Here is a 72,089-nt window from a genome sequence, read left to right as displayed (position 1 = left end):
TTAGTTTTTCTGTCTCTCCAAGAAATCGTTTTTTCTTTTTCGCCGCACTGCACGGCTTGCGGGATCTTAGTTCCCCCATCAGGGATCGAACCCAGGCCCCCTGCAGTGGGAGCACAGAGTCCTAACTACTGGACCGCTAGGGAATTCCCCAAGAAATCTTTTTCTATAAGAGAGATTAGGAAGAAGACATTCCCTGGAATTTCCAAAAGACTGCCTAAGTACAGGGGATGGGTCAGCGGTTCCCTGGGAGGGTGTGTGATCTTCCCTTTCCTTCCTCTGGATTTCTTCCTGTCCCTGCTCAGATACTGCCCTGTGCATAGAACAGGGATGAGCCGGGGCTATGGAGCCAGGCAGACTTGCCTCCATCTGACTCCTCCTGGCTCTGATACTTCTAAGCTGAGTCACTTTTGTCCAGTCCTCAGTTTTCTCATCTGTATAATGGACACCATCATAAAGTCTAACCCACAGGGCTGTGGGGAAGCTCAAGTGCAATAGTGGATGAGAGATTATAGTGCCATTTTTTTTTTTTTTTTTTTTTTTTTTTTTTTTGCGGTACGCGGGCCTCTCCCGTTGCGGAGCACAGGCTCTGGACGCGCAGGCTCAGTGGCCATGGCTCACGGGCCCAGCCACTCCACGGCATGTGGGATCTTCCCGGACTGGGGCACGAACCCATGTCCCCTGCATCGGCAGGTGGACTCTCAACCACTGCGCCACGAGGGAAGCCCTATAGTGCCTTTGTTTTAACCAGGGTTGCTGGCTCTGAGTGAGCCTGCCGGGTGAGGCTGGAGTGAAGTCCATGGTGCTCCACCTGGTGCTTTCTTTTCTGGAGGCAAATGTTCATTCTGTATGAGGCATTACAGCACGACGGGGAAATGGTGACGGCTCCCAGGGGTGAGAACAAGGTGATCGCAGCAACATATGGAAACAGAGAAAGTGTGGGAATGTGTGGCCTCTGCATGCTTGTCCTCAATGATCAGTAGATTCCCTCTTCCTGACAAGGGGACCCTGAGAACAGCATTTAGCACTGGCTCAAGTATCCTGTCCTGAAGTCCCTGGACCTGCCAGAAGGTTTGCTGTGTGACCTTGGGCAAACATCTTCCCCAATCTGGGCTTTGGTTGGGAAGAATCTTCCCTCCCTGGTACTCAGGACTATTAGGACCATCAGTCTTGTCTTCCAGGGAAAGACGCTGATACGTCCCCCTTGGCACCTAGGATCTGGAAAATAGATGCAAGAAGTAAGAGGGGCTGTGCTCACTGACCTGCCTGTACAGGTGTCTTAGCCATCCCTCCATTGCCTTCTCTGTTGCCCAGGTCCTGCTCTGTGACTTCCGGTCCTCATCTCTCTGGTCGCTCTGTCTCTCTCTGTCTTTTGTCTCTCTGCCTTTCTCTCTCTCTCCCCCTTCTCTCTCTCCCATCTTGCCTCTCTCTCTTCTCCCTTTCCCATCCCTCCTCCCTTCCCTCCTCCCCTCCTTCTCTCCTTCCCTTTCACTGCTGCATCTGTTTATCCCTGAACCACTTTTCCTGCAGGGAGACAATGGAAAGCCCTGGCTCCAAACCACTGCAATCCTAATCTTTCCAGCAGACTGTCTGAAATATAATTTATGAGCAAGGCTCTCCCGGCTTCTCTATCCTGCAGCCTGGGCAGGACTCCCAGCCACTGATGGGGCCGGGGATACAGGAGTGGAGATGGGGGCTGGTGTCACTGGGTCATCTCCCATTCTGCTCTATCTGCCCACCAGCAGGGGAACAGGTCCAAACCCGGCTGGGGAAGATTTTGACATGGAACAAACTTCAGTTCTGGGTTCATAGAATACAGTCGCCCCTGAAGCAGCAACAAATTGCTCCTCTCCTATGGGCTCTGCAAAGCTTGGGGGCAGGGGGACCTCGTGGAAGCCACAGGATTAGGCCAAGACATTCATGCATGCTATCATTCATTCATGCATGCATTCATTCATGTTTTTTGAGCTTCTGCTACATGCTACACATCAGTGCTGGGAGATGAGAATATGATTTGGAGCACAAAGAGACCAGCTCCTTTCTTTTTGGAGCTGACACTCTGGTGGGGGAGAGAGACATTAATCTAATAGTTACTTAAGAGAATGTTAAGTGGGTCTCCTTTAGATGGTGATAAAGGAGAAGTACGTAGTGCCCTATAATATAGGGTTTGATTGGATCTGTAGGGGGAGGCATATAGGGAGCCACACCCTCTTTTTGGAGTGATTAAAAAAGTACCATTAATTGAGTATTTATAAAGACGGCTAGGCAATCACAAACATAATTCCTCCTGCTTTGCCATCCCTTTTGATCCTGTTTTTTTTTTTTTTTTTTTTTTTTTTTTGCTCTACGTGGGCCTCTCACTGCCGTGGCCTCTCCCGTTGCGGAGCACAGACTCTGGACATGCAGGCTCAGTGGCCATGGCTCACGGGCCCAGCCACTCCGCGGCATGTGGGATCTTCCCAGACCAGGGCACGAACCCATGTCCCCTGCATCAGCAGGCGGACTCTCAACCACTGTGCCACCAGGGAAGCCCTTGATCCTGTTTTAATTTAGCTTGACTTTAGCTACCCCTCCAGACAGATGTGCTGGGGTTCTGATGGAACCTAAAAGAGTCCCCAAGAATGCGCACTGCTCTCAACTCCTCTCCCTCCTCATCCTCAGAAGTGCTTATGCCTCCTGTACCCGTAAAGCAGGACAGGTAAAGGCAACTTTCCTCCGCTACCTCTGCCCCCACTGCTCTCCCTGCCACTGCTTTAGATTCAGGGAGGCAGGGAAAGATCGGAGAAGAGGCTGAGGTTCTGCCGTTGGAGGATTTTGTGCCTGCCATCCTCCCCTCTTTGGACCTTTGTTCTCACTTGTAAAATGGACTACCAGGTCCCAATATGGTGATCTCATAGAATTTTCTGTGGTCACAATTGATGTGGAAGGTATTTATTGTCTTGGAACCCTCTGGAATAATCCTCACACTGCCATCATCCCTGTCAGTGAAGGGTCCCTTGGAGACAAGGGGCAGGGAGAGTTTCAGCTCCCTTCTCTCTGGGACTGAAACTCCCAGCTTCTGGAAGCGCAGCGCCACCTTCTCAGCAGAGCAATGCTGCCACCTAGTGTTCACCCTGTGTCTTTCTCTTCTGGAAGCTGAGGCTTAGCCAGAGTTGAGAGCTGCTGTCAGTAGCCGCTCTACAAATTACTCCCCCGTCCCTCAAAGTTCCTAATGGTCAGGGATTCCGTATCTGGTCATTGGAGGGTAAATATTGCAGTGGGGAAAGAAGGGAGTGAGGATATAGGGTCCCTGCTCTCATCAGCTGAGATTCCATGGGGAGGGGAGTGTGAAAGCAGAGGTCTGAGAGGCTCACAGACCTCAGCTGGACCTCAGCTGCTGGATGCCTGTCAGTGTCAAAGGCAAGAAACTCATTTGAGCGAGCTGACCCTGTTTCTACATCCTGCCTTTCTATAGTCTGTTCTCTACGTGGCTTCCGGGCTGATCCTTTTAAAAATAAGTCAGATTAGGTCACTTCTCTGCTCAAAATCCCACAGTGGCTCCACTTACAGCAAAGCCGAAGACAGTATCCTGGCCCATGATGACCCTCCCTACCCGTGTTTATCTCTCACACCTCACCTTCCCCTTGCTGGCCTCCTTGCCATTGCTCAAACAGACATGGCTCCCCTGGCCCCAGGGCCTTTGCACTTGCTGTTCCTTCTGCTTGGAATGCGCTTCCCCCAGAGATCCACCTGGACTGCTCCTCGTGTTACTCAGCTCTCTGCTTAAATGTCACTTGCTCAGAGAAATCTGCCCTAACTAAACGAGTAGCCTCCATTACTTTTATTTCCCTTTTCCTATTTTCCTTTCTTCGTAGGACTCACAACAGACTATAAATTTGTATGTTTATGGGGGACACCAGGAGAAGACATAGCTTCTACTTTTGGGAGTTTTCTGATCTGAAGAGGGAGACATCACTAGGGTCCTTTAAGAAGTCTCAGTCTGATGGGGGAGAAACAGCTTCTGCTGATGGAGGTCTCCTGCTCTGGGAGGAGACTGACGGTGTCTTGTTGAAGGTGGGAGCTGTAACCCCAGAACACGGCCCCTGGAGTGTAGCAGGTGGGGAAGGGCAGATGCTGGGATGACCCCACGGAATGCTGATGTGTGCTTGTCAGCACGAGACGGCAATTTTCATTTGTCTTCCTGGAGACCACACAAAAGGTGAATAAAGGTCCCCACAAACAACACCTTCAGCAAAACTAGAAATCAGAAAATGCAGACTCAAAAATAATACGCAAAGGCTGCCCATAACAGCTCTGATTGGTATAAAAGCTGCGTAGGGTGAAGGGTCCCAGAAACCACGCAGGAGGATCAAGATGGCAAGATTGCCAGCCACTGGAGGGCTCAGAAAACACGAGCAAAAACATACCTCCTGTCAGCGAGGGGCTCGCCCTGCAGTGAGAACACCTCTCTCTTGAATATCACAGGAGCCGGAGGAGTTGCCTACAGACAGCCAGACTAGGAGAACTCGGCCTTTCCCCAGCCTGTAATAAAGAGGGCACTGGACCCCAGTGATATTAAGATATGGTAAGACTGTTGAGATGGAGGTGAGGAAAGAAAGTGTGAGGCAGGGTTTTACACTGAGCTGAGCCATCCTTCAAGTCCAAGGGTCCCCAACACAATTCTGACCATTTCAGCCAGTGTTGTTCCCATGGAGTCCGTCTGGAGGAAACTCAAGGTGAAGATGAACTTCGGCCACTGAGAAGTGACTGACAGAGAGCCAGGGGTGTGTTGACTGTGATTAAGCTTGGAAAGCAGACTCCACAGGTGTGGGTAATAGAGGGGCAGATAGGAGTGTGAATGGTCGTTCCCTTGACCATGTGAGGAACGATGGGAGGGATGGGAGAGAGAAGCGTGTGTTTGCTGAACGCCTGGTCTGCAGTTGCTGGGAACCAAAGACAGTCACTCAAAGTTGACAAATCAAAAATGAAATATGGAAACATGTAACAGAACACAGGGCATCACTAAGATAGGAAACTTTAGTGCCTAAAAAGGGATGGTGGAGGAAAGGGAATGGTAGGGGTGAGCAAGAAGAAGAAACACCTTGATTTTCTCACATTCTGAGAAACGGTGGACCAAAAATATTACGTAAAGTTATAATAATAAACAAATGTATGAAACTCCTTGTATAGTGGAAGAACCACATACAAAAGCAAAGGGAATGATTCACATCGTAAAAGGCTTAAAAAACTCCATAAAAACAGAAAAAATGACATGAAGTAATGTGACAAGAAGAGATATTAGAAATGTCAATAAATATAAATGGGCTCAATTTGCCCAGTAAAAGGAAGAAAAAATCCAGTTTGGAGTCTACAACTGAATTCAACTCTATGCTCTTGATAAGAGGCATACCTAAACCAACATAATTCAGAATAGGTGAAAATAAAAACTGGGCAAAGGCATCCTAGGCAAATGCAAAAAAAATCTTAATATATCATCATCTTAATATTAACGTGGAGTTCAGACTAGAAAAGTAGTGAGATAAAGAAAGGCACTTTAGGGCTTCCCTGGTGGCGCAGTGGTTGAGAGTCCACCTGCCGATGCAGGGGACGCGGGTTTGTGCCCCGGTCCAGGAGGATCCCACATGCCATGGAGCGGCTGGGCCCGTGAGCCATGGCCGCTGAGCCTGCGTGTCCAGAGACTGTGCTCCGCAACGGGAGAGGCCACAACAGTGAGAGGCCCGTGTAGCGCAAAAAAAAAAAAAAAAAAAAAAAAAAAGGCACTTTAGAACGTATGAGTGTGTAATCCACAAAGGAGATAATAAGAGTTATGAACATCAATGCCCTAAATAACATAGCAGGTGTACTTATAAAGGAGAAGTTACATGAGCTACAAGGAGAACACACTTCAGTTCACTTTCTTCATTACAAGACAGATAAAGGGTATAGAATGTCTCCGTCACGTGATTAATCACTCTCATCCACTGACTGACCCTTAGGACCACGTCACATATTGGTACCCCACCTCAGGCACCAATTCCTGGATTATTGAGGCTCAAAGGTCTAACTCTTATAACCAAAAGGCCCCAAAATAATTGGCTTGAAGAACAAGGAAGACCTCCTCTCTCACAGCTGCTTGGTTGGTGGGGGCAGCACTACTCCAGAGAGGTTTTCAGGAAGCCACATCCCACCCAACATGCTTCTCTGCCCTCCCACTGGGCATTGCCATCATTTGCATGGTTGATGAGGGTCACTGTGGGTTCCAGAGAGAGGGAAGGGAGAGGGGAGTATGGAGAAGGTGCACTCTCTGTGGAGCATGGAAGGGGCACACAGGGCCGTTGGTGAGGACTTGGCATCATATGTCATTTAACTGCAAGGGAGGCTGGGAAATGTAGTCTCACCATGTACCTTAGAAGAAGGGATTTGAGAAGACAACTCATGGAATGGAAATGAGTCCCAGTACTTTAGAAAACTATTAGGTGGTATCTGGCGAAGCTCTCAAACACACACCTCATGACCCAGCTATGCTACTCCTCAGAGGGCCCAACAGAAATGAGCTCATATGTGCACCATAAAACATGGACTAGAATATTCAAAGCATCACTCTTTCTAATAGCCCTAAACTGGAAACAATCCAAATATCCACCAGGAGTAGAATGCTTGGACACGATGAAAAATGATACAGTAATGGAACGGAGCAAAGTACGGCCACGCAGAACAGCATGAATAAATCCTGCCAACACACTGTTGCGTGAAAGAAGGTACCAAAGAGTACAGACAGTGTGATCTAAATGGCAACGTTCAAAACCAGGAAACACTCCTGAGGGTAGCATTGGGGAAAGTGGCTCCTTTTGGGGAGGATGGGCTTGGAGGAGGTGCTAACCATTTTCTATTTCTCAATCTGGGTGGAAATTTCATGGGATATTCTCTTTGTGAAAATTCACCCAGCTGTATCCTTAACGATGTGTGACTTTTCTGTATTCATGTTATATTTCAATACATATTTTAATTAACACAACTATTAAGAGACAAGAAGATGTGATGCATCATGGAAAGATGGATCATGTTTGAGGAAGGAGAGTCAGCACCATGAAATTCTAATGCTCTCAAAGCCAGTTGATAAATATACTTTGATTCTGGGAAAAATGTCAACAGTTTTCAGTGAACTGGATGTTTATCTTAAAGTTCACATGAAAAATTAACCAGTGAGCATAGCCAGAAAAACTCTGGAAAAAAGAGGGCACTGAAGGAAAGAAACGTATTATGTATGATGCTTCAATCATTAAAACAGTGTGGTTTTGGCTCATGAATTCTCAAATGGACCAATGAAATAGAATAGAAACCCAGAAATTGGCTTCAATTCAGATAGGTATTTAACACTTGACAATGTTACTACATCACTGATGGAGAAAAGCTAAATTATTCAATAAATGGTGCTGGGACAACTGAATGGCCACCTGGAAAAATTTTTTTGCATCTCTACTCTCTCCCTGAACTAAATTACAGAGGATGCCATTTGCAGCAACAAGGATGGACCTAGAGATTATCATACTAAGTGAAGTAAGTCAAAGACAAATATCATATGCTATCACTTATGTGTGGACTCTAAAAGGCTGTACAAACAAACTTGTTTACAAAACAGAAACAGACTCACAGGCATAGAAAATAAATGTACGGTTACCAAAGGGGAAGGGAAAGGGGGATAAATTAGGTGTATGGGATTAATCAATACACACTATCTTATATAAAATAAACGAACAACAAAGATTTACTGTACAGCACAGGGAACTGTGAAATATCTTGTAATAACCTATAATGGAAAAGAATGGAGAAAAGAATATATATATGTATATATATATGTATAACCGAATCACTTTGCTGTACACCTGAAACTAACACACTATTGTAAATCAACTATACTTCAATTAAAGTTTTTAAATAAAACAAACCCCAAAGGAATCAAATATTTAAATGTGAAAATGAAACCATAAACATTTTAAAAGGAAACATGGAAGAATTCCTTTATGATTTTAAAGTGCAGGGACTTTCTTTTGTATTTTTTTCTTTTTCTTTTTTATACTTAATTTTTTTTCTGTGATGAGAACTTTTAAGATCTACTCTCTTAGCAACTTTCAAATATGCAATACGGTATTGTTAACTATAGTCACCATGCTATACATTACATCCCCATGATTTATTTATAACTGGAAGTTTGTACCTTTTGACCACCTTCACCCATTTTGCCCACTGCCCACCACTCTGCTCTCTGTATGAGCTCAGTGTTGTTGTTGCTTATAAGATTCCACATATAAGTGAGATCATATGGTATTTGTCTGATTTATTTCACTTAGCATAATGCCCTCAGGGTCCATCCTTGTGGTCGCAAATGTCAAGATTTCCTTCTTTTTTATGGCTGAGTACTATTCCATTGTTGTATATACCATATTTTCTTGATCCTTTCATCCATCAATGGACACTCAGGTCGCTTCCATGTCTTGACTATTGTAAATAATGCGGCATTGAACATGGTGGGAGTGACGGGGTGCAAGGAGACTTCCTAATTATGACTCAAAAATCTAGAAACCATTAAAAAAGACTGGTGAATTTACTTACATAAAAATAAAAAATATTCCGCGTGCTGAAAAAAATCTTATTATGAGCTAAGTCAAAAGACAAATGACAAACTGGGAAAAAAATGTTTGCGATTCATATTAGAGGCAAAGGGATAATCTCTCTCCAGAAGAACTTACAGAGATTGATCTGAGAAAGTCAAACAATCCAGTATAACATTGGGCAACGGTATGAACAGACAGTTCAGAAGAGGAAGAAAAGACAGAAAAGGAAGTCTGGATATGCTTAGATGTCCAAAAAGCAGTTCAGCTTACTTGTAGTAGAATCAGTGTCCATGGAAACTACAGCCACGGGTCATTTTCCCTCATCAAACTGGCAAAACTCTGAAGGTAAGATGATTCCCTCTGTCTATGAGTCTGTGGGAGAAATAGACCCTCTCCTGCTTGCTGGTGGGACAACGTCCGAGTGTCTGGGCTCTGTGAGAGCAAGGAAGAGGGCAGCTTGGCAACAGCCATCAAAACTTCAAATGCAGGCTTCCCTGGTGGCGCAGTGGTTGAGAGTCCGCCTGCCGATGCAGGGACACAGGTTCGTGCCCCGGTTCGGGAAGATCCTGCATGCCGCGGAGCGGCTGGGCCCGTGAGCCATAGCTGCTGAGCCTGCGCATCCGGAGCCTGTGCTCTGCAACGGGAGAGGCCACAACAGTGAGAGGCCTGCGTACCGCAAAAAAAAAAAAAAAAAAAAAAAAAAAATTTCAAATGCATGTCCTTTCTGACCTAGCAATGCCCTTTTGGGAATTCATCTTCCAGAAATACTTGGACACATGTGAGATGACAACTGTATACAAAGTTACTCACCACTGCATTGTTTATCATAGCAGATAATTGGAAACAACCCACACCCAGCAATAAGGGACTAGTTCATGATTATGGTCCATCCACAAGGTGGAATGCCGAGGTCAAGAGAAAACATTAAGGGAAAAGACAGCGTGTTCAACATTTTACATTTTGTGTCAAAAGAGTCACGACTGAGAATGTATATTCTTATTTGCGTGGATATGCAGAAGAAATGTTGGAAAGTTCCATAAGAAACGGTGAACAGTGGTTTTCTGTGGGGGAGGGGTGCTGAGAATTGACAAATGGGGGACAGAGGTGCAGCAGAGTGTACTGTGTATATTTTTATGTCTTTTGGTTTTTGAAGCAAGTTAATGCATTCGTTATTCAAAAATTGAAATGAAATGAAATTTAAAATAAAACTGCCCAAGGATGCACATTATGCTTCATACACTAGTCTCTGTTCTCAAACGCACCCTCTCAGACACATTTAAAAATAGGAACCTGGAGAGTGGCTTCTGTCTGGCTCGGCCACCCTCCTCCCACAAATTGGAAAACTCCATTTCTTCCAAGGAATCTTCTTGGATTAACCAGAGACCTGGCTGTGGCCAGTTATGGCAGTTGCTGCAGCTCGCTCTCCCTACTTCCCTCCCCCATACCTCAGGACACCCACCCCCACTGTCTCTTTCCCCTGCCTCCCATTCCTAGAACTCCACCCTTTAGTTCCCAGGGGATATGGATACCTCAGGCCTGCACTTGTCCAGGTAATGGTGTTGCTCATCAGAGAATGCTAGCACCTTCCCTCTTGGTCTGGGGATGCCGGGGCAAAGATGCCCTCTTGTTCCCGCAGGGTATGACCAAGGATGCCTACAGCTGCTGGCCTATTGCCAGCCGCTATTTGGGACCATGTAAGTTGCCAGCTTTGTGGGGAAATCCACACTGCAAAAGGCAGAGAGCAAAGATGGAAAGAAACCAGTGTCTTGGTCATATCTCTGAGCTGCTGCTGGATCAAACCTTACCTGATCAGACAATGCTGGGCTGCAGCTATGTGAGCCAATGGATTCCCTTTGTGGTTTAAGGCAGATAGAAGTGGTTTTCCTGAAAGCATCCTCAGAAAGCATCCAGCTTTCTTACCCTCATTTACACACGAAGAACTGAAGCACAGAGTGATCGATGCACATCGGTCACCTGAGTGGCCCTAGACAAGGCTTGTGCTCAGCTCTGGGGCATGTAGTGTTTTACCACCAATGTGAAAGGTGGGGATGCCAGTAGGATGCACTTACCACTGTGCTGAACCTGGAGACAGCTGTGGTGCAGTGGACAGGGCCTCAGTTCCCCCTTTTGTACCATAAGGGGTTGGGCTAATTAACTCCTTTGCCTGAAGGCCTCCTGAAATCCCAGGCTTTGTGGTGGAGGCTGGGGTTATGTGGGTCACTGAGGGTCTGTAGGTGCCTTCCTCAGACCACCCTGGTCCAGGGGGGTCTTTCTGTCCCTCTGGGTTGCTTAACACCAGACTATTTTCTTCTTTTTTAAAAAAGTAATTAATTAATTACTTTTGGCTGTGTTGCTGTACGTGGGCTTTCTCTAGTTGTGGTAAGTGGGGACTACTCTTCACTGCGGTGTGTGGGCTTCTCATCGTGGTGGCTTCTCTTGTTGCGGAGCATGGGCTCTAGGCGCTTGGGCTTCAGTAGTTGTGGCACATGGGCTCAGTAGCTGTGGCACGTGGGCTCAGTAGTTGTGACTCACGGGGTTAGTTGCTCCGCGGCATGTGGGATCTTCTTGGACTAGGGCTTGAACCTGTGTCCCCTGAATTGGCAGGCGGATTCTTAACCGCTGCGCCACCAAGGAAGTCCAACGCCAGACTACTTTCTTAAAGAGCTTTATCGAGATACAGTTGACATACAATGAGCTGCACATATTTAAAACGTGCCATTCAACAAGTTTTGCTCTTTGTATGCACTGTTGAAACTATCACCAAACTCAAGTTGATGAACGCATGCGTCACCTCTAGAAGTTTCCTTGGGCCCCAGCCATCCCCAAGGCAACCACTGCTCTGCTCTCTGTCACTGTAGATTAGTTTGTGTTCCTTATAGTTTTATATAAATGGAATCATACAGGATGTACTCATTTTGTCTAGCTTTTTCTGTAGCATAATTATTTTTTATTTTTTTAATTTTATTTTTATTTTTTATTAGTTTCTGCTTTATAACAAAGTGAATCACTCATACATATACATCTGTTCCCACATCCCTTCCCTCTTGCATCTCCCTCCTGTAGCATAATTATTTTGAAATTCATCCATGTTGTCATATACATTAATAGTTTGTATCTTTTTGTTGCCAAGTATTCCATTGTATAGATACATCACAGTTCATCTGTTACCTGTTGATAGATATTTGGGTTGTTTCTAGCTTTGGGCCAGTTAAATAAAGCTTCAATGAACATTTGCTTTCATTTCTCTTAGGTAAATAGCTAGGAATGAAATGGCTTTATCACATAGTAGGTGCTAACTTAACTTTTAAGAAACTGCCAAGTGTTTTCAGAGTGGGTGCTCCATTTTGCCTTCCCACCAGTAGTGTCTGAGTGTCCCACCTCCTTACCAGCACTTGGTATGGTCAGTCTTTTGAATTGTAGCTAGTCTTATAGGTGTACAGTGGTATCTCATTGTGGTTTTAATTGGCATTTCCTTAATGGCTAATGAAGTTGAGCATCTTCTCATGTGCTTATTTGTTGTCTATATACCTTCTTTGGTGAAATGTCATCTAAATCCTTTGCCTGTTTTAAGCATTTAATACCAGATGATGTTAAACTTCTGGCAGACAGCTGCTGTAGAGGTCTAAGACTTCCTCACCATGGCTGCCTTTTCCTTTCTGCTAACGACAATCCTTCCGCATCATTCTTGCCAACCTACCCCACCTCCACCCGCTCCCTGGATCAATCAGGTCTAGAGAAGATCAAACTCCACGTGTTGATGTCCCTTCCTGGGGTCCAGGAAACCACAGCCTCAGCCCCCATTCTGGGCTTGCCTCCCACTCACTGGATGACACTAAGCAAGTTGCCGCCCTTCTCGCGGCATGTGGGATCTTAGTTCCCCGACCAAGGATCGAACCCACGCCTCTTGCAGTGGAAGCGCCGCACCCTAACCGCTGGACCAGCAGGGAGTCCCCCCTCTCTGGGTCTTAGGCATCATTTGTAACAGAGAGATTAAATGGGGTCATTCTTTAGAACCTTCCCAGCTTCACCACTTACCAGCTTGTGACCTTAGGCAAGTTACTTAACTTCTCTGTGCTTCAACTTCCTCAGCTCAACCTCGGGATGATAATACCAACATGTTAGCATCTGGCTTACGGGGTTGCTGCGAGGACCAGATGAAATGATACCCGTGGAGCCCTTAGAACAGAGCTGGAACATAGTTAAGTGCTTAGTAAAACTTGGCTCTTCTTTGACGGTCTAAGATCTATCCCTCAACTCCTCAACTGCCAGCCTTTGCACAGTCTATACAGTTCATTCCAGGTTTGGAGCTTTTGCATGGGTATTCCTTTCTCAAGATGCTCGCCCTCATATTTTTGGCCAGTCCATAGTCTCCCTTGCTCAAAGTACAGTGTTATGTTTGCCTCCCCCTTGGAGCCAGCCGTGATTGATTCCAATCCCTTGTCAAACTCTTAGCTCACATGGTCCAGCCTCCATTTCCTGGGCATCTATGTGCCTTTGTCTATTTGTAGCTTTGCTTGAATGCTGTTTTCATCTTGGGGTCTTGCCTTCTTTGAGGCTGAAGCTACCAAAGGTGGAAGCTTGGTTTCCCCCATCTGACTGGGTTTCCCTAAAGGCAGAAGCTAGGTCTCTCCCATCTGACGGGGGCTCTTATAGCAGAGGATCCAGGACCTCATATTTCATAAAGGGCCTCAGCCAGTTCCTGGTGCTGGCTGAAGGGTTCGCATACCCTGTTCCTGATGGCCTCGTTAGAGCTTGTGTCGCCTCAGTCCCCGTGGGCCCCAGGGGAGGCCCCAGCCAGGACTGCACTCACACCCTGGCTCTGCCCTTTCCTGCCAGGCCAGCCTGGCCCTGGACTAGGGAAGGTCAGCCCAGGTGCCTCAGGGCTCCCAGAGGAGCCGGGCTGTGCCTGGGAGTGAAGGAGGCTTTGACAGAGGGCTGCAGAGCCGGCAATGAAATGTTTTCTGATCCACGAGCAAACCCATGTATTGACTGGAGATCAAAAGAATGAGATTCCCCCAGAAAGAGCAAAGGCTTGTCCCAGAGACTCTAAATGGGTCAATACATCTCTGTGATGGTGGCTGCATGGGTGGTCTGGGAAGCTGGGATGGGCTTTGCCAGAACCTCAGGGAGCTGGCTTAGCCTGCTATGGACCTGGCAATGTGAGGCAGGTGGCACCCTGGGCCTCCATCTCTTTGGAGAGAGAAGTCTCAAACCCACGGATAGCAGGGAGTGAACTAAATGGGCACGTAGCCGTGCGTTAGGGGCCAGAGGTTGGTTGACATTTCAGGGACAAGCTGGGATTCCTTGGGAAAATCAGGCTGAGAACATTATTATCAGAAAAGACCTTGGAAATGATTCCGTGCTGCTCTGCTACTTACCAGCTGTGTGACTTTGGACAAGTCACGAAACCTCTCTGAGCTTGTTTCCTCATCCGCAATATGGGAATAACACTAGTGCTTACTGTAAAGGGTGGATGTGAGGAACAACACGTGTTAGCTATTACTGTGCACCCTTATTATTTTACGGATGAGGAGGCATGACCTGCTCAAATTTGCTCAGCAAGTCTGTGTTCAGTCAAGCATTGCTCCCAGGTCTCCCGATTTGAAGTCCACAAGAGTAAGAGTTGGGACGTCAGTCAGAGAGCACAGCCTCTGACTCCCATCAGATTGGTGGTTGAGGGGCAAATCCTGGCTCTGCCGAGCTGTGTGACCTTGGGAAAGTAACTTGACGTCTCTGAAATTCAGTTTCCTTGACTTGGAAATGGGGATCCTGAGAGTAAAACTGCAGGGTTATAAGGATGAAAAGGGAAGAGGTAGGAAGTGCCCGGCACTGCTGAAGATGTGGATGGGTGAATTAGGCTGGAGCTGAGGGTAAGGAAGGAGGCTACACAGGCAGAATTCCCACTCTGGCTGTGGGCAGGGAGCCAAGTTCCAAGGCAGAGACTAAGAACTCATGGAAAGTCTCCTTCCTACCTTGGGGATCTTGAAAATGCTGGTCCTTCTGCCCAGAACACTCTCTCTTTCCCTCTTTACCAAGTTAGCTTTTGCTCTTCCTTCAGGTCTCAGTTCAAGCACCACCCCTTCCGGGAAGCCCTCCCTGACTTCCCCAATCAGGTCAAATCCCTTTCATGGGGACTTATCCAGTGCTTCCAACTTCCTGATAGCAAACCAATTTTATAATTTAATAACATTTTAATAATTCTATCTTTATTTTTGCAATTCTTTGATTAATGGCTCTGCCACTGGGCTGTAAGTTGGGAGAAGACAAGGGCCATGTCTGTTTCCCTGGGCATAGGGGAGGGGATCCACCCTCACTGAATGACCCAGAGAAAGAAGTGGTCAGCTCTTCAGTGGGGAGCGTTGTCCAAAGTGCGAGGGGGGAGGAGATTTTATGAGGCACATGAATACAATTTTTGAAATTGTGGATTTAGTATTTCTTTTAAAACGTATTAGGAAAAATGCAACTAACACATCAGACTTGGGATTTGATGGATGAAGCTAAGTAAAGCATGTGAGTTGAGTTAAACAGCAATGTATGGAGTACATAATAATAGTTCAGATGGTATGCGGACAGAGCAGAAAGGGAAGGAGGTGAGGAAGGATCTGAAGGCAGAGTTTCAAAGCCCAGCCCGTGTCTGAACCGGCTCCGCCGCCACCTTGTAGCCGCGAAAGGACACGAGGTGGTGCTTGGGCCCCACCTGTAGTGGGTGTGGGCTGAATCACGCCTTCTCGGGCCCTGGAGGCCTGTGCCCCTCAGGACGTCCCTCCAGGTACCCTGGGGTGGGCTCCTGAGGGGAGAGGGCTCCGTTGCTCCGCTGGGGGGTGGGAGCAGAGCCTTACCAGTCCCTGGGGGTGGGGGGGGTGGGGACATCCCCAGCCACCCCCTCTCCAGTCGCTGCAGGCGTCACCCTGTCGCCTCTCCATTGACATTAGCGGGAAGCTGTGATGATCACAGGTAGAGCCTGGCACCTGGTAGGTGTTGTCAGGTGTATATTTCCTTCCCTTGTCTTCTCCCCTACCCCCACCAGGGGGCTTCCTTTTAGAGTGAGGAAGGGGAGAGAGAGCCAGGAGGCAGGGTCGGGAAATGGGGACGTGGTGGCCACAAGCAGGCCCCTCGAGGCAGGGCTGGAGGGGAAGTAGGAAGTGACATGAGAGCTCAGTCATGCCCCAGCTCAGAGACACCCCAGCAGCCTGTGGGCTCTTCCCCCGGGAAAGCCCATTCATTCTCAGCTGAAGGAGGCAGGGATGTGTGGCCATGACCACGGCGTTTTCATGAGTTTATAAACTGCTGAGGACATGACTGTTCTGAGCTCTGGGCCGTTAAAGGGCCCATCAATTCATGCTCCAGCTTGCTTTATGGGGTGCTGGGCAAGCAGGTGTCGGCCCCCTTCACCGCACCCTGTCCGAGGCCCCAAGCTCATCTCTGGGGCTTCTGGACACAAGCAGCACCACTTAACTGCAGAGCTACACTGGGCCACCCCTGAGTAAGCCGAGGAGAGACACTTGAGTCCTCTGCCTCAGTCGACTCAGCTCTAAAATGGGAATAATCACACATACTCTCAGAGGGGCTGGGAAGCTGAAATAAAGCAACATCCAACCTGTCACGGAGTCCTGGTCAGCCCTCCACCTGCAGAACCTATCCAGGCTCTGACTGCTTCTCCCACCTGCACTGGGACCACCCTGACTCAGCCACCACTGTCTTGCCCTGTGTTGCTGGGCAGCCTCCTCACTGGTCTCCTTGCTTCCACCTTACAAGTCTGATCTCTGAGAAGCAGCCAGAGGGAATTTTTTTTTTTTTTTTTTTTTTGCGGTACGCGGGCCTCTCACTGTTGTGGGCTCTCCTGTTGCGGAGCACAGGCTCTGGACACGCAGGCTCAGTGGCCATGGCTCACGGGCCCAGCCGCTCCGCGGCATGTGGGATCTTCCCAGACCGGGGCACGAACCCGCGTCCCCTGCATCGGCAGGCGGACTCTCAACCACTGCGCCACCAGGGAAGCTCCAGAGGGAAGTTTTTAAGACATGAGTCAGATCTTGGTACAGCTGTGCTCAACACCCAGCAGTGGCTCCAGTGTAGAGCCAAAGGCCTTACAAGACTCTTCTTTATGAGGTTCTCTCACCTGCTAGTTCCCCTGCTCCAGCCACTCTGGCTTTCTTGCTGTTCTGGAACATGGCAGTTCCTTCTTGCCAGTTTCCTGTGGACACAGCATAATGTCGATGATGATAATGATGATGGTGATGGTGATGCTGATGAGATGATAATAGAGATGATGAGGATGAGGAGGAGGATGATGATGGAGATGATGAGGAGGAGGATGGTGATGATGATGATGATGGAGATGATGGTGATGTTGATGCTGGCAGTGATGATGGTGGAGATGGTGATGGTGACGCTGCCAATGATGACAGTGGACATCATGGTGGAGAAGGTGATGATAATGCTAGTGGCGCTTGTGACGATGATGATAGGTGTCCTCTATTTTGTGCTTACTATGTGGATTCGAATCCTGGCTCTTTCTACCAGCTAAGGATTTGGGGCAAGTTACTTATCCCCTCTCTACCTTAGTTTCCTCGTTGTGAGTTGGGAGTGTTTACTTGGGAAAACTGCCTCCCCAGCTGTAAAATTGAGTGCCTCCAATGGCTGCTGTGAGGTTTCATAAGATGATGGGCACAGGCTGCCTGGCACCTGGGGTGTGCTCAGTACCTTAGTTATTAGTGGGTTCCGGGTACTCAGCTCATTGCACACACCATCTCATTTAATCTCCATAACTACTCTGGGCATTGTGATGCCATGCAGAGACTGAGGCTCAGAGAGCCTAAGTGACAAGCCCAAGGTCACACAGCTGCTAAGGGTGGGGGAGCTCTGTTTTGTGTATCTATTCCTATGTAACAAGCCACCCCAAACTTAGTGGCTTACAAAAACACTGCTACTTGTCATCTGTCATGATTGTGGTGGTTCTGCTCTGCACAGTGTCAGCCAGCCCTGCCGGTGTGTGGAAGCTGTGCTGGGGCTGGACTATCCAAGATGGCTCACCCCTGTGGTGCTCCTCGGTGCTGGATTGGCTGAGGGCTCAGCTGATTTTCCTGCACGTGGTCTCCTTACTGGGTAACATGCCACTGGATTCCAAGGAGTGTTCTCAAGGGGGAAAGCTACGGCCCAGTCTTGGGACTTACACAGTATTACTTCTGCTGCATTCTATTGGCCCAAACTGGTCCAGGGATGGCCAGAGTAAAGGGAGGGAAATAGACTCCACCCCTGGGTGTCAGGAGCTCCAAGGATTTGCTGCCGTTTGTAATCCCCCCACAGGCATTGTCCTGACCTCCACACTGACCAGCTTCTGCTCTTTCCACAGGATCGTTTGTGTGTGTGTGTGTGTGTGTGTGTGTGTGTGTGTTTCTCTCACTCCCTCTCGCCATCTCCCTCATCCCTGTTTCCTCATTTCCCCAGATTCTTGTTCCCGTGGACCCATTCCTGGACCAGCCAACAGCCAAATCAGGGACCTGGAGCTGGAGACTGAAGCCAGTGACCACCTGGGGGCAGCAGAGTCAAAGGCTTGGACTCAGCCGTGTCCCAAGTCTCTGGTCCACTGTCGGGTGGGGGGAGAGGGACACACAGGGAGTGCAGAGGCTGGGCGAGGTGGGGACCCTGTGATTGCCAGACTGTGCACTCCCAGCCATTCATTCAGAGCGTAGTGCTATGCCCTCTATTTTGGGGTGTCCCCGAGGGTGTCAGGAGACTTGAGTGCCAGTCCTGTCTCTCTGTGTGACCTTGGGTGTCACCCCTCCCTAGGCCTCCGGGGACTCAGTTTCCCCATTTGTGCAGGAGGTGGTGGACTGATTAGTTTCTGAAACTTGCTAGTCTCTGAGGCTGCCGAGGGGAGATGAGGCTGTCTGGCGCCCCCTCCCCATCTAGGGCCGTGCCCCTGCCCCCCTCTGTTATTATGTGGGACCTTAAAACAAGGAACTCCCGAACAAGCTCGCTCAGGCCCCAGGTGGCCCTGCCCCTGTAGGATGGAACCCCTCCCCAGCCAAGCCCGGGAAGTCCCACGTGCGGGGGGCTGGTTGGGGGCTTCTCCCATCTCTCTTGCCTTTACCCAGGAGACCCCTGCTGCTCTCTGAGGAGACCCTGGACCTTCAGCAGACAGGGGAGGGCAGGCTGCTGCCCCTTGAAGGAGGCCTCAGAGCGCCTGGGGGCCACTGGCAGGGAGGGAATCAGCCAACAATGTCAGCTCTCAGGAAAGATGATTTTAAGGCAGAAAAATGAGATGGGGATGTGGGCGGGGAGATCAACAGGTGGGGGCACTTGTGCTGGTCCCCAGGGCGAGCTTGATGTCCTCACCTCTGTCCACTGTGACACTCACCACACTCATCATGGCTCTCTTGTTCTGTTGTGTGTCTGGGAGTATCCCGCAGGGAGCATCCAGGTCCTCTCTGTACGCCCAGGGCCCAGCTGGCACCTTGCAGGGGGCTGGTGATAGCGGGCAGCATTCACACGCACCGGGGACCGTGGTGTCCCCTGCTGTGTTAACTCCTCCTCATGGCGGCCTGCCAGGGGAGATACCACTGTTGCCTCCATTTGCTGATGGGTGAACTGAGGCCCAGAAAACAAGGAAAGCTTTTGAGAACCATGCTCCCAGTCTGTAGCAGAGGCAGGATTTGAGGTCCACAGGGTTAATCATTTCACCCCTTCCAGCGAGCAGAAGTTGAATGAATGCATGGGTTCCCTGGTCTGGTGCCTCAGAGTCTGGCAAAGGCTGGACACAGTGCGGAGATGGTTAAGATGCCAGCTCTCTTGGAGCCCGAGTTGCTATGGACTCTTCATCCCCTGCTGTTTAACTTCTCTTCTCTCTTGGATTCCAAGCTCAGGGGACAGGGTGAGTGTTTTTTGACCGACTGAGTGATACCCATCAGCTCTCTGGGATACTGGCTTTGGCTCTTCATGTGGCTCTGGAACCAGTGCCTCTTCAAAAAAATAGTAGAACCTTCTTTTGTGATTAACTTTTCAATTGATTGGTTGATTTATTCAACAAATATTTATTGAGTGCCTGCTCTGGGCCAGAAGAATGCAGTGAAGAAGAGAAACAAGGTCCCCACCCTGTGGATCATACCTTAAGGGAGCCAGACGAACAAGAAACAAGGAAACAGACAGATCTCTGGGGGCTGGGGGATATAAATGTAATCTGAGGGACAAGATAGGGAGTAACCTTGGAGAGGATGAGCAGTCAGCAGCCTTGAATTATGACATTTCCAAGCAAACCGCTAGAAACGTTGGGCTTCAGGCAGAGGGAACAGAGGTGCAAAGGCCCTGGGGCAGAAATGGCATGATGGGCTGGAAACACAGAAAGCAGGCCTGTGTGGCTGAGGTGGTAGGAGTCGTCCCAGTGAGAGGTGATGGTGGCCTGGACTAGGGTGGGGGCTGAAGAAATAGGGAGGCATGAAAGAGGCAAGAAATACGGAGGAAGTGGAGTCACAGCTCTGTGGGTGCAGCCTCTCCTCACTGCAGAGCTCCCCAAAGAGAGAGATGGAAGGAGGGCTGCCTGAAGGAGGAGGGTTTCCACCGGCTGGAGGATGGTGAGGCCTTGTAGCACAAGGGAGAGCAGAGAGGGCACTGCCAGGGACCACATGGGCATGCGTGGGCGAGGAGGACAGGAGATGAAGAGGTGACTGGGCAGCATCATGCAGGGGTTCAGAGGGGCAGCTTCAATGGCAGGCACATCTGGCCCGGTCACTTGCTGTCTCTATAGCCTCAGGCAAGTTATTTAACCTGGTCAAGCCTCAGTTTTCTCATCTGTAAAATGGGCACATAAATCCCTCTTGCTCAAGTTTGTGTGGGGACCGAATGGGATCATGGGTGTAAAGCCTGGTGCAGGGATGAGGATTCTAGACCTCATCATCACAGCAGGGTCCTCACTCCAGCACTTGGGTTTCTCTGCAGAGTGGGAAGGGTGGGTCTGAGTCCGCAGGACTGTGCGCACCACCCAGAGACCTCAGAGCACCCAGACCGACTGGGGTCAGGGCCAGCGTCATAACCTGGCCCCTGGCCCACCCTGCCTCCTCTAGGGTTCTCCCACCCCCAGCTGCCACCTGGAGGGAGCCAGTTTACGGCAGAGCTTCCCACAGACAAGCGGCTCCCAGAGAGTTCTCCCAGAGGCCAGACGTCATGGAAGAAGTCCTGTGACATTTGCGTTGTCATTTGCATTTTATTTGCAAGCACCAGTTTATACCACACTCCCTTCTCAAGCGAGGTCCCTGAGAAGACATCAGTCCTGGCATCCGCTAGGAAGAACAATGCAGGGCTTGCAGCTCCCAAGTCCTGGGTTCAAATGCTCTTCCCTGGAGCTTTGATTCCTGTTTGCAAATGGAAAGACCCCCTACCTCCTTCACCGAGGCGCTCTCTCATTCAGCAAATATTTATTGAGTTTCTACCACCAAGCAGGGGTGGATCTATGCCCTAGGGACCCAGTATGATGAGGCACATCGTGGGGCCTGCTCCCATGGAACCTATCTCCTATGGGGGAGACAGACAATAAACACATCAGCCAATCTATAAATAAGATAACTGCAGATTACAGGATGCGCTAGGATGGAAAGGAACAGTGCCGTGGGCAAGTCTGGCCCTCAGCAATGCTAGCTCACCATCCTCACCCCTGAACCAGGTTGGCAGCGGGTGGCCGAACCCACAGACCTGTCAGCCCACAAGAGGCGGAGCCCTGTCCACTCTCAGGGGTACCTCAAGATGATAGGAGTGGCCTTAGTCCCTGTCACCAAGGCCTTGAGCCCTGGGCCAGGAGTAGAGGTGGCCAGTTAGAGCACCAGGGGAGGAACTCCAGCCAGTCCAGGGGTGGGGGAATATGGGGATGGGGATGGGTGTGGAGGGACCCGCAGCACAGGGCTGCCCTGCACGTTCCCCAGGGAAGCAAGCCGAGCCAGCAAAGGAGAGCACGCTGCTAAGGAATGATTACAGCTGTGGAATCACTGGACGCCCGGCTCGGATCTGGATTCCGCCCCTTCTGGGCTGGGGACCTTGGCAATGGAGAGACACAGCTTTGGGGAGCTGACACCCATCTCCTCCCATGAGGACACCTAGGGTAACAATGAACCTTAAGACCCTCAGGGAACACAGTGGCCAGCATCCAGTAAGCACTTAGTAAATAATGGGAGCTGCCCCACCATCATGCCTCAGGCCACACTTCTGGGCCACAGGGTGAGACTAAGTGGGGATGAAACGGGTTAAAATTTAAGGAGCGAGAAAGTGCCCCCTTAAAATTTACATCCCAGGTGCCTCACTTGCTCAGCCTAGTTCCTGGATAATTTTTATCACAAGATAGCAGTGACCCTCACCTGCTGATATCTATTATGTGCCACATGCCCAGTGGCAAGTGCTGAACATGTATCTGCCTCTCACCAGCGATGTTCCGCAATAGCCCCATTGGACAGATGAGGAGACTGAGGCCCAGAGGGGAGAAAGGACCTGTCCAGCTCACAAGGCTGGAGAATGGAGGCACTGGGATTTAGCTGCTGCCTGGCCTCATTCCAAATGTGGGCGTCTGCCCCTGACACAGTGGGGCAGGGAGTGAAGGCACTGAGATCCTTTGAGGAGGCACAGGAGCAATATTGTCTCAGGGTATCAGCTTGGACGGTTGGCCAAACATTATCTGGCCACCGATTCACAAAACTACCCCCCCCCCCCGCCACCCCACCACATCCCAGTGACAGGGGAGGGCCTGGGAGGACCCCACCTGTTTTATGGATGTGACAACTAGGACCGTGGGTGGGCCTGCTGGGGTCACATGGCCAGGACATGACGGAAGAGCCTTCACGCAGGTGGCCGGGCATCCTCCCCTCCCCAGGCCTCCCCTGTACCCCTTGCAAGGGCTTCTTCCACTTGGAGGGGCTGGAGCCCAGGCTGGGCCATTTCCTCCCCCACCCCAGCCAGGCTCCTTGCTTCCGGGTCCAGAACTCAGGGCTCAGACATCGATAAGCCGCTCAAGACACTTCAAGTCTCTATCAGCAGATGGGAGCAACTTGCCGGAACCCTTGTCTTTCAAGGTGCAGAGAGGAATAAAAATAGATGGGGGGGCGGGGAAAGTTATCATATCCTTCCTGTTGTCATTCCAGCAGCCGAGCTGCCAATACGTCATATTGTCACTAGGCTCCAGAGAGCTGCTGGCTGTTGGGGCACCTGTCTGGTGCCACTTGCAGATTGTGGAAGTTATAGAAGGGGCCGGCTCTCACCTTGACCGGAGGTGGACCAGAGTGGGGTCCAGGAGCAGGGAATCCTACTTGCAGGAGGTGGAGAAAACACTCAGCACTGGCTTTTGAAGCTTCTGTCAGCAACTTCCCACCTGCACTTCAAGAGTCACTCAGAGGCACCAGGGCTTGCCTATTCTCATTCATTCATTCACTCACCCATTCATTCATTATCAGGGGCTCAATCAACTCATCTGTTAAATAGGGAAAACTGGTCTACCCTCTCTACGTGAACGTAAGCTTTACCAAGATCATAGGGTTGTTGAGAATGTAAAATATGTGAGTGAGCTGATATACATATGTCCCTTGAAACCGTGTCTGAGCACTCCAGAAAGATTTTTTACAAACCTCTCATCCCCATCCCTCCCAGACAACCACTCCAATGCACTGAGGTCCATCTTTATTTGGTATGCATTCTTGCAAAAAGTGCATTGTTGTTTCCTGTGCACCTAAGTTTTTAATTTCAGTAAACGTTTTATTGAGGAATAATATACCCATGTAAAGGTGCACAGATCCTACACATGTGGCTTGAAGACTTTCCTAGAAGTGGACTCACCCATGTAACCAGCACGGGATCAGGAAACTGAGTGTGACGAGCAGCCCAGCAGCCCCACCACGCCCCCTTCCAGAACGTGCATGTAATGCTGATTTCCCAGTGGCGACTGAGTTAAAGCTCTCATTCTGTCTCTTACCTGGGTCTCCCAGCACTATGTGCATCTGTGTTGCTGTTCTGACGACACCCCCAGCTGTGGAGTCTTCTGCTGTGTGTGTCTGCCATGTGCCACCTCCCCATTCCCTCTCTGCCTGTTTCGATTCCCGAACGGGCCAGGACTATGCTGACACCAGGGCCTTTGCACTTGCTGTTCCCCCAGCCTTCCCACGGTTCACTCCTGTTCTCAGATAACCTCCTCTCCCTTGCCTCCCAACCTACTCTTGTATCACATCACTGTGTTTCTTTCCTTAATAGCACTATTAAGCTCTGAAATTACCTTGATGAGCAACCTGACTCTCTATTAATTGTTTCCTTCACCTGAATGTTTCAAGAGGGCAGGATTTGTGGCTTCCGTCCTCACCACTGCATCCCCAATACCCTGGGCAGTACCTGGCCCATCACAGGGGCTCTGTAAATATTTGCTAAGTGAGAGAACCACACACAGCGAGCTGCCCTCTCAGCGTGCCCTGGCTTGTGCTGGTCCACACCGACGATGACCCATCTCTCCGTGTATCTCTTTCTTTATCCAGTTTATAAGCTCCCCGGGGCCCAAGCCAGGGTTGTCTTCAGCCCCTGCTCAGTCAGACCTGCCTCACAAGTGTTTTGCTAACCTTATTTTGAACCAGACACACCAGAGGGAAATACATTTTAAAACCACGTGCAATTTAAAGAGAATTTAATCCTTATGTCTGGGATTCATTAACACATAGATCATCAAATTAGGTTTTGCTCACAGCTGTTTGACATTCGAAGGGTCTTCTGGGTATCTTTAATAAGTGCCTTGACATATTATTTTTTCTCATAATCTCAGGGCTGGGCTTTCAGCCTGCTGCTCTTTGAGTGGAAATGTGACACAGGAGATCTGGGAACGGCAGGACCTGGTCCTGCAGGAGTGTTGCTGGCCATTGGAGAGGTTGGCACGAAGCCATCCACGCTCTCCTGCCCTTTTCTGCTCACCGGAGGGCTCTGGTCCAAGACCCATGTGTTCAAAACGTCCTCTTGTGTCTGTGGTGGGCTTTCTGGCCCCATCACTCTTCTCCGGGAATTCACTCTGATGCCCATCCCGGCCCTGCTCCAGGGGTCCACTTGGGCTCGGGCTCAACCAATTAAAGCATGGCCTTCCTTGACCACTAAAACCAGCCTCAGTGTGGCTACACAACCCAATCCCAGGAAATGAGATGGGAGAAGACTCACGCTAGGGCTGTTGAGAGAGAGAGAGGCAGCTTTCTTTTCTGCTGGTACTTCAGACCTTGAACTGCAGGCCTGGAGCATCTTTTCATCACATGGAGCCTGAGAATGACTCAAACATAGAAAAGCAAGCTGAGAAGTAAGAGGCTGGTAGCAGCCATGAAAGCCTGGACCTGGCCACGACTGAATTAACCCTGTTATGGGTTGGATTGTGCCCCCAAATTCAAATACTGAAGTCCTAACCTCTAGAACCTGAGAACGTGACCTTATCTGGAAAGAGGGTTGTTGCAGATGTAACTAGCTGAGGTCATGCTGGAGTAGTGTGGACCCTTAATCAATCCAGTAGGACTGGTGTCCTTATAAAAGGGGGATATTTGGACATGGAGATGCACATAGAGGGAAGATGACGTGAGGACACAGGGAGACGTCAGCCATGTACAAGCCAAGGACAAAGGTCTGGAACACATCCCCCTTCACTGCCCTAAGAAGGAACCAGCCGTGCCGTTGGACTTCTAGACTCCAGAGCTGTGAGACAACAGATTTCTGTTGTTTAAGCTCCTAGTCTGTGGTACTTTGTTACGGCAGCCCAAGCAAACTCATACAAACCCCGCTTTGAAATTTTTAGTTATGAGGACCATTATACTTTTCTTCTTTCTTTTTTTCCTTAAGCCAATTTGTGTTGAGTCTTTCATTGTATATAAGGGTAAAAGACTTATTTGAACATCACTGTTCTGCTAAAAACCTTTTTATGGACCAGATTTCAAGTATCTGTTGCCGTATAATAAATCACTCCAGACTTAATGGTGTAAAACAAAAACACTTGTTTAATTTGCTCACAAGATGCAACTTAGGGGGCTTCCCTGGTGGCGCAGTGGTTGGGAGTCCGCCTGCCGATGCAGGGGACACGGGTTCGTGCCCCGATCCCGGAGGGGCCCGCGAGCCATGGCTGCGGAGCCTGTGTGTCCGGAGCCTGTGCTCCGCGACGGGAGAGGCCACAGCAGTGAGAGGCCCGCGTACAGCAAAAAAAAAAAAAAAAAAAAAAAAAAGATGCAACTTAGGCAGAACGTGGTGGGGGATGGCTTGTCTCTGCTCCACAAGGCATCTATGGGTAGCTCAGCTGGGGCAGAGGAACCCACCTTCAAGATGGACCACTCACATGGTTGCCAGGTTGGCGCTGGCTGTTGGCTGGGAGCTCAGCCAGTGCTATGATTCCTCTCATATGAGGTTCTCCACAGGCTGCTTGAGCTTCCTCCTAGCATGGTGGCTGGGTTCCAAGAGCGAGTGTCCCAAGAGAGCACGTGCATGGCATTTTCGTGATCTACTCAGGAGTCAGATGGCATCATTCCCACCATACTCTTTTAGTCGAGGCTGTCATAGGGTCCACTCAGAATCAAGTGGGGGGGCACAGACCCCACTACTCTATGGGAGTAGGGTCAGTGTCACATGGTAAGAAGAGGAATGGGAGATATTATTGCAACCATGTCTGGAAAATGCCATCTGCCACAGGCCACATACTTTATGACCCCCTTTGTATGAACATCAAGAAAAGGCAAACTGATTGATGGTGACAGAAGTCAGAATAGTGTTACATCTTGGGGAAGTTAGTTTTGACTGGAAAGGGACGCACAAGATGCTTCCAGGGTGCTGGAAATGAGCTATGCCTGGATAGAGGTGGAAATTACATGGATGAAGATATGTGAGTTCACTGAGCTGTTCACTTAAATTCCACACCCACCTTTATGCATTTTATATCTCAAAACTTTTTTAGAGAAAATTCAACTTCAATAACACAGAAGGAAAATGTCCGCAGCTGGTTCCCAATTGCCCAAGCAGCTTGGTCTATCCAGACCCATCCCCCTCATCTTCTCTGGTTCAAGTTCTTGCTCTTCTTTTTTTAAAAAAAATTAATTTATTTTATTTTTATTTATTTTTGGCTGCATTGGGTCTTTGTTGCTGTGTGAGGGCTTTCTCTATTTGCAGCGAGTGGGGGCTACTCTTCGTCGTGGTGCATGGGCTTCTCATTGCAGTGGCTTCTTTTTGTTGTGGAGCACGGGCTCTAGGTGTGCAGGCTTCAGTAGTTGTGGCATGTGGGCTCAGTAGTTGTGGCACGTGGGCTCAGTAGTTGTGGCACTTGGGCTCAGTGGTTGTGGCTTGAGGGCTCTAGAGCACAGGCTCAGTAGTTGTGGCGCATGGGCTTAGTTGCTCTGTGGCATGTGGGATCTTCCCAGACCAGGAGTCGAACCCGTGGCCCCTGCACTGGCAGGAGGATTCTTAACCACTGCACCACCAGGGAAATCCAAGTTCTTGCTCTTCTTGCCCTGAACGTTGCAGATTCATGGATGTCTCCAGCTGTGTGGAGGGAGGATGGTGGAAGAGAGTTCCAGAAGGAGGGAACAGCAAGTGTAAAGCCCCTGAGTGAGGAGAGGGTGGTGGGCCAGCTTGAGGGCAGGAGCGAGGGGAGATGAGGCAGGAGAGATGGGTGGGGCTCAGGGAAAGGCTCTGAGGAGGGATGTGACACCACAAGGCTTCCCTTTTTGAAAGCTCAGAACCCCGGAGCTGCTACTCTGGCTGGGTGGCCTTGGACAAGTCTCTGTTTCCTCATCTTTGAAATGGGTCCCTAGAGTCCTGGACTTGCAGGGTTGCCAAGAAGAGTCAGGGAAATGGATGCTGGTGAAATTCTTGGCCCTGGACATCTGGCTGTCTCTCCATCGGGGCCACTCAGCTTCCCTCCCAGACCTCCACAGGCCCCAAATCCTGGCAGGCAAGGCCTCCTGTGTCTGGGACATCCTCCCAGGTTTCCCTTAGTCCCAGGCCCCTTCGGGACCCAACTCACGTCCCCTGTCAGACCTCTGGAGCCTGTTGGGTGGAAGACGGATGGAACTCTTAATCTGCACAGTCTGAAGGTTAATTCAAAGGGCAGCCGTGGCTGGAGATGGTGCCCTCTACCTGGCGCCAGCTCACAGGCCAAAGGGAGTGGGGGTGAGTCACCAGCCAGAGGCTCCTCATGCACCTAGCCAAGTAGCTAAGTAGCCATCTCTCAGGTAGGCTTTTTGGCCCCCTTCCCACCCCTAGCCTGGTATCCTGTGACTTCATTCCTGTCCTGTTTTGTGTCACAGCTTACTGCATGGCCTTGGGCAAGTTCCTCCTGTCGCGGAACACAGGCTCCAGACGCGTAGGCTCAGCGGCCATGGCTCACGGGCCCAGCCACTCCGCAGCACGTAGGATCTTCCTAGACCAGGGCACGAGCTCGTGTCCCCTGCATCGGCAGGTGGACTCTCAACCACTGTGCCACCAGGGAAGCCCTCCTCCTGTCTTTGAGCCTCTATTTTCCTGTCTGTGTATTGGGATTATGGGACCAAGTGATCCATAGGAGTCCTTTTGGCTTAGATGTTCCAGGGCTGCGTCTGTCCACTCTCCACCTTGCTCTGCTCTGCCACTGGGTTTCTGCATCTGCCATGTTCCCCATGTGGGACGCTCTCCCCTGCCAACACACTCATCCTCCATCCTGTGGCTCCCTGCTAGCAGCCTGTGGTTTTAGTGTGCGTGAAATTCATCTGTACATTTTTGTGGGTTGCTCTGGAAGGATCTGTAATGCTTGTCTCTTTCTGCTTCTCCCATCAGAACCAGGGGATTCCCTAAGGCAGAGCTGTGTCTCCACCATCAGACTGACGGGTCCCTTAGGGCAAGGGCCAAGTTTTCTCCCTTTGAAAAGGTGTGTCTTCACGACGCACTGGACCTCAGAAGCCTGGCTCAATCTAGCCTGCAGAATGTTCTGTTTGCCTCATCCAGTATTTTTAAAAAATTGTTGAATTAGTTACTGACACAAAAATCAGGCAATTCACATAAGGATTTAGATTTTCATCTCTAAAAAATATAAGCGCTGGCTGCACCAAGCTTGCATTTCGTGCAGCAATGATTGCCTGATGGGAACTGCCCTGCGGCGGGGCAGATACTGATCAGTCCAGCCCAGAGGTCACCTTGCGCCACTCCCTCCCGTTACCTGCCCAGTCTTGGAGGTGTGTGGGCTTGCAGTCCTGGCTTTGGGGCGTGAGGAACCTTCTGGCTGCGGTAGCTGTCAGCCCCACCATGGCTGAGGAAGAAGAGCAAATCCAGAGAGGGGTGCAGGAGCCAAGGCTTCTCTCATGTCTCTGCCTCATTAGGATCGAAATGCGCTAGATCAATGCGTTTCGAAATCAGCTACATACTGACTGCTTCTTGCATTAGGAACAGTCTGTACCCGCATAGAACTCTTCTCTAATTAGAAGCTCACCTATGGGAAAATTACATGAAGAAGGGATGGAGGGAGAGGCGTCTTCATTCAGTAATTATTTATAGGGGGCTTACTGTGTGCCAGGCATTGAGCTGGGTGCCATGGATACAGCAGTGAAAAACGCCGAGTTATCTCATACGACTTGCAGTCGTGTCCACTCTCTGTTTCTCAGATAAGGTAGAAGAGGCTCAGAGAGGGTCAACAGGGTACTCAAGATCACACAGCAGAGGTGGAAAGAAAACCTACACTGCTTCCCAGGCCTCCTGCTTTGTCCCTCTCCCAGCCACATCAGTCCCTCCCAGCCACCCCTCTTCCCCCCACCCCTGTAATGAAGCCCTAAGCATACCGCCTCCTTCCTCTCCTCTTCAGCTCCTCTCCAAGTTCTGTTGCTCTATCCTTGCTTTTAACTGATGGCCAGAAGTTGGGACACACTCGGGTGGGGTTGGGGTTGCTCAGAGCAGAGAACTAGTCCTTCTTTGGCTGTTTCCATGCTGCTCTGCCTACCTATCAAAGAAGATTCCAGGATGGGTTATGGAATTTAGCAGCATCTTGCACCCGATCACCCCAACTGGAACGTTCTACAGGGAGGTCACAGCTCAGCTGGCTGATGGCTCTTTTAAGAGGGACAGGTTTGGAGCAGGGCCCCGAGCTGTCAGCACCAACCTGCCCTTTCTGCAGATGTAGGCTGAGTGCCACTTGAGCTGCCTCTGGGGCTTAGCCAGGCTTGGTTTCTGACTGTGGCCACAGACCCGTGTTTTGAAAAGGAAGAGCTGAAATTCCATTGTACACCTAGCTGCTCTGTAGATGTGCAAGAAACAGCTGGTTTCTTGCACACAGCTTGTACCCTTCAGTCCAGAGACTGGTCCCTGAAGAACCAGCCACCTGGGCTGGGTTTGAGCCTCCAGACACTTTGCAAATAACTAGCAGTGAAACGCAACCAACTCTCCGAAAAGCCTTTGGTGGCCTTCAGACTCCTGATTATATTGAAACCAGCCAGCCAGATTTTGGCTAACAGCTGCTGAGTTTGAAGGAGGCTGACCATAATTGGCTCAGAAACAGTGGCTTGTCTAAATAAAATAAATGTTGACAGCCACGGTGTCTTGAGCATCTGCTATGTGCTAGGTGCTTTTTGCATCAGAACTTTGTAAGGTGGGCATTAACATCCCCATTTTCCCGAGGATGAAGCAGAGGCCCAGAGAGGTCAACTCATCTGTTCAAGGTCACACAGCTGGCCAGTGGAGAGCCCAGATTTAATCCCAAGTCTCTCTGATGCCCCCCCCCCCAACCACTGCTCTTCTGTCCAGTGGGTGCTTAGGGGAACAGGCTGAGGCTCTACATATCAGCCTTACCTGTTGCTGCCCCCTCCCTCCACTGCTTCCTTCCCTGGGTCTCTGCACAGCCCCAAATGTCCCCAACACAGTGAGGCTGCAAGCTATACCTGGCTCAGGGCAAACAGGTCAGAGGACAGCAAGGTTGTGTCTGATCAAGAGACAGTCTTAATCTGCTTCAGTCTTTGATCTTCTTCAAAAGAGATGGGTGAATTCCTTTTCCTTCACAGACTCGATCCAAAAGCCCCAAGGCATAGCCCTGGAGGAAATGTCCCAGTTCAGTGGGTAGGTATCCCACTACCTAGAAGGGTGGGATAGGGAACATGGGAGGGAGATGCAAGAGGGAGGAGATATGGGGATATATGTATATGTATAGATGGTTCACTTTGTGATACAGCAGAAACTAACACACCATTGTAAAGCAATTATACTCCAATAAAGATGTTAAAAAAAATAATGACAATTAGCCAGTAATTGATGTGGACAACATCTACTGTATGTCAGGGATCTTACATCTATCATTGGTGTGACAGTGGGTGAGCCCATAGCCTCTGGAGCCAGACTGCCTGGGTTCAAATCCCTATTTTGCGACTTGCCAGCTGTGTGCCTTGGGTGCATCACTTAACCTCCTAGAGCCTCAGTTTCCTCCTCTGTAAAGTGGGCAGAATAATAGTACCTACTTCACAGGGGTATTATAGAAAGAAATGAGATAATATATAAAGTTTATGGCACAGAGCCTGGCATGTAACCACTGCACTAAAAATGGCAGATGTCATCTTTATGTTATTTTAAAAAATCATCATGAGAATCTCAGGGCAGGTGGGGCAGGTGTTACTATCCTCATTTTACTGACGAGGAAACTGAGATTGAGAGAGGTTTGGTAAATTGCCCAAAGTCACACAGCTAGTAAGTCATAGAGCTGGAGTTTGAATCTGTGTGTGTTCCTTAACACCAGCTATGGAGTTGGGAGTGTTTACACCACAGAAATACACACTACAAATCAGGTCTTCCTTTTCTTCAGAGTTGATTTTCTAGCACACCATTCATTACACATGGTATATGATGAGTTGGCCCGTTGCATATATCTCAGACAGATTATATATATATATGTGTGTGTGTGTGTGTGTGTATATAACATATATAATACATATATAATATATATACATATACATCTAAATATATATATTCATGCATATACACACACACATATAAGGGAGATTTTATGAGCAAGGTAGAATCCTGAGAGCTGACTTCTGTCAAGGGCAGAGTTGCAATCTTTCTGTCTATGGCTGGATCACCCAGAGGCAGATTTCTCTGGCTGGCAGAGTGTGGTTTTCTTTTCTTTTTGTTTGAGTTGATTTTTTTAGCAGCTTTAGACTAAACGGACAGAAGAGAAACCAAGGCCCAGAGGGGCAATGGACCTGCTCAGGGACACTGGCCACACTGAGACCCAGGGCTCCTTCTGGTGTCCACGCTGTCTCCTTCCCATGGAAAGACTCCCTCCAGCCCTTCCCCTGAGGGAGTTTGCTGGAAGGAGATGGGTGAGCAGGGAACCGATGATGGATTCTCTCTGGGATGAGTGCTGGTCACCTCTCTGTTGATTGATGGTCGAGGGAGGTCATCCCGCAGCCAGACTCGGCATGGGGCCGCGGCTGGGACATCTGTCAGCTGGCGCCACATCACTCTTTAACTGGGAGGCAGGGGGAAGAGATGAGGATCAGAAAACGTGCTGCTGCCCTCATGGGAGAGTCTGTTTCTGCAGGCAAAGCTCTCTGGAGATTCTCTGGAGCCCTCCGGACTGGGGCCCCTGGATGCCCAGGGCCGATCAGAAGTGGGGCTGTGTTGGTGGGTCCGGCACGGACCTGAGGGTCCCCTTGGAGGCCTCACCCGGGCTTGGCTCTGGGCTCTCTCCTCCCATGGTCCCCTCAGTGGCTCTGGAACGGGGTCTTAGTGCCCTCACATTTCCAGCAGGGAAACAGAGGCTCAGAGAGGGCAAGCCATTGGCCTGGAGTCACACAGCTTGTAAGTGGTAGGGTTGTTCCTGGACCCCAAGTCTCCTCTCTGACTCTCAGCCTGGGATGTTTTCTAATGATCACACATACACACATACATACGTATATACTTTTATAGCCATATGAAGTTGCCTTTTTTTGACCAAAAGAGTTGAATAACAGCAATTTCATAAGGTTCAGCCAAATGTAAATTATAAATATATACAAATATATATATATGTTTATCTATTTATCTATCAAATAAACATAATCCATCTACCTTGCACATAAAATCTCCCTTATATGTGTGTGTGTATATGCATGAATATATATATTTAGATGTATATGTATATATATTATATATATATTATATATGTTATACACACACACACACACACACACACACACACATAAAATCTATCTGAGATATATGCAACGGGCCAACTCATCATATACCATGTATAATGAATGGTGTGCTAGAAAATCAACTCTGAAGAAAAGTAAGACCTGATTTGTAGTGTGTATTTCTATGGTGTAAACACTCCCAGCTGATTTCAAGTAACCAATGTATTATCATTGAACAGAGTTAGGGAGAAATGTGTATAATTAGTTCCTTCTAGCTGGTAGGACCTGGCTCTAGCCTGCATTTATCCACCTACCTGAAACATATGATCTGTGAATCTCGAAAATATCCTGAGATACACGATATATAAATAAATACATATATAAGGATATATAATCTATTCCCCCTCTCTGATAGATCTCTGATAGTTATAATATCTATCATAATATGTAGCTCCCTATTTGAAATCCACCCACTTGGCCATCCAGCTCTCTGTCTGTTCCGTCTGTTTGTTGACTCAAACCCAGGCTGTTTTGTCCAGTGACTTTCACTGCTGTGTTGCACCCTTTCCTCTCTGTGTGGGGTGGGAGTGGAGGCGTTGGGCTTGTGGTATGGCTTGGCGCCGTGCCTGCCTTCTCTCCTCTGGGACATTTGCACGGTTCCTCTCCGGGCGGGGGTGCCGTGTTGACCTTACAACCATAGGTTCAGGGTCCCTGGTTCTGGGTGAGGTCTTCCTGATCAGATACCACGTGGTGCTGGCCAGCAGAAGTGGATTTTAGCCTCTCCTGTGTGTCCTGGGTGTGCTATCGGAGCCAACAAACAGTCAGTGCAGGTGGGCGAGTGTCTGCCGTCTTCTTTCCTGCTTCCTACAATGTCTCAGGTCGCCTGGTCACTGATCACCAGGTCTCAGGGTCTTAGGGGTCAGCCTCCTGCCTTGGGAGACAGCCTTGGGGGTGAATCATCTCTGTTCTCTGGGCTGGGCCTCAGTTGGCTCATCTGTATAATGGCATGTCGCTCTCAGGCAATTAGAAGAAGCTAACAATTTTTGTCAAAGTCATGACAAAATTTTTCCCTGAAAAATGCATGCACATTTTGCCTTGTACTCCTGTCATCAACTCATGTTTGTTTGGGTACAAAATTAATGTGTTGGGGAACTTATCAGTTAAATTGCTTAGCATCTTTCTCCCAAATCATCAAGCAAAATGGGAGCTCTGGGAAGCAGTGTCATTTTTTAAATCCCCTGGCTCCACCAGAGGAGGCAGTGGTTAACAGTTTCACGTGGATTCAGGAAGCAGATGGCCTGGACTTGAATCCTGGCCTGCCACTTAACCACTGCATCTCCTGGGACAAGGTATTTCTCAGCTCTGAGACTCAGTTTCCTCATCGGTAAAATGAGAGACTAACCTCTCTTATGGGGCTGTCTTGGGGATGAAATGAGTTGAGAGTTTCATTGTGCTAAAACTGTGCCTGGTCCAGAGTCAGCTTTCAGCGGCTGTTAGCCAGCATCATCCCAGCATCCAGTTGTGTACCCACACCTTGATTTGAAAATCTGGAAAGCAGTTTCTAAACCATTCCTTCACGCTATGATTCTAGGATACATTCAGGCTGCGTGATGCCCATGTCTGCTCAAGACAAAGTCCCCCAGTCACCCAATCCACTCTTGTAGCCCTTTGATGTCTAAGAAATTCTTCCTGAGTTTTTCATAGCACAGGGGCGTGCCTCCAGCTACCCTGGCATGCTTTCTTTTCCTTGAAAATGCCAAGCGAGAGCTAGTTCCTGGGATTTTGCCCCTGCTGTGCCCTCTGCTTGGAATGCCTCTCGGGATTGGTCTGGTGGTTGGCCCTTCTGTGGCTGGGCTCAGCACAAATATTCTCCCTACAAAGGGGCTTTCCCTGATCGCCTTGCCCCACGCCCCTCAGTCACTCTCTCTGTCATTCTATTTTATTTTCTTCACTGCATTTATCACCCACTGGAACTATCTGATGCATGTAATTACTAGCATCTTGCCAGTTTCCCCATAAGCTCCATGAGGGCAGGAGTCTGTTGTCTTGTTTGCTGCAGGATCCCCCGTGCCCAGAACGTACCTGGCACGTACATGGCATGAATAAGTGCGAGGACGCATGAGGTGTGACTCAACAATGTAAAAAATGCGTGCAGTAAAGAAGGGAAGAAAAGGTCACCTAAACCGACTTCTTTGTTATCTATAGTTTGGACTCTGGGAGGAGCGTGTCTTAATTTCATAATTAGAAAAAAGGCCAGACCTTATGAAGACACAGCTTGGCTGCAAATCTGTCCAAGATCACTCTGGGTTTGGCTGAGGCTCATTTTATTTCTGCTCCTTGGAATTTAAAAACAAACCACAACCGTCCCCTTAGGAGAAACTTCTGGAGAAGTCAGCTACCAGCCGCTACCTTCCACTTGTGCTTTGTTTGCTTCTTGGCCTTGATTTCATTCAAGATATTTTATTTTGACTGTTCATTTTGGGAAGCTCTCCCTGCTCTGGAAGTCTCCTGGGATATATTCATGACGGAGGGCAGGTGATGATGGTGGTGGCGGTGATGGTGTTGGTGAGCCTCCACCATCAGATTGGAGCTCCCCAGGACACGGGTGGTGTCTCCGCCATCAGACTGCCACATGCCTCTTGCTCTGGAAGCAGCCCCTTCCTTCTTTCTCTCCCTCTTCTCATCTTCCTTTTTCTTCTCCTCCTTTCCCCCATTCTGCTTTTGGGAGCCCTTCCCCTCTGTCCTGGGTGAAGGTCAGTCCTGGCACGTGGGGGTCCAACTGTCTCCTTGGCAGAAGCCTCCACAGCCTGTATGCACGGGAATGTGGGAGCAGTGACCCCTGGCTGTCCTTACCCATGCGTCCCCCTCCTTCCACCTCACCCAGCCCTTCCAGGCACAGGTGGAGCCACACTCGCTCTTGACGATCGCAGCCCCAGACACGTCCCTGGGGGCTCCAGGCCCTCACCCTGCATTCTGCCTGCCAGGGCATATGATGATGCTGGGCCCACCCAGCCAGCCCCCCAGTCACCAGCAGAGTCTTTGCAGGAGGTAGAAAGACTTCTGTGTTCTCATTTCGACACATGGTTGTTTGTCCTTCAAAGAAGCCCCCTCCGAGGGCCGAGGGCTCCTTCAACAGAAGCTGGCAGAACATTTCTGGAAGGTGCCATCAGAACCAGGTAACATTCACGCCTTACTAATCAGGATGATCATCATGATGTGAGCACCCACAGCCAATGCCTGTCGAGTGATTTCTGGGTGCCAGGCACGGTGCTAGGTGCTTCTGTGTCTGCTCTCTGTCCTTCTGGCAATCAGGTCACACCACTTGGCTGCTTGGACTGGTTTCCCATCAAACTCTGAGTAAAAGGTTCATCACCCTGGTCCAATGTTTTCTGCCTACCCTTCTTCCCTTACTTGTCTGACCTGGCTCTCACAAGCACATTTCCACCTCAGGGCCTTTGCACATACTCTTCCTGCTGCTGAGACTGCACTTCACCAAGATACTGCGTGGTTCATTCCCCACCTCCACCAGGACTTTATTCAACTGTCATTTTCCCAGGGAAGACTTTTCTGACCAAACTATTTAAAATGGCTACTTTGCTCCACCCCTCCTATTTTATTTTCATCATTGCCATATGACATTCTATACGTTACACTTATTTTATGTCTTGTTTGTCTCCCTCTGCAAGAATGTCAGTTCCAGCTGAGAGGCTTTGTTCTCAGCTGTGAACACAGGGCTAGATTCGAGCCTAGTGCATAGTAGGAGCTCAGTAAATGAATGAACGTGCTTATGTGGTAGGTACAAATAATTATGTTTTACAGATGAGGAGACTAAAAGACCAGTCCATAATTGCATATGCAAAGTCTATTTAGCACTTACTATGTGCTAGGTCTGGGACACAGAGATGGGTCCCTGCCTTCGAGAAGTTTCCTGGTGGTGCGGGAGACAGATCAGCAGACATGTGTACCCCAGTGTGTTGTGTGCAGTGCTGGAGACAAGCATAGTGCCCTGCGGGAACATACAACCCAACCTGGATCATCAGGGAAGGCTTCCTGGAGGAGGTGACACCTGAGCTGTGCCTTAGGGGTGAGTAGGAGTTTGTCAGGTCGTGGGGGGGTGCAGGTAGCAGCTGAGGAGGGAGGTGTTGTCCAAGCTACATAAAGTAACAAGACAGGCAATGCCATTCCTATAGGAAAATGTGGCACTTTTGTTTGCCTGGAAATTGTTCAGTCTGGCTGGGGTGGGGAGGAGAGTGCCTGGGACGTGGGGAGCTGGGGAGAGTGAGATAAATGAGGCTGAAAGATCAGTAGTGAGAGGGTGGGGAGAAGGTAGATCCCCCCCTTGAGGGCCATAGTAAGGAATTTGGGTGTCATCCCCTGGCGGTGTGGGAAGCTTGTGATAAGGGATGGGCCTGTCAGGTTTGGGGTGTAGACTGAGCTCCCCGGTGACTGTGGAGAGGTCAAACCAGACTGGGGACAGGGGTAGGCAGGTGGACCAAGAGGGTGGGTAACTTGGGTGAGTGAGGCCAAGGCCTGAACGAAGGTGGGACAGGGGCCCAGGAGATGGGGACAAACTTCAGAACCAGAAAGGAGGAACATGGCGGAAACCTGGGTGCCCAGGAGGGCCAGGGGCTCACTGCTTACAGCTGCAGCTCATTTTTTCTTAAATTGAAGCATAGTTGATTCACAATGTTTTGTTAGTTTCAGTTGCACAACACAAGGATTCAGTTCTATATATATATGTATAAATATATACAATTTTTTCAGATTATTTTCCATTATAGGTTATTACAAGATATTGAATATTGTTCCCTGTGTTATACAGTAAAAAATCTATTTTGTATATAGCAGTGTGTATCTGTTAATCCCATACTCCTAATTTATCCCTCCCCCTCTCTCTTTCCCCTTTGGTAACTATAAGTTTGTTTTTTATGTCTGTGATTCTGTCATGAGATGAATGGGTGAAGAAGATGTGGTACATATACACAATGGAATACTACTCAGCCATAAAAAATGAAATAATGCCTTTTGCAGCAACATGGATGGACCTAGATATTATCATACTAAGTAAGTCAGACACAGAAAGACAAATATTATATGATATCACTTATATGTGGAATCTAAAAGATAATACAGATGAATCTATTTACAAAACAGAAGCAGATTCACAGCTGCAGCTCATTTTTGACTCAAGGCATCTTTTTCCAGCTTGCCAGCCCTTGTGGCCCATAAGATTCTAGCTTCAGTGACTGCTGGATGACTCTGAAAATCAGCCTCACTCCCCTTAGAGGATGAAGATATGGTTGTCCAAAGGCACGAGGTGCCGTCTCTCGGGCCTCTCCCAAAATACAGGCCAGGATGCCCCAGGCACTGCCAACATCACTACGACACATGATGTGACGTGAGGGTAGAGACCCCGATGCTGGTCTGAGACCAGGTTTCTCTATCTTGGTCTCTGAACCTCTGCTTCCTGGGTGTAAACTGGACACCATATTCATAGGGGTAGCATGGGGATCAAATGAGGTGACACGTAAAGCTCTTGGCACAGTGCCTGGCACATAGTAAGTGATCAATAAATGATGGCTTTAATCTCTCCTGTTAGCCACTAAGATGACCATGATTAGTATTCTTTGGGGAAGGATATTTAATTTTTAAAAAATTTTGATCACGGAGACTTTTGAATTTCCATGGAAAAGGGCTCTAAGGAACCCTCGTATATATCACCCCCAAACCCTCCAGCCGCCAACCCCTGACTAGTCCTGCCACCCTCACCCCCATCTGTTCCCCCTGCACCTCATCCCTTATTCATTTAAAGCAAATCTCAATCATCGCATCATCCTCCCATAAATATTTCACCACTCTCACTATTAATAATATACAAGGCGACTGCTCTGAAAGTAACTACTCCATCCAGGAAGCGCTCATGGATGCTCGGCTTCCTCTGGTCCAGGCTTGTGTAGGGCTCCTTCAATACCAGGGAAAACACACTCCCTGACCCCCAGGAGCTCTTACTGGGAGGCTGTGTGCAGGAACAGGGAACAGAGGCAAACGATTCCGAATACACCCTAAGTGCTATGATCTCCATACATATAAAGAGAAGCTTATGTTCTGGAATTAGGATGGAGGGGGGTGGTACATTTCAGAGAAGCTTTATATGTTTGCTAAAAAAAAAGACCCCAACAAAACAACCAGCCACATGTAGTGTATGGAAAGCAGTGGGGAAGGCATGGGGGGTGAGATTGGAGAGGCATGGACTGAATTCCAGTTGTAGCCCAGCACCTACCTGCGGTATGGCTTAGAGTAAGTCCCTTCCCTTCTGTGCCTCAGTTTCCTCCTCTGTCAAATACTCGCCCCTGGGAAGGGCTGATGAACCCACCGCTTCGCGTGATGCTGGAGAATCAGTTGGTATTCACAGCCAGGCTGCCGCCCGTGACTTTAGGCAGAACTGCTGACCCGGCAAATTAAGTTGTAATGGAATGGCAAAGGAAAATGTGTCTTATGAGGTCAATTACACAATAGGTGGTTTGGGACATGGTTTGCTTAATGAAATCTATAACCAATTGTGGATCTATCGCTGCTTATGATGCCACTCTAATTGGAGCCGGTCATCAATGTCAGATGGTAGGGGTGTCACTAGGATACCCTCTGCCCTGGGCAGTCTTGGTGGAACACCCAGGGCCTGCTGCACGGACCTGAGTCGGAGTCTTGACCCCCTCATATCCTAGTTGTCTCTGAGGGCAAGTCACTGGTCTTCCCTGAGCCTCGGTTTCCCCAGATAATTCCTGTCCAGCTTCTTCACATGGCCATGTAGGTTGTCCCAAGGCAGTCCTCAGAGAGATCCAAGGGTTGTCTTAACTCATTTATTCACCCAGCAAGGATTCACTGGGTGCCCACTATGTGCTAAGTGCTGGGTACCACATTGAGGAAAAAGACAGATGGAGCTCTTGACCTTATGGAGCCCTCAGTCCAGGGAGGAAGGCAGGCATTGCTTGAATTAATTCATGGAGAAGGAAAGCCTTGGAGAATTTGAAAGACAGGGCCATTTAACTGAGTCTGGAGGTGAGAACCCCCCCTCCCCCAAGGATAAGTGGCGGTGAGCCAGTGAAACTGGAGCTGGGGGCAGGAAGCAGGGGGGTTAGCTTGTGCAAAGGCCCTGAGGCAAGAGAAAATGTGGCTGAAGTGTTTCATGTATAGACAACAAATGGGAGAGTGACTTAGGACAAGCCCAGGGATGTGGATGCTGACCCATCAGCAGGGCCTCAGAAACCACTTTGTGGGGTCAGGGAGTCACTGAAGTGGGAAGAAGCTGACTAGACCTTTGTTTCCATAACAGCCCTCTGATTGCTCTGTGGAGAAGGGGCTGGGGAGAGGGGGAGAGGGGGGAGCAGGGAGAGGAGCTGGGAGGTCTTTGCAGTGTCTGAGTGACCGAGGATGGTGGCTTGGCCGGGGGTGGGGACAGTAGCAATGGAGCAGATGACTCCAGCACACTTTTGGGGGCAGAGGTGGTGGCGCCAGCTGAAGGGTTGAGCAGGGCAGGCCAAGGGCATGGGGACATCAAGCATGACTCCCAGGTTTCTGGACAGAGTTCTGGGTGGTGGGAGAAGCTGTCCTTGAGATGAGGAGCCTGAGGGGTCAGGGAGAAGATCAAGAGCTCCATGGTGGACAAGCCAGCTGGAGGCGCCTTGGAGACATCCAGGAGGAAATGGGAAGTAGGTTGAAGACTTGAGCACGTGGCTCAGAAGAGATGAGGCAGACATGAAACTGTGGCGTCACCAGTCAGCAGGTGGCATTGAAAGCCACACGGGTGGATGAAATCATCTAAAGGGAAAGTGTAGTGGGGGCAGAGAAGACATTCCAGACCCAGTCCTGAGGGCCTCTCCTTAGGAGCTGGGGGGAGAAGGGGCAACGAGGGAGGCAGGGGCAACCAGAAGACTTTAATGTCACAGAAACCGAGGAAAGAACTTCTCCAGGAGAGGGAGAGTCAACTGGGCTGGAGATCCATGGGCACAGGAGGGTGTCTGTTGGATTTGGCAACATGGAGGCCATTTAGGCTTTGCCAAGAGCTGCTTGTTGGAAAGATGGGGATGGAAGACAGAAGAGGAAAGGTGAGGAGAGGCAAAGAGAAGGGATACGGGGTTCCAGGAAGGCAGTTTTTGAATGAGAGAAAGTAGAGCATTTCTGAATGCTAATGCGAAGGGTCCAGGAAAGAGAGACTGGAGATGCAGGAGACAGATGGGATATGGCACAGAGCGGGATTCCTGGGGGGACCCAGGGTCCAGGCAGACAGACTGGCCTGCAGTGTGGGTGTGGGTGTGTGTGGCGGGGGTGCTTCCTCTTCTGAATAGGAGGGATTAGAGGAGGGGGCAAATGTCAGGGGGCAGGAGGAAGAAATGATGGTGAGAAGATGAGAGAGTTTGAATCTGATGGCTTCTATATTCTATATATTGATGGCAAGGCCGCCAGCTGAGAGCCAGTGGGGAGGGAGAGTTGAAAGGAGGAGGAGAGAAAATACAAAAAGGTCTTTGGGGAGAAGGTACTCTGTAGATGAAATAAGGTGCACAATTTTGGGGTAGTAGATGTCCTGAGGCTTAACATCCTCAGAGGCCACCCTGGTCTCTCCCTGGAGCAGCGGTGCCTTGGCTTTCAGATTTTTCCTTAAGCAGCAAACCATTTCTTCAAATAAAACCTGACATGGAGCCTCAACATATGTACAGAAAAAATAGAGCTGTTCTGACGGTGAAAGTTGCCTGTTGGGCATCACTGTCCTTCTCCGGGGTGACCCTGTAGCATCTCTGTGAAGTCTGGGTCTCCTCTGGACCCAGTGTGGAGCCCACTGGTCTAGGAGCCAGATTCTAGTCCCCTCTTTGCCATGTGCTAGGGCAAAGCTCTGGGCCTTCACTTCCTTGTCTGTAAAATGGGGATAATCTTACCAAAGTGGAGATAGACGACAGGACCAGGTGACCTATATGTGTGTATGTGTGTGTGTATGTATGTATGTATGTATGAGTGTGTGTGTGTAAGAGTGTGTGTGTGTTAAACCCCCTCCCGAAACTTCTATGATTTTATGAACTTCCAGAGCATTGCTTTTTGGTTCTCTATTTGGCGGTCACTCATCAGCTATCTTAGGTTATTTCAGAATTGAGATTTAACATTAGTCTGACTCTAAAGCCTGTGCCACCTAGACGATACTGAGCATTTTATTTTCCATCCAGGTGCAGGGGCCCATGGAACTGGATTCTGGTGCTGTCTGTTGGGAAAGATGGATGGGAAAGGGCACAAGGGGTGGGTTTGCACAGGTGGCTCCTTGCAGTAATGGAGGCAGGTCGGGTAGACCAGTTGCCTGGCAATGTCTGGGTACCAACCTCCCTCCATGGGGTGCTGTGTAAGAACAGGGCTCTTATGAGAGCATATCAGCTGAATTTGTCACCGTATGGATTTGACAACCTGTCTCCACCCAGGCTTGCCCTGAGATGGGTACCCCTTGGAGATGTGGAACATGGGCTTTGGAGCCTGACAGACTTTGGTTCAAGTCCAAGCTTGGCCTTTTACCAGCTGGGTAACCTTCTACGGATGTTAGTTTCCCATCTGTAAAATGGTGGTAAAAAGGTTGCTCAGTGCTCAGCTGGTGCCTGGCCCATGGCAGGTGCCCTGTAAAGGCTAGTCCTCTGGCTTTTGCCCTCTCTTCCAACCCAAAACCCAAGGGCATCCTTGCCCCTTCAGGCCTGTGTGGGTGTCCTCCAGAGTCTTATTTGCTGAGAAGGTTCTTCTGCTTTGTGGTTTCTTTGTTGTTAGTGGGTGTGTATCTTGGATGGGGTGACAGGGTACCCAGGTGAGCACCAGCATGGACCTCAGACACACAGAGCTGCCTTTGAACCCCAGTTCTCCCACCTACTCACTTGGTGACCTTGGACAAGTCACCTCACTCCTTTGGGCCTCAATTTCCTCATCTTAAAATAGCAAGAACCACACCACAACCTCAACTGGTTCTTGTGAGGATTAGATGCATGTTTGGAAAACAAAAGGTGCCTTCACACTCCTGAAGCCAGCAGTAGTCACTTGGGTGGCGAAATCGTGTCTGGGGGAGCCTAAGTCTCTGCACTGAAGCCTTTCCCTCTATGGAGCTTTGCAGGCCAAGAACCAAGCTCAAGAATTTCATGTCCAAGAAGAAACCACAGATTCAGGGGTTTCCTCCTGGGCTCTGGGCTGCTAGGGGTAAAGACACAAGTTGTTCAGCAGAGCACTACAGTGAGTTTTTAGATACGTAAAGGCAGGCCTGAGGGAATTCTAGGAAGGGCCAGGAAGAGACTTGAGCAGGCAGCTCCTGGGGGTTGGAGACCAGTGAGCAGGAGAGGGGATGAGCTGGGGGAGAGGCTAAGGTGGAGGGAGGGGTGGGGCGGAGGGAGTGATGATGGGAGGGGTGCTGAGAGCTGTCAGAGGGCTTCCATCCCTGGGAGGAATTCACAACAGAGGTGTTTCATTTTCCATTTTAGGGCAATGCGATTTTCCTCCATTACCACTCCCCCAAACCTTCAGCAAATGTCGGGTACACACGTGTGTCCTGTCCCCGTGGAACCTGGGAGGAACCAAGGCAAAGGACTCGCCGTGTCCCACATTCAGGCTGACATGAGGCAGGGAAGAGGGAAGGACCCATGGGAGGAAATTTGAGTGAAATCAAGACTTTCCCAGCATGGGGACTCAGAGAGAGAAGAGTCACTTGTCTGTGCCTGGAGCCACTTTATTTGAATAAGAAAGGGCAGGGGTGCTTTGTGACCACCTAGAGGGATGGGATAGGGAGGGTAGGAGGGAGACTCGAGAGGGAGGGCTTAGGGGGATGTATGTATACATATAGCTGATTCACTTTGTTATACAGCAGAAACAAACACAACATTGTAAAGCAATTATACTCCAATAAAGATGTTAAAAAAAAAAAAAAAAGAAAGGGCAGGTGAATCCATAAAGCTGGAAGACTTGGCCACATCATTCACTCATCCCCGGACACCTATTGAGCACCTCGTACATGGCCTGCACTCTGCCAAGGATACAGGTGAGCAAAACGGAGGAGGCAGGTGTCCAGGCTGGTACGCCAGGTTACACATGTGAGGCTTACACAGTGCTTGGCACGTTGAAAGTCCTGCAAGTTTGTCTTTTTAAAAGGGCGGGGTCCGTTTTGTGAGGAGTGGTGGCCGTGGGGTGTTCATTCCACTGGACAAATGTGATGACAGAACAGACCCTTGGGGGTCAGGGGCTCCCTGCTAATTGCATCCATGTTTCTCCAGCTGTGGGTATTGGCTATGATGCAATTAACTCTGAGAGCTGGTTCAGAGCTTTCATTTCTCCAGCTGGCTTGCCTCGTCCCACTTACGAAGACAGCGTGACTCTGGACTTTACACGTTTCTTTTCCAATAAAAACACCTAGAAAGTGAATGGCACTTTCCTTCTCACCACATACACGACTTGACAGTTCTTTTTTTTTTTTTGCGGTACATGGGCCTCTCACTGTTGTGGCCTCTCCCGTTGCGGAGCACAGGCTCCGGATGCACAGGCCCAGTGGCCACGGGTCACGGGCCCAGCTGCTCCGCGGCATGTGGGATCTTCCCGGACCGGGGCACGAACCCGTGTCCCCTGCATCGGCAGGTGGACTCTCAACCACTGCGCCACCAGGGAAGCCCGACTTGACAGTTTTTAAGATCAAATCCACTCGCATCATCTATTCCCCCGAGAGCTGGGGATGGAGCTGACTGCAGCATTCAGGAAAAATACAGCTGGACACAGGGAAGACAGCAGTGTGCTTGGGCTTACCAGGCGAGGCTGTTCCTTGAATTCCTCCTCTGGGTAGTTCCGCCTCTTTGCTGGTCCCCCAAAGGGAGAAACTCTGGGTTCAAACCCCAGATCCACTTCTTAGCAGTTCGGTCTTGGCTAAGACACATCACATCTCTGAGCCATGACGCCCTTGAATGTCAGTTGGGCCCAACATGTGCTTTACGTGGAGGGTGTGAGGATGAGCTGTGTGGTGCTGGGGGACATGCAGCATGCTGCCCAGCACTGAGGCCGTCCTGTTAGGAGTGACCCAGGCTGCTCATCCCCAAATATCAGTGTAGTCCCCAAACATTCCCAGCTTGTTCTCCTTCTGGGCACGTACGGGACCGCACGTCTGGTCCCCTTGGGGTTGGGTGGAGCCATGGATTGCTTCTAGCCAATGAGTTGGGAAGTGACCCAGTGTCATGATTGCCCCTGTGAGACCCTCCAGGGGCTTTTTCTACCTTTGCCATCAAGACTGGCTGCTCAGGCAGCTTGGGTCCTGGAGAAGGAGGAAGGAGATGCAGAGCAGACCCCCAGAGCACCTGCCATGGACAAGTTAAAGCAGTAAGAAATATGTGTTGTGGCTTGCATCCACTGATATTTTGGAATTGTTTGTTACCGCAGCAAACATCACTTTTGCTGACTGATGCAGAGAATTCCATCCTGTCTCTGGACCTCAGTTTACTTATCTGGAAGATGACAGGTTGGACTAGATGGTCAATCTCCTTCAGGTTCCCTTCATCCCAAAGAGAATCAAGGGGGATGTCCACATCCACCCAGGGGCCCCTGCCTCATTCTCCTCCCTGCTCCCCCCAAGCCAGTAGGTCCCATCCTTCCTCCAGTTGGGCCGAGCTCAGGGGATGGGGTGAGCTGGAGATGGGGGGGGGGTGTTCCACAGGCATTTCAAGCTCAGCAGACCCAGAATAGAATTCCTCCTCCCATTGGCTCCTGCTTCCGGGTTCCCTAGCTCAGTGGCGGCCCCAGGACCCATCCAGTCGCCCAGAAGAGAACCCTGGAGGCCATCCTGGGCTCCTCCATCTTCCTCACCCCCAGTCCTTTCCCTTCTACCCCTTGATATCTCTCAGATCCATCCCCTCCTCTTATCCCTTCTCCCATCTTACATCCTGCAACAGCTGCCTCCTAACTGTTCTCTCTGCCAATCACGCCAAGCCCCTCCCTCCCATCTGCTGCCACCACTGCTGCTGAGAAATCTTCCTGCAAGGCAGCTGGGACACATCACGCTCTTCTGTGCTGGAAACACACCAGGCAACGTGTAGTTCCCCCAAGCCCTCTCCATCAGGGCCTTTGCCCATGCGATTCCCTTTTCCTGGAATCTTCTTTATCGCACAGCTGCCTGAAAAATTCTTATTCCTCCTTCAAAACTCACCTCAAATGCCACTTGCTACAGAAAGCCTTCTCTGATGCCCCAGGGCTCTCCAAGTGCTGTGTTCATGTCTCTGTTATGATGCTTAAAACTAAGGACCCAAATGACCAGTTACTTCTGACCTGTGAGCTACTGGGTGGGGAAACCATGTCATTCTATTTTCTCTAGGGATTTCTAGCACAGGGCCTGGCACACAGTCGGTGCTCAGCATATGTCTCTCTCCATCACCCACCCGCTCATTCACCCACTTTTCCACCCAGCGGTATTCTAGGCTTGCAGCAGTAAGTATGATGCTTGCTTTCTCCAAGAGGGGGGATTACACAGTAAGCAAGGAATAAAGCAAATACAGATGATTTTAGATAGAAGCAAGGGCTAAGAAGGCCATTAAACCTGGGGGTGCAGGAGGGGAGCTGCTCTAAATAGACTGTCAGGAAAGATCCCTTTAAAGAGGTAGCATTTGAGTTGGGATGTGAATGATGATAAAGGTCCTCTGTGTGGGCACCTGAAGGGAAAGGTATTCCAGCCAGTGGGGACAGCATGGGCAAAGGCCCCAAGGAGAGCAAACCTCAGTGCTTATTGAACTGACGAATGGATGGACGGATGGATGAATGAATGATACCCACTCTCTCTTCTTCTCCCTCTTGGGGTCTGGATGCTGAATTGCTTAAGTGGCCACAGCCAATAGTCCCCACTTTCCAAGATGATAGCCTTTCTTTTCACAGAAGGTGCTGGAACCTGCCCCTGGGCCTTTATAGTCAGGAGAAGTCAGGAGCTGACACTGGCTCCTGGAAGCTCCTGCAGGGATATGTTGGTGACATAGGCTGCTGGTCCCCCAAGAAGACACACTTTGTCTGGCCGGCCTGCATCTTCTTGAGCCACGGCTCTGTGGCTGCTGCAGGCACCTGCTTCAGAACAAACATCTCTGTTTTTAATCCTTTTTAATCCCTTTTCATGAGAAGTTCTCATTCAGGACCACCCCAGCTGGAGGGGATACCCTTGACCAGACCAAATGCTGGCGAGGCCCTGGCTTCTTCCCCTCTCCCCACTCCCCCATCACTGTCTTCCATGTTTGCAGCTCTCTGGAGGAGTTGGCACCATTAATTTGATATTTCAGCCTTCCTCGCTGATCCCCACCACGTACGTACACATATATGTTTTTCATCTCCGTGAAATGGCTCTAAGGAGGACGTGCTAATTAGTGAGTCAAAGGGCAGGTGTGGAGCTCGCAGCACTCAGCCTGCAGCGCGGCAGCCACTGCTCCCACCATCTGCACTGGGGGAGGCTGCACCGCGGTGCACGATGGCTGAGGCTGAGACTAGCTTTCCACCCCCGAGGCCTCCCTCTCCTGCTCTCAAACCATCAGTTAACCTGGGACTGGTGACTTTCCCTGGGGAAAGGAGAGACACAGCTAGAGGTGCTGCAGTCAGGCTGGTGGTTTCTACAGCAAGGGTTCAGGACTGCCTGGGAGTGAGGTGTGAATGCTGGAATCTCACGGCCAAGGTGCCACGTGCTGTGCTGGGGCACAGGCTTCCTGCATGGGTTCACCTGTAGGGGCTTCCTTGCAAAGCTCTGGAAGACATAGCTTGTCTCCAGGATGGGGCTTTTCTAGTGGTGTGCTGGTAAAATGTTTAACAACCAGCTTTTCAGGGGAAAAAAGAAAAGGTAAATACTGATTTGTAGCATGTTCTCATTTCCACCCAGGAAAGCCGTTTTTATGCTACTATGGAACTGGGGAGAGATGTATACCATTGGCTCTCAGGATCAGGTGTGGACCATCTCCAGTGCAGCTCTGGGCTTCTCCCTGGACTTCCGGTGCTCCGGAGCCACTCTTACCCCCTTGCAGTTTCCCTGCATCCAGCCCTGCACTTGCGGCTCAGGGAAGCCAAATTTTTGCACCCTGTTTCCCAGAGTCTTGCCTTCAGGCAACAGCCAGGGGTGACCTCACAGCTGGCCTCTGGGGCTGGTTGAACCTGGAGATGTGGGAGGCTGCTTGTTCCAGGGACTATACCTTTTTCCCCAAAGGTTACAGACCCTCTTTGAGAATCTGAAAATGATTGAACATTTAACCAGGGAAGGGTATAAAGGTACATTGCAGAGCAGTTTGTCACAATCACAGGGGATTCCCGGACCCCCAAAGTAGCCAAAGGACACTTTCAGGGTCTAAGGGGGTAGAGTAGGGAGGGGGTAAGTGAAGAGAGTCTCACATGAGGTCAGGATGGCTGATTAGGGTCTCTGGACAGCGTTTTAGTTTCCAAAGCTCTCTCCCCTCCATCCCGGGATACTCACTGCATAGCCAATCCTTGGGGGCTGTGCTATCCTGGTCACCATTCCCCAGATTAGGGAATGGAGGCCCAGCGAGGAAAGATATCACTCCAAGAGCCTTTTGTCAATGACACCACAACCACCATCTTTTGGCACCTCCTATGTGTCAGTTTTTTTTGGTATTATTTTTGTATTATCATTTAGAACTGTTTACTGAGCACTTACTATGTGCCAGGTGCTGTACCTGACTACATCAGTGAACAAAAGAAAGAAGCCCATCCTTGTGGGACTTACATCCTAGCCAAAGGAAACAAATAATTTGCTCAGTAGATCTGTTGGAGAAGTTTAAGATGCTTCACATAGAAATTCAAGACCTTTCCTTAAAGAGGGGCTCCAGGTTTCTAACATGGCAAATGCTGCCCGTTTGAGGTTTGTGCCATCTGTACTCTGAAGTCCGTTTTGTGCCAGGTGCTTTTTTTTCGGTACGCAGGCCTCTCACTGTTGTGGCCTCTCCCGTTGTGGAGCACAGGCTCCAGACGCGCAGGCTCAGCGGCCATGGCTCAAGGGCCCAGCCGCTCTGTGGCATGTGGGATCCTCCCAGACTGGGGCACGAACCTATGTCCCCTGCATCGGCAGGTGGACTCTCAACCACTGTGCCACCAGGGAAGCCACCTGTGCCAGGTGTTTTAATAAATACTTCTCATCTTTCCAACTTTTCAAAGCTGACACATTCATTTCCTGCAGCTGCTGTAACAAATGACCACAACTTGGTGGTTTAAACAAGAGAAGCTCCTTCTCTCACAGTTTTGGAGGCTGAAATCAGTATCACTGGGACAAAATCAAGGTGTCAGCAGGGCCACGTTCCCTTCAGATGTTCTGGGAGAGAACCTTTTTGAGCGCTGGTGGCCGCATCACTCCAGTCTTCGAGGCCAGCATCTCTGCTGCATCCTCATATCCCTTTCGCTTCTGTGTGTCACATCTCCATCTGCCTTGCTCTTATCTGCTTATGATGGCATGTAGGGCCCACCCAGATAATCCGGGATAACTTCCCCATCTCAACGTCCATCACTGAATCACATCTGCGAAGACCATTTTCTGTTTTGCCATATAAGGCAGCATTCACAAGCTCCAGGTATTGGGATGTGGATAGCTTTCAGAGGGTGCACTTTTCAGCCTACCATAGCTGGGCATCATAATTCCCCTTTTCTAGATGAGGTTAAGCCACCTACCTGTCCAGCGTCTCACAGTGAGGAGGTGGCACGCCGGGGATTCAAACCCTGACCTTCAGGTTCTTTCCACTGCTCAACGCTATGTTCCATTAGAAAGTACACGATCTACAGATGAACAAAATGAAGCTCAGTGAGCTGATGTGATTGCTCCAAGGTCGTGGGCTACTGAGGGCTTTCCGTGCCCTGAATCCTTTCTCGGGGGGCTAAATTAGGGTCCGTCTGCTCCATTCTCAGCCAACCTGCGCGCTCTGAGCTGGCACCGGACCTCCACTTGCCATCAGAAAACTCATTGACAGAAGGGGCGGCCGAGAACTCCCTTCTGTTTCTGCATTTACCAGCTTTTAGCTTTCAAACCGCGTCAGCCTGCAGGCTAATTTTCTGCAGCTTCCAGTAGCTCAGCTCCATTCATTGTGTCTGACACTGTGAAAGGTTTCTCTATTGATTCTGGGATATATTAAATTTATTCCCCCTCTCCCCCCCAGCCCCAGCCTCAGCTGTCCAGCAGTTTTTGGTCCAGCAATTAGGTATTGGTGGGGACAAGGTGGGATGGCTGCCGCTGCCTTTCAATTACCACCACAGTAAATACAACTTAGTCTCCATCCCCGGAGTCCCTGCCACACTCAGAAAGAGGAGACGACGCTGAAGTGACTCCTCTCTCCTGCTCCACGCTCTGCCACTCGAGATGCTCAATAAGTCTATCACCTGGTGGGGCTCCCCTGAGACCACCCAGCTTCACTAATTGGCTCTGGGAGATGGTGGGCTGCTGAGGAGTGTGTGTGTGTGTGTGTGTGTGTGTGTGTGTGTGTCTGGGGGAAGGTGTGGTTTCTCCACTCCACCCCACTCTCCCAGGTCCCTAGGGATGGGAGCACCCCTTCAGCATAGATTGAATTGGAAGGGTCTCTAGCTTTGGATGAAGCCTTTTTTTTTTTTTTTGCAGTACACGGGCCTCTCACTGTTGTGACCTCTCCCGTTGCGGAGCACAGGCTCCGGACGCGCAGGCTCAGCGGCCATGGCTCACGGGCCCAGCCGCTCCGCGGCATGTGGGATCTTCCCAGACCAGGGCACGAACCCACGTCCCTGCATAGGCAGGCGGACTGTCAACCACTGCGCCACCAAGGAAGCCCCTTTTTAAGAAATAAATTTATTTATTTATTTTTGGCTGCATTGGGTCTTCGTTGCTGTGCGCAGGCTTTCCCTTTGGGGTGAGCGGGGGCTATTCTTCACTGCAGTGTGTGGACTTCTCATTGTGGTGGCTTCTCTTGTTGCCAAGCACAGGCTCTAGGCACGTGGGCTTCAGTAGTTGTGGCACACGGGCTCAGTAGTTGTGGTGCACGGGCTTCGTTACTCTGTGGCATGTGGGATCTTCCTGGACCAGGGCTTGAACTCGTGTTCCCTGCATTGGCAGGCGGAGTCTTAACCACTGTGCCACCAGGGAAGTCCTGGATGAAGGCCTTTGAGTTGCAGGTTTGTGATTCGTCCAGTTTCAAGTTGTCAGGAAGCAACAGGACACAGAGAGGCATTTTCAGGTAGTGGTTAATCATACACGTCTGAAATCAGACCAACGTGAGTTCTAATCCAGGCTCTTTCATTAACTTGCTGTGTGGCCTCGGGCAAGTCCCTTAGCCTCTCTAAGCCTTGGCGTCCTCATCTGTAAAACGAGTACAATGTCCCAGCCCTAGAAGGCTGGTGTGAGGGCTAAATGAAATGACAGGGGTAAGATAGTCCACAAGTAAGTGACAGCCATGGTCACAGGCTTCAGCGGAGCTGGGGTGGTGAGCTGATAGGGTGGGGTCTGGAAGTGAGGCAGACCGGAGTTTGGCTCCTGGATCTGCCCCTTGAGTAGCCATATGACCTTGAGTAAGTCAGTCTCTGTGCCTCATTTTCCTCTTCTATGAAATGGGGGAGTAGTACCTGCTGTATTTGGTTAACTAGTGTGTCCCCCAAATCCATGTCCACTTGGAACCTCGGGATGTGAGTTTATTTGGAAATAATGTCTTTGCAGATGTAATCGAGTTCAGAGGAGGTCATACTGGACTGGGTGGGCCTATATCTGATGACTGGTGTCTTTGTAAGAGTGCTATGTGAAGACACACACAGGAAAGAAGGCTGTGTGACGAAGGAGGTCAGGATTGGGGTGATGCGGCCACAAGCCAAGGATTGCTGGCCACGATCAGAAGCTGGGAAGAAGCTGCCGCTTTCCAGGGGTAGCCTGCCTCCTAGTATAACCCGAGCACGGGTTTTGGCGTGGTTCCCCATGGGTGGAACTTTCTCATACCCACATTAGTTGGGTCCTGACCCCCTGAGACAGTGGTGGGGTTTGTCTCTCTTCCTTTCCAGAGGCCCCAGGAGGTGAAGTGGGCCTTGCTGGGGCAGGAACATGAGAAGTTGCAGAGACAGCATGTGAGGTTGCATCAGCCCCTGGGGAGCCTGAATGCCGGGCTAAGGAGGGTGGCCTTTATCATGGGGGTTCAGAGAGGTTTTGCCTCAGAAGAGACATGATCCTGGGTCAGTCTGCCACTAGGGGTGGGTCATCCTGGTGGGCGAGTTGCAGATGGATTGGAGGGTATGTTACTTTGTTCAGGGTGCCACCCCAGGGCTTCCCTGGTGGTGCAGTGGTTAAGAGTCCACCTGCAAATGCAGGGGACATGGGTTTGAGCCCTGGTCCGGGACAATCTATGTGCCACGGAGCAACTAAGCCTGTGCTCTAGAGCCCGTGAGCCACAACTACTGAGCCCGTGTGCCACAACTACTGAAGCCCACGCGCCTAGAGCCCGTGCTCCGCAACAAGAGAAGCCACCGCAGTGAGAAACCCATGCACCAGAACAAAGAGTAGCCCCTGCTCGCTGCAACCAGAGAAAAGCCCGCTCACAGCAAAGAAGACCCAATGCAGCAAAAAATTAAAAAAAAATAATCACCCCAGACTGGGGGGCTGAAACAGCAGAAATTTATTTTCTCACAGTTCTGGAAGCCAGAAGTCCAAGGTGCCAGCAGGGATGATTTCCTCTGAGGCCTCTCTCCTTGGCTCAGAGGTGGGTCGTCTTCTCCCTGTGTCCCCACATGGTCTTCCCTTGGTGTCTGTCTATGTTCTAATCTCCTCTTCTTATAAGGACACCAGCCAGATTGGATTAGGGCTCAATGGAATGACTTCATTTCACCCTAATTCCTACTTTAAAGATCCTCTCTCGAGACTTCCGGGTAAGATGGCGGAAGAGTAAGACGCAGAGATCACCTTCCTCCCCACGGATACACCAGAAATACAGCTACACGTCGAACAACCCCTGCAGAACACCTACTGAACGCTGGCAGAAGACCCCAGACCTCCCAAAAGGCAAGAAACTCCCCACATACCTGGGTAGGGCAAAGCGGAGAGATTCCCGCACAGAGGATCGGTGCCGAGCGGCACTCACCAGCCCGAGAGGCTTGTCTGCTCGCCCGCCGGGGCAGGCGGCGCTGGAAGCTGAGGCTCGGGCTTCGGTCAGAGCGCAGGGAGAGGACTGGGGCTGGCGGCGAGAACTCAGCCTGAAGGGGGCTAATGTGCCACAGCTAGCCGGCAGGGAGTCCGGGAAAACTCTGGAGCTGCCGAAGAGGCAAGAGACTTTTTCTTCCCTCTTGGTTTCCTGGTGCGCGAGGAGAGGGGATTAAGAGCGCTGCTTAAAGGGGCTCCACAGACGGGCGCGAGTCACGACTGAAAGCGCGGAGCCCAGTGACGGGCGTGGGACGCTGGGGCTGCTGCTGCCGCCGCCAAGAAGCCTGTGTGCGATCACAGGTCACTGTCCACACCGCCCTTCCGGGAGCCTGTGCAGCCCGCCACTGCCGGGGTCCCAGGATCCAGGGGCGGCTTCCCTGGGAGAACGCACGGCGCGCCTCGGGCTGGTGCAATGTCACGCCGACCTCTGCCGCTGCAGGCTCGCCCCGCACTCCGTGCCCCTCCCTCCCGCCCGGCCTGAGTGAGCCAGAGTGAGCCAGAGTCCCCGAAGAGGCTGCTCCTTTAACCCTGTCCTGTCTGAGCGAAGAACAGACGCCCTCCGGCGACCTACACGCAGAGGCGGGGCCAAATCCAAAGCTGAGACCCAGGAGCTGTGAGAACAAAGAAGAGAAAGGGAAACCTCTCCCAGCAGCCTCAGAAGCAGCGGATTAAAGCTCCACAATCAACTTGATGTACCCTGCATCTGTGGAATACATGAATAGACAACAAATCATCCCAAATTGAGGAGCCAGGAGTCAGTGCTGTGCCTCTGAGGTGGGAGAGCCAACTTCAGGACACTGGTCCACAAGAGACCTCCCAGCTCCACATAATATCAAACGGCGACAATCTTCCAGAGATCTCCATCTCAACACCAGCACCCAGCTTCACTCAACGACCAGCAAGCTACAGTGCTGGACACCCTATGCCAAACAACTAGCAAGACAGGAACACAATGCCACCCATTAGCAGAGAGGTGGACTAAAATCATAAAAAGTCCGCAGACACCCCAAAACACACCACCAGACGTGGACCTGCCCACCAGAAAGACAAGATCCAGCCTCATCCACCAGAACACAGGCACTAGTCCCCTCCACCAGGAAGTCTACACAACACACTAAACCAACCTTAGCCACTGGGGACAGACATCAAAAGCAACGGGAACTACAAACCTGCAGCCTGCAAAAAGGAGACCCCAAACACAGTAACATAAGCAAAATGAGAAGACAGAAAAACACACAGCAGGAGAAGGAGCAAGATAAAAACCCACCAGACCTAACAAATGAAGAGGTAATAGGCACTCTACCTGAAAAAGAATTCAGAATAATGATGGTAAAGATGATCCAAGATTCTATTTCCCAGATCCAAAATCTTGGAAATAGAATAGACAAAATGCAAGAAACAGTTAACAAGGACCTAGAAGAACTAAAGATGAATCAAGCATTGATTAAAAACACAATAAATGAAATGAAAAATACTCTAGATGGGATCAATAGCAGAATAACTGAGGCAGAAGAACGGATAAGTGAGGTGGAAGATAAAATAGTGGAAATAACTGCTGCAGAGCAAAATAAAGAAAAAAGAATGAAAAGAACAGAGGACAGTCTCAGAGACCTCTGGGACAACATTAAACGCACCAATGTTCGAATTATAGGGGTTCCAGAAGAAGAAGAGAAAAAGAAAGGGACTGAGAAAATATTTGAAGAGATTATAGTTGAAAACTTCCCTAATATGGGAAAGGAAATAGTTAATCAAGTCCAGGAGGCACAGAGAGTCCCATACAGAATAAATCCAAGGAGAAATACGCCAAGACACATATTAATCAAACTGTCAAAAATTAAACACAAAGAAATCATATTAAAAGCAGCAAGGCAAAAACAACAAATAACACACAAGGGAATCCCCATCAGGATAACAGCTGATCCCTCAGCAGAAACTCTACAAGCCAGAAGGGAGTGGCAGGACATAATTAAAGTGATGAAGGAGAAAAACCTGCAACCAAGATTACTCTACCCAGCAAGGATCTCATTCAGATTTGATGGAGAAATTAAAACGTTTACAGACAAGCAAAAGCTGAGAGAGTTCAGCACCACCAAACCAGCTTTACAACAAATGCTAAAGGAACTTCTCTAGGCAAGAAACACAACAGAAGGAAAAGACCTACAATAACGAACCCAAAACAATTAAGAAAATGGGAATAGGAACATACATATCAATAATTACCTTAAATGTAAATGGACTAAATGCTCCCACCAAAAGACACAGATTGGCTGAATGGATACAAAAACAAGACCCACATATATGCTGTCTACAAGAGACCCACTTCAGACCTAGAGACACACACAGACTGAAAGTAAGGGGATGGAAAAAGATATCCCATGCAAATGGAAACCAAAAGAAAGCTGGAGTAGCAATTCTCATATCAGACAAAATAGACTTTAAAATAAAGACTACTAGAAGAGACAAAGAAGGACACTACATAATGATCAAGGGATCAATCCAAGAAGAAGATATAACAATTGTAAATATTTATGCACCAAACATAGGAGCACCTCAATACATAAGGCAAATACTAACAGCCATAAAAGGAGAAATCGACAGTAACACAATCATAGTAGGGGACTTTAACACCCCACTTTCACCAATGGACAGACCATCCAAAATGAAAATAAATAAGGAAACACAAGCTTTAAATGATACATTAAACAAGATGGACTTAATTGATATTTATAGGACATTCCATCCAAAAACAACAGAATACACATTTTTCTCAAGTGCTCATGGAACATTCTCCAGGATAGATCATATCTTGGGTCACAAATCAAGCCTTGGTAAATTTAAGAAAATTGAAATTGTATCAAGTATCTTTTCCGACCACAATGCTATGAGACTAGATATCAATTACAGGAAAAGAGCTGTAAAAAATACAAACACATGGAGGCTAAACAATACACTACTTAATAACAAAGTGATCACTGAAGAAATCAAAGAGGAAATTAAAAAATACCTAGAAACAAATGACAATGGAGACATGACGACCCAAAACCTATGGGATGCAGCAAAAGCAGTTCTAAGAGGGAAGTTTATAGCAATACAATCCCACCTTAAGAAACAGGAAACATCTCGAATAAACAACCTAACCTTGCACCTAAAGCAATTAGAGAAAGAAGAACAAAAACATCCCAAAGTTAGCAGAAGGAAAGAAATCATAAAAATCAGATCAGAAATAAATGAAAAAGAAATGAAGGAAACGATAGCAAAGATCAATAAAACTAAAAGCTGGTTCTTTGAGAAGATAAACAAAATTGATAAACCATTAGCCAGACTCATCAAGAAAAAAAGGGAGAAGACTCAAATCAGTAGAATTAGAAATGAAAAAGGAGAAGTAACAACTGACACTGCAGAAATACAAAAGATCATGAGAGATTACTACAAGCAACTCTATGCCAATAAAATGGACAACCTGGAAGAAATGGACCAATTCTTAGAAATGCACAACCTGCCAAGACTGAATCAGGAAGAAATAGAAAATATGAACAGACCAATCACAAGCACTGAAATTGAAACTGTGATAAAAAAATCTTCCAACAAACAAAAGCCCAGGACCAGATGGCTTCACAGGTGAATTCTATCAAGCATTTAGAGAAGAGGTAACACCTATCCTTCTCAAACTCTTCCAAAATATAGCAGAGGGAGGAACACTCCCAAACTCATTCTACGAGGCCACCATCACCTTGATACCAAAACCCAACAAGGATGTCACAAAGAAAGAAAACTACAGGCCAATATCACTGATGAACATAGATGCAAAAATCCTCAACAAAATACTGGCAAACAGAATCCAACAGCACATTAAAAGGATCATACACCATGATCAAGTGGGGTTTATTCCAGGAATGCAAGGATTCTTCAATATACGCAAATCAATCAACGTGATACACCATATTAACAAATTGAAGGAGAAAAACCATATGATCATCTCAATAGATGCAGAGAAAGCTTTCGACAAAATTCAACACCCATTTATGATAAAAACCCTGCAGAAAGTAGGCATAGAGGGAACTTTCCTCAACATAATAAAGGCCATATATGACAAACCCACAGCCAGCATCGTCCTCAATGGTGAAAAACTGAAACCATTTCCACTAAGATCAGGAACAAGACAAGGTTGCCCACTCTCACCACTCTTATTCAACATAGTTTTGGAAGTTTTAGCCACAGCAATCAGAGAAGAAAAGGAAATAAAAGGAATCCAAATCGGAAAAGAAGAAGTAAAGCTGTCACTGTTTGCAGATGACATGATACTATACATAGAGAATCCTAAAGATGCTACCAGAAAACTAATAGAGCTAATCAATGAATTTGGTAAAGTTGCAGGATACAAAATTAATGCACAGAAATCTCTGGCATTCCTATATACTAATGATGAAAAATCTGAAAGTGAAATCAAGGAAACACTCCCATTTACCATTGCAACAAAAAGAATAAAATATCTAGGAATAAACCTCCCTAAGGAGACAAAAGACCTGTATGCAGAAAATTATAAGACACTGATGAAAGAAATTAAAGATGATACAAATAGATGGAGAGATGTACCATGTTCTTGGATTGGAAGAATCAACATTGTGAAAATGACTCTACTACCCAAAGCAATCTACAGATTCAATGCAATCCCTATCAAACTACCCATGGCATTTTTCACAGAACTAGAACAAAAAATTTCACAATTTGTATGGAAACACAAAAGACCCCGAATAGCCAAAGCAATCTTGAGAACGAAAAATGGAGCTGGAGGAATCAGGCTCCCTGACTTCAGACTATACTACAAAGCTACAGTAATCAAGACAGTATGGTACTGGCACAAAAACAGAAAGATAGATCAATGGAACAGGATAGAAAACCCAGAGATAAACCCACGGACATATGGTCACCTTATCTTTGATAAAGGAGGCAGGAATGTACAGTGGAGAAAGGACAGTCTCTTCAATATGTGGTGCTGGGAAAACTGGATAGGGACATGTAAAAGTATGAGATTAGATCACTCCCTAACACCATACACAGAAATAGGCTCAAAATGGATTAAAGACCTAAATGTAAGGCCAGACACTATCAAACTCTTAGAGGAAAACATAGGCAGAACACTCTGTGACATAAATCACAGCAAGATCCTTTTTGACCCACCTCCTAGAGAAATGGAAATAAAGACAAAAATAAACACATGGGACCTAATGAAACTTAAAAGCGTTTGCACAGCAAAGGAAACCATAAACAAGACCAAAAGACAACCCTCAGAATGGGAGAAAATATTTGCAAATGAAGCAACTGACAAAGGATTGATCTCCAAAATTTATAAGCAGCTCATGCAGCTCAATAACAAAAAAACAAACAAACCAATCCAAAAATGGGCAGAAGACCTAAATAGACATTTCTCCACAGAAGATATACAGACTGCCAGCAAACACATGAAAGGATGCTCAACATCATTCATCATTAGAGAAATGCAAATCAAAACTACAATGAGATATCATCTCACACCAGTCAGAATGGCCATCATCAAGAAATCTAGAAACAATAAATGCTGGAGAGGGTGTGGAAAAAAAGGGAACACTCTTGCACTGCTGGTGGGAATGTGAATTGGTACAGCCACTATGGAGAACGGTATGGAGGTTCCTTAAAAAACTACAAATAGAACTACCATATGACCCAGCAATCCCACTACTGGGCATATACCCTGAGAAAACCATAATTCAAAAAGAGACATGTACCAAAATGTTCATAGCAGCCCTATTTACAATAGCCCGGAGATGGAAACAACCTAAGTGTCCATCATCGGATGAATGGGTAAAGAAGATGTGGCACATATATACAATGGAATATTACTCAGCCATAAAAAGAAATGAAATTGAGCTATTTGTAATGAGGTGGATGGACCTAGAGTCTGTCATACAGAGTGAAGTAAGTCAGAAAGAGAAAGACAAATACTGTATGCTGACACATATATGTGGAATTTAAGAAAAAAAAATGTCATGAAGAACATAGGGGTAAGACAGGAATACAGACACAGAGCTACTAGAGAATGGACTTGAGGATATGGGGAGGGGGAAGGGTAAGCTGTGACAAAGTGAAAGAGCGGCATGGACATATATACACTACCAAACGTAAGGTAGATAGCTAGTGGGAAGCAGCCGCATAGCACAGGGAGATCAGCTCGGTGCTTTGTGACCGCCTGGAGGGGTGGGATAGGGAGGGTGGGAGGGAGACGCAAAAGGGAGGGGATATGGGAACATATGTATATGTATAACTGATTAAATTTGTTATAAAGCAAAAAAAAAAAAAAAAGATCCTCTCTCTAAATACATCCCATTCAGAGGTACTGGGTGTTAGGACTTCAGCATATGAATTAGGTGGGGGGACACGATTCAGCCCATAACAGAGGGGAAGAGACCAGAGGTCAGGTGGCTGTTAGGAGGCTGGGGCACAATTCCACATGAGAGATGACAGACCTGAGTTGGGGACACAATGGGGAGGATGGAAAAGAGGGGGAAGGCAAGACCTCCCAGTTCCTTTCCCACCTCTAACTGCTGTTCGAACCCCCTGTTCTGTGGGGCTCGGAGAAAAGCCATCCCAATAGCAGTGGCCGCCATGTACTGGGCACTCACAGCGAACCAGGTGCTATGCTGGGAGCCTGACCTGCAGGACCCCATCTCAGCCCCACCAAAGCCAGCCAGGGAGGAACTAATATCACCTTCAGTTTACAGTGAGGAAACTGAGGAGGAGAGAGGGTAGGCAGCCTGCCCAAGGTCACACAGTTAGGGAAGTAGCAGAGAGGGCTTCACACCCACGCCTGGGTCTTAACCACTCACCCATGCTTTCATCCAGAGGAGACTGGTGTTTAGCACACGGTAGGTTGGCCATCACAGTAAGTCCCCTAAATATGAACTTCACGTTGCGAACTTTCAAAGATGTGGAAGTGCATGCCCAGTCCCATAAGTTAGGTCACATGTGTGGCGTACATTGTCACGTGTATATATCCTCTACAAGTGGTTGTGCTTTTGTGTACTTTACTGTACAGGACTGTATAGAATACAGTAGTACAGTATCTTTACTTCAAGCCCAGGATGTCCGGAAGCAAGCGTAAAAGCAGCGGTGAGGTAGCTGGTATTCTAAAGAAGGGCCAAGCGATAATGATGGAAACAAAAGTCGAAGGAGAAGAAGTAGCTGAAGAACCGAAGAGATTCACGATGCAGGAAATGGCAAGGGGATTTTCTTTATCTGAGGAGGCACTGTTAGTTTTTGAGGCACAGGACTGGAATGTAGAATGGTACGTGAAGTTTGCAGCAGCCGTTCAGAATGCAATCCAGCGCTACAGTGCCATCTATGATGAGAAGAAAAGAGCTACTACCCAGACATCACTGGATCACTCTTTTAGGAGGGTAGATAGAACTGAATCCAGCGAGGAGCCAGAGCCTGTGCCATCGACATCAGGTGAGAGTGAAATTGCAGCTCGCCCTCCGTCGCCTGTTGCTGACGATGCTTCACTCTACCATCCCCCACCTCCTCTCCCTCCTCCCATCAGTAACTCTTCTTGCCTGTTCACTCGATGATGCCAGCCCCTGGATGCCAGCTGTTATACTGTACTACTGTACTTTTCAAGGTACTGTACTGTAAGATTAAAAATATTTTCTTTCTTTATTTTTGTTTGTTTGTTTTTTAAATTTATTTATTTTTAGCTGCGTTGGGTCTTTGTTGCTGTGCGCGGGCTTTCTCCAGTTGTGGAGAGCGGGGGCTACTTTTCATTGCGGTGCGCGGGCTTCTCATTGTCACGGCTTCTCTTGTTGCGGAGCACGGACTCTAGGCAAGCGGGCTCAGTAGTTGTGGCTCACGGGCTCTAGAGCGCAGGCTTAGTAGTTGTGGCGCACGGGCTTACTTGCTCCACAGCATGCGGGATCTTCCTGGACCAGGGCTCAAACCCGTGTCCCCTGCATTGGCAGGCGGACTCTTAACCACTTCGCCACGAGGGAAGTCCTTTGTGTTTGTTTTTTATGTATTATTTGTGTGAAAACATTATAAACCTATTACAGTACAGTACTATATAGCCGATTGTGTTAGTTGGGTACCTAGGCTAACTCTGGTGGACTTACGAACGAACTGGACTTACGAAAGTGCTCTCGGAAAGGAGCTCGTTCGTATGTAGGAGACGTACTGTATTATTGTTGTTGTCCTTGTTGTTACCATTATTTGCTTCCCACAACAGCCTGAAGGCCCAGCACAGAGCCTGGCACATGGTAAGTGCTGAATAAGTGTTTGTTGAACAAAGAAAGAAAGACAGGGAATTGCACTCTCGTTTTCATGAAGAGCAAAGCGAGATATTGGAAGGTCGGGGGACTTGACCATGGCTGCACGTGTGGAGGGCAGGGCCTGGCATGGACCTCACTCTCCCGGCTCAGGGTCCGGGGCTCCACTGAGCTCTCTGTGGTGGGGAGCGGAAGGCGGTGAGGTGACTTACCCAAGGTGGCAGCATGGGGTGTGCCTCTCCCTGGTCACCCGGCTAGGGAGGTGGCAGAGTGTCAGTCCCCACAGGGGGCCGTCCTAACCGCTCAGCCCTACTTTCCCCTGGAGGAGGAGGTTTATCCCACGGGCCTTGGGTCTCCTGCCGGGCTTCCAGGGCCGGGGTGCTTCCCACAGCACATTCCCCAGTGCGACCTCTCTCTCCATGGGGGTGGGGACAGCAGAACCGGCACCACTGTGCATGTCTTGGTGGCCCAGGGATGGGGAATTGGCAGGTGCCCCCGAAAGGGGCTGAGGGCTTGAGGGTCTAAGGTTCTTTTTCCTCCCCAGGTGGGCATTTGCGGCTCAGAACTACATTTCAGCATCTCGGAGGCCTGGTCTGGGTGCCGCAATTCTATTCAGCTGTAGCCAGACCAAGAGACTGCCCAGCTCCGTTGCTCATCACGCTGCATCTCCCCACTTCCTGCTGCCATGTGAAGCGTCTTCTGACTTCTGCACCTTGATACCTAGAAACTGCATGCCCTTGGGTGAGTCACATGGCCTCTCTGAGGCTCAGCTTTCTCGTCTGCAATATAAGGATCCTAACAGTATATCTCTCATAGCTCTGCTGTGTGGATAAAAGAACTAAAATCCACAATCAACATTGTGCAGTGGCTAGCACGTGGCATACACCTGGTGTCAGCCAGGTAGATGGTGATGATGATAATGATGATGATGATGATGATGAAAGGGGAGGAGAAATATTTACCGCTGTGTCTGGCATGTGAAAGGTTGGTTATTATTATTGTTATTATTCTCTTAAAACGGCCTTATGGTGTGGAAGCCTGGTACAGAGCCTAGCACGTAGTAGCTGCTCATTAAATATTCAATGCCTAAGAAATGAGCAGGAAGGAAATTGCACCCTCGTTTCAAAGAGGAGCCAAGCGAGATGCTGAAAGATGGGGAGACTTGGCCAGGCTGCATGGCACAGTAGCAGGGCATGGAGGTGGTTAAGGAGAAGGGCATATGGTCATTTGGGGAAGCACTTTTAAAACCAAAGGCCCTGGAAACAGGAAGAGGGAAAACAAGCCAGGAGGAGGGCTGGCCTCTCCCCGCAGGTCTCTGCACCGCCCCTCCTTGAGCAGGGTGAAGGCGAAGATGCTGATGAGCTCCAGGCTCCCTGGATGGGCCAGGCTTCCAAGAGTCCCAGCCTAACGCTTTCTCAGCCTCTGGGCACCGGATTCTGAATCCTCCTGGGTAATCCGCTCGGGGCATCATCTCGGCTCTGCTGGAGTTATCAGGGGGACTTGATGGCAGTAGAGCCCCATGCTCGAGGCAGAGTAATGAGGCCTCCCAGGGGCTATTCAGGAAAACAAAACACAGAGCAAACATAATTTGGGGAATATTAGGCCAATATATCAAAGCGCAGCTGGAGGAGTATGGCTGGCTCCGGGAAGCCAACGTGGGTCATGTTCCCCCAAGGGAAGCTAAGGATCTGGGGTTAGTGAAGCAGGGCTCAGTGCAGGCGAGGTGCTGCCCCCATGAGGGCTGTAGTCCCTAGCTGGAGCAGGGGCCGGGGGTTTCTGGGTCCAGAGACCCCCACTGACCCTGGGGACCAATATGAGGAAAGGCAGGGATGGGAGGGTGAAGCCAGTGTGCTCTCAGCACCCACTGGGCTCTTAGATGAAGAGGGATGCTGAGTAATGACTAAGCTGCCATTTCCTGCAACTGTAGCTTCTGGTTGGCCCCCAGATGCAGAAGTTGGAAGCTCACAGTCCTGCTTGGGGGGATGGGAGGACCCCCACCCAGATGCAGAGCCCAGGATGTGGAGGGAAGAAATGGTGACCTCATCTTGCCTCTGCCCGCCTCTCTCAAAGGTTTCTCCTCATTCTCTCCTCCATTACAAGTGTTGAGGTATGGGATACCCACCCTCCGCGCCACCCCCCCATAACTGTGACCAACTACCCCAGTGTGCCTGGGACTAGGGAGCCTCCCAGGACAATTTTAAAGGCCAGACCATCCCAGGAAAACTGGGCTGAGGGCTCAGGCTTGGCAGGTAGGGTCTCCCCTTACCCCATTTCACCAGAACACACCTCCTGAGCCCCGTTACAGCCCTCACTGCACCAGATTAGAATTCTTTGTTTCAGTATTTGTTTTTACTTTTAGATGGTGGGCTTCTGGAACATCTTATTCATGTCAGCGTCTCTAGCACCCAGCATAGGGCCTGGCACAAAGCAGGGGCCCACTTGAGTCTGATGGATTATCGTCCATCTGTCTGATTCACAGGAATGAATGAGAGAATGAGTGAGGGAGTGAATGAGTCAGGAAACGAAGACCCCTTCTGGTTCCTTAGTACCTTCGAGCAGAAAGTTCCTTGTCCTTTGTTTATTAATCTTTTCTTCCTCTCACTCCTGATGATCTGGGGGGTTTCCGCTCATATCCTCTTGGGGTGGGGTCCTGGGGGTGGGTGAGTAGGTGCCCTTCAAGGGCAGAGTGGCCCCGGGGGTCTCAGTGCACCGTGTGAGGGAGCTGGGCCTGGGCTCTCGCAAGAATCTCTGTCCGGTCCCTGAAGTGCAGCCCATTCCCAGATCCCAGCTGTCAGAGCTGGAAGGACCTTCAGAGGTCATCCTGCTCAATTGCCTATTCTGCACATGGAGAAACTGAGGCACAGGGCGGGCTCGGGGCTGCCCATCCTGCACGGCGAGGCAACATCAGAGACTCCAGACTCCAAACCCTCCTGCTCTCTCCCTGGTCCAAGCAACCCTGCTTCTGGGGACGATCAGACTCACCCTCTGCTGACTGGAGAGTGTCTTGCTGTGGGACTCAGTCCTCTCTGGCTTAGAACCCCCCCAAATTGCTGGGCTTGATCTCTGTCCCCGCCCATGTCTGTCCACCTCTGTCCCCCACTGACATGACCCCTCTCCACACCCCCAGAAGTCCTCTGCAGCTTGGTGGATCCCCCAGCATTAAGTCCTCATTTCAGGGAGCCTGGGGCAGCTCAGAGCTGCCCAAATCACTACTGGGTCCATCACCTGTGTCTGTCTGTCCGTTTCTCCTTCCGTGACCCTTCATTGTCACCTGGCCTCTGCCGGACCCTGGAGGTACTGAGATAAATGCCCAGTTGAGTGAGGCGGTGAACCTGTAGACAAATCCTAACACATCGGGGTGAAGAGGAGGGTCTGAGCAGGGGTCAGGAATGCCTGAGACTGAGCTGAGTGCTTTGGGTTCCAAGTAGGGACATCCCCGCACCCCACCCCCACTCTTTCCCATCCCTGCTGCTGCTGACTTCACCCCAGAGCCCAGGCAGGACACCCTCTGTTGAGTGACCATCATGCACTTGGTCTCCTTTCCGCTTCCAGCACTGAAACTATCTCCTTGAGGGAACCACAGTGATGTGAGCATTTATTGAGCGCTTACTGTGAGTTGGCAGCAGACGCTCTGTGCCCACTGTCTCAGGCAGTGCTCACGATGGTGTCAGATGGAGTGATTAATATCATCATTTCATAAACAAGAAAGCTGAGGCTTGTGGAGGAAATATTGTGCCCTCCGGGGGTTATTCACCTATTCAGTGGCTGAGCTGGGACAGGAGCCAGGTATGAGGACCCGCATCTGCCAAGCTGCTCCCCAAGGGCTCTGCCTGTCTGCCAAGGGCCCAGACAAACCCGCCACCTCCAGGCCACCCCAAAGTGAAGCGACTGCTCAGAATGCTCTGAGCCTGCTCTCTGCTCACTCCTCGTCCTCTGAGTTCAGCCATCACACGTTTGTTCCACTGATGAGCACCAGGGTCCACTCTGTGCCGGGTGTGTCATAAGGAGGACTGACTTGCATAGACTCACCATCTCCACCCTCAGCGGGGCTCAGGCTAGGACCACTCTGAGATGAGACTGAGGTTCCCATCTGTTCTTCACTTACAGACGATTCTCGAACCTTGCAGGTGATATGACTTGAACACTTTTAATTGACATCATTGCTAACTTTGTTTAATATCTACTCTGTGGTTGACATCGTCATCTATTTACCTGAAGCAGCAGCAGTTAAAGGAAAGGGTTTTGAAATCAAGATGCAATTACTTATTGAATCTGGTAAGACTGCATTCAGTTGCAAGAGACAGGAAACCCAACAAACAGGGGTTTATTTTTTGCAATGAACATGGAGTCCAGAATTCAGCTGTCCAGGTGCAGCTGAAGGAAGTCATTGAGAGTGTAGCCTCCTTCTGTCTTTCTGCTTGCCATCCTGGGCACGTGACTTTCGTCTTCTTCGTTGCAAGATGGCTGCTGCACCACCTGACATTGTGTTCACTTCCTAGGCAGGAAGATGCGGGAGGAGGGGGCAGTGCTTATATAAGGAAAGGGTAAACATTCCCGTAAGTCCCCAGCAGACTTCTATTTGCATCTCAAGGGCTGTAATTATTTCTCTCGTCTACTCTGATTTGCAAAGGAGGCTGGAGAATTAACTGTCCTGAATAAAATTAAGAAGAAAGAGGGCTTCCCTGGTGGCGCAGTGGTTGAGAGTCCGCCTGCCAATGTAGGGGACACGGGTTCGTGCTCCCGTCCGGGAAGATCCCACATGCTGTGGAGCGGCTGGGCCCGTGAGCCATGGCCGCTGAGCCTGCACGTCCAGAGCCTGTGCTCCGCAACGGGAGAGGCCACAACAGTGAGAGGCCCGTGTACCGCAAAAAAAAAAAAAAAAAAAAAAAAAAAAGCACAGATATTGGATGTGGACAACTTGAAGTGTCCTCCCTCATTTATATAGCAGAATTAAAAAGTGCAACTATTAGCTTAACACCTGGCCTCAGAGTCCTCTTAGGGAAAAAACAATTTTTGCTTTGGAAAATACTTTGACAACCTTCTGAGGGTGGAAGATAAGGCTCAGAGAGCATGTCTATCTGGAAGTGGCAGATAGCTAAACTAGCAGCTTATGATATGCATGGGAATCTTGGAGGTGTGGGAATTTGGAAAAGAGAGATCGGGTAGAGAGAGAGGGAAATCGGCAGTAGATTAAAGCTAAGGAAGAATGCTGTTGGTGGGATGACCAAATATTTTTTAAGAACAGAGATTTCTAGCATCCATATGTAAGTCATTTGAGATCCTGTGATTTGAAAACCCCTGCCTCCAGACTCCCCCAGACCTTCAGTCGAGTCTGTCCCATTCACAAAAGCCTTGTAAGTTATTTGGAGGATATCAGGAGAAAGAGATGGCTTTCAGTTCTGGGAAGGGAACGGTGAGGGAGGAAAGATGGGGGTCAGATGGAGGGATTAGAAGAAGCAGGAAGTTGGACCCCAAGGTGAACAGGAATTCACAGGAAACTTAGAGATGTCACAGACCTCCTAGGAACATGTATCAGATATCTATTGCTGCATAACAAACCCTCCTCAAATTTAGTGGCTAAAACAACAAAAATCACTTATTTTGAAGCTCTGCTAGGCTGGGTGCTTTTGCATCCATGATGGAGGTGACATTTTTCATCTTCTGCAGAAACAGGGTGACCAGCTGGGGCTGAGCATGGGATGGTTTTCTGGTTTTTTTCTCAAGGCAGGTGTCTGTAATTCTCTTTCTCTCTTTTTTTTGCAGGATTATGAAGTCACACTGGATTCCTGGAATATCAGGCCTTCCCATATCCAAACACGAGAAGAAAAACGTGTTCTGATGCCCAAAAAAGTGCATTTTTTAATTATCTGCACCACTGTTCCCTCTCATTAATATGGAAAATCAAGAGTTGAGTGTACGGTATTTACAATAATAATCCCAGGCATGACACTTTTACTTTCAAACAGCTCCTTATCTACTCTTGTGTTTGCTGCGCACGAGTGTGCTTTGAGAGTGCTTGGGCTAGTTTGGGTGGCCTCTTCATTTTGGGTATGACAAATGGAAATTCAGACAGGGAGGAAGCCTTGGTGGAGTTGGAGTAGGGGAGTGGTGGAGACAGGCTGCAAAGGCTGGTTCCCTGAGTGCCCTCCTTATTAAGGGAGGAGCAGTCTCTCCTGAGCTAAGACTGGAGGTCAGGGTGCGGGTGGGGACAGCACTTGCAGCCAGCAGACCTGGTCGAATCCCAACTTGGTCACTTGCTAGCTGGGTAACCTTGAGCAAAGCTCTTAGCCTCTCCGAGCCTCAGTTTCCCAGACAGCAAAATGGGAATAGGACCACGTGTCTTGCAGGGATATTGTTGGGCTTGCTGGGGCGTCCCATGTGACAGTACCCAGCCTGTGCATGGTACGTGGTAGGGCTGTAACGCTGTCCTCCCTGTCTTTGCTCTCCTGGCCAGTCCAGATGGCAGGGTGATGTCCTCTCTTATGTCATCCTCTGCATGGCCCCAGGACTGTCCCTCTTCACAACCCTCCTATGGGAGCAGCAGGAAGGGAAGGAGGAAACAAGAGGCAGGAGCCAGGAGCTTCCTGAAGTGACATGTTAGCAGGCGGTCTGCATGCCCAGGATCACCGTGGCGATGAAGCTTGCAGCTTTCAGATAACTCCTTGCTGTCACTTGCGGGTTTCTCAAGGGGGTTGTGCAGGGGAAGAATCCACTCCTGAGCAGGGTTCCCTCCTGGAAGGGGGTAACGGGGAATGTGCCAGGATCTTCTGTGGCCCCAGAGCAGGAGGTGTAGGCAGGCCAGGCCAAGAACTTGCTCAGGTGGCCTGAGAGTGACTGGTTTCCCCTCGCCCACTGTGGGCTGCACAGCCTCATGGCTCCCAGATGACCTCAGCCTCCTTGGGCTTTTCATTGAGGGGGTCAGCTTTGTCTTCCAGGAGAGGGTTGAGTTCTGGGATGGGCTAGCTGTTTGACTCTGGCAAATTACTTCGCGTCTCTGAGCCTCAGTCTCATCAGCGATGACTCTGTATTAGATTCCTGCAGCTGCTGTAACAGCTCATCACAAACCCCATGCCTTAGAAAAGCACACATTTAGTCTCTCACAGTTTTGGAGTCCAGAAATCCAAAATCAGTGTCACTGGGCTGAAATCAAGGTGTCACTGGGGCTGCACTCCCTCCAGAGGCTCAGGGGAGAATCTGTTCCTTGACTCTTGCAGTTCCTGGTGGCTGACGGTATTCCTTGGCTTGTGGCCACATCACTCCAGTCCTCAAGGCCAGCATCTTTAAATCTCTCTCTGCCCTATCCTCATATCACCTTCTCCTCTATGTATCAAAGCTCCCTCTCCCTCACTCTTTTTTTTGGGGGGGGTGTACATGGGTCTCTCACTGTTGTGACCTCTCCCGTTGCGGAGCACAGGCTCCGGACGCGCAGGCTCAGTGGCCATGGCTCACGGGCCCAGCCGCTCCGCGGCATGTGGGATCTTCCCAGACCGGGGCACGAACCCGTGTCCCCTGCATTGGCAGGCGGACTCTCAACCGACTGCGCCACCAGGGAAGCCCTCCCTCACTCTTATAAGGATACTTGTGATGGCATGTAGGTCCCACCCAGATAATCCAGGATAATCTGCCCATCTCAAAATCCTTAACTTAATCACACCCTTTTCCAAAGAAGGTAACATTTAGAGGTTCCAGAGATTATGATCTGACATCATTGGGAGCCATTATTCTGCCTCCTAGAAGCCTATAAACCATTTATACAATACTCAAAAAATGGTATCAAGGGCTACAAGTGCAGACTCTGAAGCCAGCCTGCTGGGCTTCCATCCTCCCAACTGCGATATAGGCCTCAGGAGGGAGGAAAGGACATTAGGAAAGCTTGAGCAGGATCTAACTAGTGACGGACGTCAGGGAAGGCTCCCTGGAGGAGGTGATGGCTAAGACCTCAGGAGTTGACTGGGCAGAATGGTATGATGAGTGTCCTGGGCAGAAAGGACAGGCTGGCCAGGTGGAGGAATGACAAGGGTGCTCGTGAGAGTGGAGAAGAGCTAGGTAGGGGGGATTCGAGGAGCAGCGGGGGAGGTGGTTAGGGGCAAGCTTTGCTCTCGACCCTGAGGACTGCTCTCTCCACCTTAAGAGCAAGGGAAGCCAGTGAGGGATTTTAAGTGGGACTGACAGAATCTGATGTGTTTTGTGTCTTGACAAGATTGTTCTGTGCAGGGTGAAGGAAGCGCTAGAGGAACCAGAGTTGATATAAGGAGCTGAGATGGGAATTTCTTGGAGTGGTCCACACGAGAGGAAGAGGCCGATTAAGGAAGACGGAGTAGATAGAAGTGAGGGCTTCAAGGGCCGGTTAGGAGGTAAATTGGCAGCACCTGGTGGTGGGTTTGTTATGGGGATGAGCTTGCGGGTAAGTGTGACTCATCGGGTTCTGACCTGAGTGTCTGGGTGATGGTGCCATTTCCTGAGACAGGAAACACAGGAAGAGGATTGGATGGGGGGATGGAGGAGACTGCAGTGAGGGTCATCTCGGAAACACTGAGTTTGAGTACCCAATAACTTCTGGAAGAGTTTGGGCTCCAAGGGGCTGTACGTGAGCTCAGGAAGATGAGCGTCCACCCACCCCCTCCACTGGCCCTGCCCACTCAGGAAGGGTGGCCTGGGGCAGGGCCAGCCTAGATCAGCCTTTTCAGGCAGCATCAGGATATGATCTTGGGACAGTCTTTGTCCAGTGAGTGCATTGCACTGGGGATTATGCTCAGACCAGATCAGGCTGGGTTTGGGGCTCCCCTCTGCTCTCCCCCGAAACCTTGGCCAAATCCAATATGTGATGAACACATCCCAGGACCAGAAACCCTATACTGCTGTTGCTGCTGCTTCTCCTCATCTTCCTCCTCCTCTTCATTCTTCTTCTCCTTCTCCTTCCCCTCTTCTTTCTTTTACCTCCTCCTCCTTTGAGCAACTGTTTTGTTTTTCCTTCACAAGCCCTGGAAATCTGATTACTGAATACATTGGCCCTTCTTGCTTTGGCTACTAGGAAGCTCGAACTCAGGAAGTGACTCAACTCAGGCAGACTGAGTTGTCTGTAAAGGACATGTACTGTCATGTAAAGGACATGACTTTTTGTAACTTAGTCAAGCTCCTTGCTTTACTCTTGCTTTTCCTTTTTTCCGTCTCCACATCAATGTTTTGTATCTGGTTAAATGTATTTACAAAGTTGCCTTGAGCCTTTTTTCTCTTTGGTGGAATGAGACAGTATATACAAACAAACCAATAAAACCACTGGAACAAACATTTGTGGGTTGAGTTTAAAATAGAATCGTTCTGTATTGCATTGGCATTGAAAAGGAGAGTCTGTTTGGAGAGTTTTCTGGTTCATCCTCCTGCCAGGGGAACGGTTGTCTCTTAATTTATCTGCTGAGTGAGTTTGGATTTTGGTCCAGTGCTTAGCAAATCAGCCAGATGTGATTTTAGGACATACATGAAAAGATCCCATAAAGGGCATGCATAACCTGGGCAAATGCATTATGGATAACAGACCAGGCAGGGGTCAGAGTGGTGAGTGAGGGGCAGGTGGGGAATCCTGCCGGGTGGGCTGGGTGGTCTCCACTCTCCTAATTAGCCAGGGAAAGTTTTACAGAGGCTGGGACTAGGGTGAAGGCTGGGGTTGGCATCAGGGTCAGGTCTTCGGGGGTGGGGTCTATGGGCCCAGCTGTCAATCAGCCAGGACATAGAGAGCTGACCATGCTTTCACAGAGGCTGAATGATCAGCCTGCTGTCACCCCACCCAGGGGTTGTCTCAGTGAACAAGCGCTCATCCTGCTGACTCCAGCCTCACCACAATTGATAGGCTGCCCCTGGGTGGGCCCTGTTGTTGGTGCCTGGACTTTGCACGTGCTGCCTGCTGCAGGGACCACTCTTCAACATGTGTGGAGGCAGTGTGTCTGGAAGCTGGAACCAGATCCTTGCTCCACATCTACTGTCTCTATGATCTCAGGTAAGTTCTTCAGCCTCCCTGTGCCCCAGTTTCTTCTCTGTTAAATGGGGATGACAGGTGTACCTACCTTGTTGGGTTGTTTTGAGTCCTGGGGAGTTAACTTCGGTAATGTTTACAAAAGTGCCTGCCACAGTGTTTGCTGCTGTTTTATTATCTCTCCTGAAGGCTTCCCCTGGCTGGTCTCTGTTCTGCCGGCTTTCAGCATCTCCCTGAAGCCTTCCCTGACCATCCCCTGCCCAAGGCTGGGTAAGAGGTTTCCCTCTGGGCTTCTGCAGCCAATCTTGCAAACATCTGTCTTTGTTGGCTGTTTCTGCATCCTCCCCTAGACCCTGAGCCCTTCAAGGGCTGAGGTTGAGTCTGGTATATCTCTGTGTGTGTCTGGTGCCCAGCCCTACAGCATGGTCTGGGGATGCAGGATGCCAATAACAACAGAGAAGAAACACTGCCAAGAGCTGAGGGTACCACGGACATGACTTGGGCCCATGCCCTTCTGCCCCCAGCCCCCCGGAGGTACAGAGTGGAGTATATCCCTCCTCTGAGGGGCTGCCGGGACATGTGGGTGTGATGATGCTTTTCTGGCTGCTCCTCTTAGTGGGGCTATTTCCAAATCCAATTTCATCTGGATATTCTCCAGGTGAGCAAATGGCTCCTGCCATATGGAGACTATGAATAAGAAGGATGCTTCTAATCTATCCCAGGGAGGTCGTGTGACATAGTGGTGAGAGCTCAGGCTCCAGAGCTAGGGGCTGGGGTTCAAGTTTGCAACCTCTCCGTGCCTCAGTTTCTTCAACTGAAACATAAAGTTAATAATAGTACCCATCTCCTAGGATTTCTATGACAATTAGAGTTAATATTATGAATCTCTGGCATAGTGCCAGCCACAGAGTACTCATTCAATAAATGGTAGGCAGTGTTATCATCCTTGTTATTATCATTCTATATTTGTTAATGATGATGGTCTTCAGAAGGAATTGAAACTCTGAATGATGATGATTCCTGTGG

The sequence above is a fragment of the Mesoplodon mirus genome, assembly GCF_964341445.2.
Source record: "Mesoplodon mirus genome assembly, chromosome: 3".
Taxonomy (NCBI): Eukaryota; Metazoa; Chordata; class Mammalia; order Artiodactyla; family Ziphiidae; genus Mesoplodon; species Mesoplodon mirus.
This window is presented reverse-complemented; position numbering follows the sequence as displayed.